This window comes from Nicotiana tomentosiformis, chromosome 11, assembly GCF_000390325.3.
Source record: "Nicotiana tomentosiformis chromosome 11, ASM39032v3, whole genome shotgun sequence".
Lineage (NCBI taxonomy): Eukaryota > Viridiplantae > Streptophyta > Magnoliopsida > Solanales > Solanaceae > Nicotiana > Nicotiana tomentosiformis.
The window spans coordinates 17,292,067-17,364,155 of record NC_090822.1 but is presented as its reverse complement, the minus strand read 5'-3'; the positions used below and the strand labels follow the sequence as shown (position 1 = coordinate 17,364,155).

The window sequence follows — 72,089 nt, the reverse complement described above, 5'->3', positions numbered from 1 at the left end:
AAGTGTGTGGTTGGGATGTAAATATGTAAATAACTGTGTGTTTGTGTTTCTTGTGTGTGTTTTCATTTCTTTTAATTGATATTTTTAAAGTCGAAAAAAAAATATTATTTTCTTTAGGTAGTACAATAATATTTCCTTGGTTTTTCTTCGTGCCGCGGTTTTTTTCCAAAGGTTTTGTGTGAACCAGATGTAATTAGTTTTTATTTTTTAGGAGTAGGAAACCTTGTGGTGTGATTTTAAATGAAAGCAATATCTCTTGACTTCATTATGGATTGAGAATAATAAGTGCTTTAGTTGTGACGCTTAGTCTCAGTTTTTTACTCTTGTATAAGCACCTTAAATTGTACGATCTTAAATTTACTTAACTACTTTGATAAGAGTGTCTTGATGAGTCAGATTCTGAGTGAGTTATGTGCCATGTGTGTGAGAGATTTTGTGTATTATGTGCATTGCATTTGATGTCTAGAACTTGCCTTGTGTGTTAGCAAAGCGAAATAGTAGTTTTATTCAGTCATGGAAGTGATATAGGCGTTTCTTTGTTGAGCCAGATATATGTGTTTACCCACCAAATTGTTATGTATCTTAGTTAACCCCATTTGAGCCTATAATCGTGTTTCTTTGGAAACCAAGTTACAAGCCTTACCCATTTGTTTGAATTGACCATCTATTTCAACCATTTACCTCTTATGAGCACTTGAAATTGTATGAACTTTGTAAAAGTTGAAGTGTGGGGTGGTTGGTTTGGCTTTCGAGTGGAACTATTGAACTAAGGAGAAAGGTGCACTATTTTGAAAATGAAAGAGCCATTTGAATTGAAAAGGAAAGAAAAAAAATAAGTATGATTATTTAAATTTTCCTTGAGAGTGGTTACTTGATGTAATTGTGCTTAAAGAAGTTGGGAGTTAATGTATATTGATGTGAAGGTGGAGTATTGGTTTGACATAAGTGTGGGGTTTTGAATGAAATGTATGTATTAAAAGTTCTTAGAGAGGTGTAGTCACTCTTATATCTAAATGTATCCTACCCGCCCCGCAACCTACATTACAATCAATTAAAGTCCTACTTAATCCTTGACTGAATGAGTTCAATTAGTAGAGTAGTACACTACGGGCAAGCTTATGGTACATCTTTTATTGCACATGAATGTTGTTCTGAGAGTAAGCAAATTCTTTCTATCTTGAGTTCCTAATTGTTCTTAAACTTTATTGTTTGTGTAACTACTCTCTATTCTTGTGTGAGGGCACTTAATTTATGAAGGAATGGTAATGTCATTGACCTCTATGTTAGAGTAAGTAAACAAGTTGTGAAAAATGCGTGGTGTTGTTGAGTCAACTCTTGAGGCGAGGATGTTACGGTCTTGTGCTTAATCTTTTCTAATATTCTTGGTGTGATTAGTTAGGAGAGTTGTTTAAAAATCTCATGTCTATGTGAAGTATACTTTGATTGCTCGAGGAAGAGCAATGGTTTAAGTATGGGGTGTTGATGGTAGCCTATAATCCCGTGTTTTAGTCGCTTATTGCACTCTAAGTCACTGCACTTTACTTATATTGAGCTTTAATTAGGCGTGTTTTGCACTTATTGTGTGTTTTATGCCTTATAGGAGTGATTCCGATATATGTAGATGTTGTGGCATGAATTCATGCTATTTTGGAGCTTTGAAGTCTGAGTAAAAGTCCAGGATTAAGTCCGGATCGAGATTGGGGATCAACGGATGATAGTGGAACAAAACAAAGAATCGAGCAGGCTTATTGTGCAGTGTCTAGTAAAATGCACATAACGTTTTCCTCGGAACTCTATTTAGACTCCACAATAAATCGTTCGCAAGCTGTTTAAAAGGGCTATAATTTTCATGTTTTACGTATTTTCAAATTCCCAACATAATAGGGTGAAAAGTGCACGGCCGCTCACTATCCGCGCACTTGGGGCAGAATGGTGTGCAAAGTGTGCGACCAGGTGCGCGGTCGCGCATGTCCGGTCCGGGAAAAGCCCTATTTCATTAAGAAAGGGTTGTTTTATCCGGGATTTATTTTGGGGGCGGATCAAATACCCCAAAACACCATTTTTGATAGACTTTTGGAGATATTTCGACCTAGGGAGGCCAAGGAGGCTAAGGAGGAGTTTGAAGAACACAAGCACAAGGATTTCATGATTCCTTTCTCACTCAAGATCCGGGTTTGGATTGTATTTATGTTTTCCTCTACTTTTATTTCATTTGTGAAGAACTTCTCCATGTCTATAGAGTAGAATATTTGGGTTTTGATGGATTTGGTGTATTGGTGGTTGTTTGTGGATTATAACTCTATTTTATGTATTTGAATTGTTTTTGGAAGATTTAATTGTTGTATCTATATTTACTTGTTCTTGTAATCGAAAGAGGCATGACTTGTGATATATTTGCACTATATTGTTGGTTGAGTTCATAGATTCTTCTAAGTAATCGAAAGAGGCTAGTTGAATCCTAGATTAAACCTAGTTAGGAGGATAATCGAAAGAGGTTCTCCTAAAGACCAATCCATTACGAATTCTTGCATATCTTCACCGAGCTTAATTTGGTTCATATTGTGAGGTTGAGATTTAATCGAGAGAGGATTTTCTACTAAACATTTGTACTGATAATTAAGTGAATTTGAGAGACTCACTTGAACATTAGAAGTGAATTAGCTAGAGTTGTATCCTGAACAATTATCTTGCACCTATCCTATCAGCCCATATTTTCTCCCATTGATAACTTCCTTGCTTACCCTTGTTGAGATTGTCATTAGTTAATAGTTTAGGTTCTTATTTAATTTCATTTCTTAATTGTATAAATCTCCATTGTTGATCCTCAGGGATAGCAATCGAGCTACAAACTACGAGAATACTTTTTAAATCCAATCGCTGTGGAGATGATAATTATACTATACTATCTTTGACTAGCGAGCACAATTTAAGTTTGTGTTTTGCGCTCGTCAAATTTTGGCGCTGTTGTCTGCGATTGGCAATCAATATTGCCCGGTCAAAATTTGGGTCCAAGGGTAGATTTCGACTAACCATAACCCCGTGAGTCCATACATGTGTTCTGTTTTAAAATCCGAGTAGAAATCGACTTTCAAAACTCAAATTCTCATTTTCCAAAACATAGACAAAGTTTCTCGAAAATTCACTTTGATTCTCATAATTTCGATGTTAAAACTCACGTATAACCATGAAAAATAGTTGGAAATTGAATAAAATCACTTACCCAATGATTGTAGATGAAAGTCCCTCAGCTTCTATGTCCAGGTGCAGGTGTCGCAATTGCGACCTAGGGTTCACATTTGCAAACCCCGTAAATACAAGAAAATTATCGCAAATGCAGACCCCTTCCCCCTATCGCAAATACGAAGAAGCTTACTGAGGCCCCCTATCACAAATGCAAACTCTGGGTTCACAAATGCGAACCTAGCAGACTACATCCTAATATTGCAATTGTGATCCGTATCTCGCAAATGTGAGACCTGAGGTTTCTGAGCAAAACCAGCATCTAAAACTCACCCGAGCCCTCGGGGCTCCAAACCAAACATCAATACAAGTCTAAAAACATAACAAGAACTTGCTCGCATGATCAAATCATCAAAATAACATCCGAAACCATGAATCGGACCTCCAAAACATATGAAATCAACATGAAACTCAAGAACTTCTAAAAACACAACCGCACATCTGATTCCTATGAAATCAACTGACGCCAAACTTTGCGGATAAGTTCCAAATGATAAAATAGACCTATTCCAAGTTCCGAAATAGAAATCCAAACACGATAGCTATGAAGTCAACCTACGGTCAAATTTATCAAAATTCTAAGCCTTTAGATTGCCAACTTTTGTCAAAACAACAAAAATCAACCCACGGGCCTCTGAATACGATTCCGGGAATACATCCAAGTCCAAATTCACGATACGAACCTATCGGAATCATCAAAATATCATTATGGGGTCGTTTTCACAAAAGTCAAACCTCGGTCAATATTTTCAACTTACGCTTCTAAAGTGAGAATCACTCATCCAAAATTCATCCTGAAACATCCAAAAATCAAATCTGAGAATGCACTCAAGTCATAATACACAATATGAAGCCACTCGAAACCTCAAACCACTGAACGGATCGCTAATGCTCAAAATGACCGTCCGGTTCGTTACAACTGAAACTACTGAAAAGGAAGCTTAAGGAACTTAACCGTCAATATTTTAGCAGTATTGAACAAATAGCTAAAGTTGATAGACAAGCTTTGAAGCAGGTGCAAGAGATGTTGCATACTGATCCTAGTAATCCTAACATTCAACAGGAAGAACATGAAACATATCAGAAGTTTAGAGAATCCTCTTACTTAGCAGAAATGTTCCTACAGCAGAAAAGTAAAGCTACATGGATAAGTGTCACGACCCAATTTTCACTATAGGCTGTGATAGTGTCCAACTCGCCGTTAGGCAAGCCAACGGTAAACTATCCATTTAACTATTCATTTTATTACTATTAAATAAGGAAATTAATGCTTAGAAAATTGTGGATATACATAATCTTAGTAAAACATAAAATAAGAAGGTTACAGTATTTGGCAAGTCCATAAACACCTACTAGAAGATCCCAAAACCCGGTGTCACAAGTGCATAAGCTTCTACTAGAACAATACAACACTACTAAACATCTTTCTGGAATATATAATAGACATGATAAAATAAATGAATATGATGGAGACTCCGTGTGCTGTGGATCGTACCATGGAAAGCAGCTCACCAAAAAGTCCCCACAGCAGTTGTGCCAATTCGCCAATGCACCAATATAACCACCAAACATACATGTCTTTGTACCTACACATTCAGTGCAGAAGTGTAGCATGAGTACGTAAATCAACGTGTATCCAGTAAGTATCTAGCCTAACCCCAAAGAAGTAGTGATGACAGGTCGACATTGACACTTACTAGTGGTCCAATAAATCAGATGTAATAAAAATACACAGGTATAAGGCATGACAGGTAAAATAGTGAGAACAGATATAAGTACATAATGCAATCCTCGACTGGAAAAAAAAACACAAAGTTCGCAAATACTAGGTACTTCCTCAAATGGAATACATAATGGTCAACAATGAATAAACGGTCACATCTCAAGTTAGAGAAAATTCAGGCACGAGTTCCTGCCGCGGCATACGGCCCGATCCCTGCTGACGTCGTTAAGCCCGATCCCATAATCGTGTACATTACCGGGGTTCGACTGACATGAACCATAGATGCATCTAATAATACTGCCGAGGTCGTACGACCCGATCCATAATAGTACTACTGAGGTATTCAGCTCAATCCCATAGGAATAGTAAAACTTGACCGGTCACTGGCCCCACTCACGAATATATGTGTGAGTTGTGAAATTCAAGAAACTTTTGGACAAAAATGTACAACACGGTAGAAATACGTAAAAGGAAATAAAATCTCTACTGCTAATCAAGTAACTCACCAAATATCTAAAATTACAAGTCCGGTAATTTATGCAAGTCTAGTCTCATGCAAAAATGAAAATTAAAATAATTGAACAAGCAAGAATAACTCAAATATTGTAATTAAAGCAAGGCGTAAGTCTAAATCTACCCAGACCTAATAAGAAATTATAGCATACGCACGGACACTCGTCACCTCATACTTGCGTATCCCCCACAACATGTAGCACATAGCAAATATAATACCTATGGGATAAATTCCCCTCACAAGGTTAGACAGGAGACTTACCTTGCCCCGAAATTCGATAACTGGCTCTAGTTCGTCAAACTAATGCCAAACGATCTAAAACTAGTCAAACAATATGCAAACCAATCAAAACATACTAAAATACTCATAATATAACAATCTATGACAATTTCGAACTTCACTTGAAAGGTAACTTATATAGTCTATGACCATAACTTATATAGTCTATATCCATAAAAGCATCAAATTTTGTCCATGAATTGATGCTCAAATCAAGGATTTATCATTTCTCAACTTTGGGGCTCAAAACTCCAATTTTTACAATCCAAATACGGATAAAAATAATTACCAACGGAAATAATAATGTGAAAACATAAAAATAAAGGTTATATATTTACCCCCTTGTCTAAATGAGAACAACGCCGCAAAAATCACCTCAAACGGAGCTCTAGAACTAATGATATGCTCAAAATACTCTGTTTGAAACATTGCCTAGGTGATTTTTATTCATCGCCTTCGTGGGACACCTTCGCGTTCGCGAAGAGAAATTTTTCGCGTTGACCAGTCAATAAAAAATTCCTTCTACGAGTTCACGAGACTTCCCTCGCATTGGCGAAGAACAAAAGTTTGCACTAGAAACCATCAATCTTTTTTGACACGGAAATGGACATAACTCTGTCATACAACCTCGGAATTCAACGATTCTTGTTGCTATATCTCCTTAATTATGATACGAATCTAATGGTTCAATCTTATCACAAATCAAATATCGTTTGCTAAATATGATACCCTTTATTCCAAAAGAAACGACCTCGAAATATCAAATAAGAGCGCGACTCAAACCAAACCCATCAGAAACTTACCAGAATTTAACCAAAACTTTCGAACAAGTCTAAAATCACCAAACAAACCTGTTGAAACTTTTAAATCATGAATCTGAACTCATTAAGTCCACTATTTGACCGTGATCAACCCATTTTCTTAAACTTAACTAATATGCAACTTAAACAATCCGGATCATGACCAGATTTCACACACAAGTTCCAATCAATAAACTCAAACTATCCAAGGTCTCGAAACACCACCCAGAGTCCGATAACAGCAAAGTACACTCTAAGTCAAACTTTGCAAATTTGAAACCTTCAAAATGCAAACTTCTGATAATAATCATCGAAATGCTCTCGGACCATCCGGTACTCAACCCGAACATACGTCCAAGTTCGAAATCACCTTATGAACCTATAGAAATCTTCAAATCCCAATTCCGAAGTCATTTACTGAAAAGTCAAATATTGGTCAACTCTTTCAACTTGAAACTTCCGAATTGAGAATTATTCTTCCCAATCAACTCCAAACTCCTCGAAAATAGAAACCAACAACACATGCAAGTCATAATACATAAAGTGAATCTACTCAGGATCTCAAACTGCCGAACGACGCATCAGGGCTCAAAATATCTAATCGGGTCGTTACAATAAGATTGGGAGATGATAACACGGGGTAGTTCTACTTAGTAATAAGACATAGAAGACTCAAGCTAGCTACTATTCAATTGAAAGATGACCAAGGGGTATGACAAACTGAGCCTGGGGCAATTGTACACTTGTTTTTGAACTACTATCAGGAGTTGCTTGGGCAAAAGGCCTGTCTTAAGAGGAGAGCATTTAAAGGCTTCATACAAAATGGCCCCTTACTGACAAAGAATTGCAGATGAAGCTATTGCAACCAATTGAGGAGAGGGAAGTTAAGAAGGCATTATTCCAGATTGATAGCAACAAAAGTCCTGGCTTGATGGGTATAGCAGTGGATTCTTTAAAGCTACCTGGCACATTCTAGGCAGTGATATCACTAAGGCTATTCTAGAATTGTTTTAAGAATGGAAGGTTGTTAAAGCAGATTAGTTCCATTAATGAGGATATATGCTATTAAGAGTAAAGTATGACTACTGCTAAATCGATTAGCACAACATATCAAGAATAAATTATCATGTCTAAATAAGGAATCATCAGCCTAGGCATGATTTCTATCGTGAATAAGAGTCCAAGTAGTCATTCAAAAGTTAAAATATGCCATGAATAGAGCATGTAATACATTATGCCAAAGAATAGCCAGTCATGATCAACAAGGCACCTCGAGCTTAACATATCTTGTTACATGATTAAGGGAGCTCATGTAGTCATACTGACAATTGAAGCATGTCATAAATAGCTAACATTATCAAATCAAGAAGCCAAACATCTACCCCGAGCATGAATAAACTATGAAACTCGCATATACGCTTATCACCTCGTATGGACGTCGCCCCCAACACATAAAACAAATCTCATCCAAGGTTATTTCTTAAAAAATATTCCCTCAAGTCAAGGTTAAGAAAGATACTTACCTTATTCAGGCTAGTCTACTACCCAAAATCATGCCTTTTCTTATGTTCTTGACCTCCAATTTCCCAAAAACTAGCCAAATATCATTCACAGAAGTCAAACAATGCTAAAGAAAAAAATTTTACTCAATAAAGCTTCGATCTTTTAAGAAATCCCAAAATGTCAACAAAAGTAAACCCGGTGCCACATGGTCAAAACTCGCAAATAAGACCAATCCAGATTACCCATAACCCCATAAGTCAGATATGGTGATTAGTTCTCAAATTTGGATCCAAATCGATGTTCATAACCTCAAAATATATTATCTTAAGTTGTAGGCAAGACCCCCAAATTTTACTCTTTAATTTCATGTTTTAGGTGTAGAAATTCATGGTGAATCATGATATGTAATAAAAACCAAGTAAAAATTACTGACCATCTAGCTTGGGGTTAAATTCCTATCCTATATTTCCTTCACCCGCTCTCCAAAACTCAAACTAATAAAAATGAGAAAATTCCCGAAATTCTGGACCTAAAATACCCATGACAGCCAGTTCTTCTTCAAGGTCGCGGCCATCAACTTTGCGATCACGGATTCATAAGTGCCTAGCTTGCTTCCTTTCTTCGAGATCGCAAAATAGCTAACGCGATTGTGATGCATAAAATACCCCTACCAGACTTCCTCTTAAGCGATCACGGGCCATCCCACATGATCGAGATTCATAACACACCCCTGACCCATCTCCTCTTCGCGACCGCAATACCCTCTACGTGATTGTGATATAGAACCTCCAGCTCTCCTTTTCCTGCTTTCAATTGCCCTTCCACGATCATGATTCATAACTCTGTAGTCAAAAATCTGACTGCAACATGGCTCAAAATGATCCGAAAGCACACCACCAGAGGCCCCCAGGACCTCGTCCAATCATGCTAAAAGGTCCATATACCCTTCACGAACTTGTCCAAGAGCTCAAAACACAAATAACAACATTAAAATTAAGAATCAAAGATCAATCCAAATTATCAAACACTATCAAGTTCATGAATTTAAACTTTACTAGAAGTGCCAAATCAACCTCCATCACCTGAGACCCAAACTGAATACACATACAAGTCCACAATCATCATACGAACCTATTGGAACCTTCAAATTATGAATCCAATCTCGTTTACCTATAATGTTGACTTTGGTCAACTTTTCTTAACTTAAAGCCTCCAGTTGCCCATCAACTATTTCCTATCACCCCTGAACCTCTCGGAACTTGAACCAACCATGTATGCAAGTCATAAAATATTATATGAACATACTCAAGGCCTTCAATCACAGAACAAGATGCTAGAAATAAAATCCTGGTTGGTTCGTTACATTTTCTCCCACTTAAACATATGTTCATCCTCAAACATTCCAAGAATCATTTTGATAGCCATCAAATAACTGTATACCCCCATCACACACATTCCCATGGGTAATCTCATGGCACCTCCACCCGTAGAAATCCATCAACACGTCTTAACTAAAGATTCCTCTTCTGTTCGCAACTTACAAGCCTTTAAACCTAACTTCAATACCCGAATCTTCCTCCAAGCCCAGACTCCTGCACATATCCATTGTTTCAATCCCAATAACCGTTTTGGTGCCATAAATTTACATCCAAGATGTAACTACATTATATATTCCATAACTCATATACCCATAGCAATATCTTTTGACCGCAATAACTGCTCATTGCCAAATCCAGCAACCGTAAAATACCACATCTGAAATAAATCCTTGTTCCAAGCCTTCACCACACAACAAATGATAAAATAAACATGTAGAAACTCATAACTACCCTTCTTATCAACAAGTTGTGAATTTCCTCTCGTCCAATATGGACCATTACCTATTCTATGCTGCCTAAAAGTATTCTTCTTCCAAATACATGTTATCCAAATATGATCCTACTAATTCTAGTTCTGTTAAATTTATCTCATGTAGTACAAGTTGCCTGATCCATATGTCACAATAAACTCCACGTAGGACCTCAACCGTTATTGTTTGTGCACCATTCAAGAAATAACCCAAACATGATATGTCCTTGAAAAGCAATTTATCATCCAACCACCCCCGTATGAGTATATATACAACTTACTCCATCTGTCCGCTATGCCACAATTAGGCAAACTCAAAAAAAACTAAACTTGTGCACCCAAACCACGTACAATAACTTCCAAAATTATATGGTGCGCTATCACTCAATTAAATCTGATGGTAGATAGTATCCTATATAACTATAACCCCTATCGGATGACATCTTGTGATGTATGAGCAAATCGAACTGGACATAGAATACACCTCCTTAATAGTCCTATCAGTAGACACCCAAACGGATTCCACATTCTTCTGAAGTAGGTAATAAGCCTTCCATAAGTTCATAAGGACTTATTCTGACTCCCACTCTTAGACACATATGTAGTTTCTAAACCACCTATCTCAACTTTGAATATATAAATGCAACTCTTTTCTAACCCAATTATCACAAGTCACATATCGAATCCTTTTCCTTTATATTTTCCATCTGTGTCAGTCACTCATGATCCGCTATAACTTCATGGAATCCAATACATCGAATATACAAATCTCTGAGTATCTAAAGTCCTTAACTTGTTGATCACCCCAACACACAAAACTTATTCCAACAACCTCTTGAATCACAATCCTCAAACCAAGATCTCCAAGAAGGTTATATCACCACACTTAGGCAGATCACAATGCATCAAATACCATAAACCACGAGCTCTACCAAACATAAATCTTCTCAAGTCACCCATCCTAGACACATGTGATCTAACCATAATACACTTTTACTGACCACAACAAAAAAGATAGTCCTACCTCTAGAAAGCTAATCTCTATACCTCATAAGTGCAAGATTCCTTATCCGAGTGACCTTTACATACCTACTCAAACACAACTTTGAAGTCACACTTGCAAGCATCTCAAAATATGCATCTCCATCAATCCTTCCACATCAGGCAACTAAAATATGAACCTCAATGACTGATAATGACAAAATTGTCGTAGCACTTAGTCGAATTCTCCATAAATCCCATCAACAAGCATCCTCTACGACCCATTCCTTTTCTTGGTGATACTGAAATTAGCGCTACTATAATTCTCAAGCAACTCGAATCATTTTTGCTATCTCTGATTCCAATCCTTCTTCTCGGAGATGAATTGCGACCTTTGCAAGGAAATCCAAACCTCACGCGACTGACCACATCTACTGTGATGCCAATCTGAGTACAATAATCCCATTATCAACTGCAAGTCACAAGTAGGATAGTCCTTAAGCCCTTAAAACTGACTTATACATTAAACAAACCATTAAAACTGAGTCTCTCCGAGCCAACCAAGTCACGCAGACTGCCCAACCCAAGGGATTTACCATAAAAGTGCATGTAATGCCTTATCATACAAAAGAACCGATCACCTTTATCATTATACCAGTCCAAGTTACTGCTATGATGACCTAACTTCTTCATATTACTCTTGACCCACTTTTAAGACATCACTTTCTCTTACAATACACTATAATCTTCAACTAAATCTCGCACCAAGTAGTCTCGGCATGGGACTATGTCATTCCAATATCCATAAGCCACTTCATTCTCTTTCACGCACCCAAAAAGCACCTCAAACCAAAATATTTGCTCTAAAGAGCCCTTCAATGAATCTGAAACTATTTCTTTCATCCCTCCAGTGTTGTATTTTAGAATCAATAATGACATAAAAGTACTCCAAGTCCCTATCATAAATCCAATACTAGCCTCAAGTTCTTAACCAAACAAAGTACCATGTAAATCCTTAAGTATCACATCTTGAAACGTGAACCCACTAGAACTATTCTCGAGAGTCACCCTCTATGCCCTAGTCTGTGATGCATAGCCAAACATTCCAAATGATTTGTGCTCTGTTAGCATATGATTTCTCTAAATAGAACAACCTCATCCTTAGATAATCGAGTGATCCCCTTTATCCTCACACACTACATCCATAAAGAATATCAAACTTGAGTCGTTCAACAATCTCCAAATATCAATAAAATGTAGTACATCACGCCTCCAACAAATTCCTTGCCCAAATCATCCTCAATGTCAAACTTCTCAAGTCATAGCTAATCCATAAGCATACCTTATCCCAATAACAACAACAAAATATGCTCATATGATGCAATCGTCAATGGGAGACTCCTCCACTTGGCTCAAATCCATAATCATGTTATCCGAGAACCTACGATAACTTCTCCTCTTTAACTACCATGACCCTGCACTGTTACTCATCTAAATTTCTCATAAGCTCCTATAGTACCAGTCATAACACATTCCAGATTACCTTCTAGATGCATACTTATTCTTGTGACAGTCGTGTCATCTTTCTCAAGCGACCTAAACTCTCATCGTAACACATACATTCCACTGGATAAAATGAAAACTCTTCATAAGAACCCCTCAATAAGACATACAAACTCAAACCTTCACACAGGAGATAAGCCACCTGTTTAGCCTCAATGCAATATTATTCTATGACTCTTACCATGGTTATAACCTCTAATCAATTGATCCTCCGGAGTCTACACTCGTCTAGAAACTGTAACAATCCATTTCATTCCACTAATGAACAACTAAAAGACCCATCAATACATCCATATGTTAATATTGTACTGAACACCGAGATGATAATCAATCATCCATATTCCCTTTGCATATCAAGAGGATCCTTCTCGCCTCACCAAAGCCCTCTAAGTTTAATCCTTAGACATATAACATGTATTCCAAGGCAGTCTCATTAACTCTATCACTTCACTATAGGAACATCTTCTACATTTTATTTCAAAGCTTTAGAAGCAACCACTCAATTCCGGAGCAACCAATGGTGAAAACGTATCTATCTTACCGCTCACTATATCATCACTCCCATTTTTAGGGACACTATCAGACAGAAGAGTCCAAAATTACATGCTCACTTATCTGAGTCCCTCGAGCCGGAGTTGTGGTCTATACTTGTCCACAAGTCCTTTAGATTGACCTACCCTCACATCACAAGAAAATATAACATACCATATCTACGACATCATCACAATTTTCCGGTGCCCAACTGATATCGAGTTCACAACATTACATACGAACGAATAGAAAGAAATCGAAGATTTAGACTTGAAGCTAAAACAAAGTTGTACGATAAGGAAAGAAAGAAAGAAAGGTTTCCTATCCCTTGGAAGATAAGTATGAATGTTATCTTACCGATCCATAACGCTTTATTAGATATTTGCTCATGACTCGTATAACCCATGATCCTAGGGCTCTGATACTAACTAGTTATGATCCAAAATCTAACGAAATCGTGATGACACATAACCCAATCCTCTAGGTAAGCTAACAAAGATATAACATTGTTTGAGCTGAAGATCATCAAGTAAGTAATATAATAAGAATGCAAAAATCAATACAACTAGCCCTAAGAACTGGTAGTACAAGTCATGAGCCACTAAGATTAAGGAATACAATATTGGGTCAAAAAATTACATCATATGTTTGGAATATATATGAACTTGCAACTGGAATACTGGTACATCTTTAGTGCTAGCCTTCAGCTTTCACAATAGCTCAGCTCTGAAATCTGCATGCAAGGTGTAGTAAGAGTACAAGAGACCCCATGTACTCAGTAAGTACAAAGACTAGCCTCAACGAAGTAGTGGTGAGATTTAGTCAAAAGATACTCATTTTATACAACTTGTGCAGCTCATCAACACAAACAATGATAGAGAAATATCCAAGAAACAACCAAGGAACCTCAGGTATCAATAATAAGGTTCTCAATCAATGATAAAGGTAATAAGCATGCCTTTTTAAATAACCAGGTCAAAAGCATATACCATTGTACCAAATTTGCATACAACGGAGATATGTATAAGCAGCATTTACTCGAATACTTTTACATGAATGTAGAGTGTTTGTGCAGTATAAAATAACGATTTTTTACATCAATTCTCAATACTATTTATATGAATACTCTTACATGAGTCTAAAATGTCAATACATGATGAAGACTCAATCTGTTTATAAATCCAACACTCTCTAAGTATCCACAATCCACAGCAAGTCCGAAGCATATGTAAAAATGCATGAATGTGCATACATCTACATGAGTTAGAATGCCAATGTATGCTCAAAACTCAACCACAACCAATATCCAACACATCCAATGTGCTCCAACATAATCCAACACATCCCGCATGCTCCAACACGATACACGCATTACCTACTCTCATAGGGCCAAATGTAACATGGGTAATCACATAACTCTAGAGGGACATATCTAAATCCAAGCGTCAACACTAAAATCCATCGTGCTATAACATATCAACATAATATTATTATGGTGTACAACTCGATGTAATCATAATATCAGAGTTAGTCTCCACGGACAACTCACGTGCCATAACAACTCATTCCGCTCACATATATCAATGTACCAAAGTGTCTCACAGTACCATAATCAATCTGCAAGGAATGTACCATCACGACACAACTCAGCTCCTATATCTATATCCATATGCACAGATACGCAAATAAGTGTGAGATAATATATGTATGGTGCACAAGGACATAAGAAATAAACATGTGGATGTATTCTCTTAAGAGTAATGCATGACAACGACTACATCGATTAGTTCAACATATCAAGAATAAATTATCATGTCCAAATAAGAAATCATTATCCTGGGCTTGATTTCTAGCATGAATAAGGATGTCCAAGTAGTCATTCAACAGTTAAAAAATGTTATGAATAAAGTATATAATACATCGTGTCAAAACAATAGCCGGTTATGATCGACAAGGCACCTCGAGCCCTAACATATCTTCGAGCATGATCAGAACTCATGCAGTCATACTGACAATTAAATCATATCTTAAATAGCACATAATATCAAATCAAGGCATAAGTAGTCTAACATCCACCCCGAACATGAATAAACTATGGCACCTGCATATACATCGCCTCCAACAGATAGCAAATAACATACAAGATTATTTCTTAGAAAGCATTCCCTCAAGCCGAGGATAAGCAAGGTACTTACCTTATTCAAGCTAGTCTTCAACCCAAATTCACGCATTTTCCTTTGTTATTTTCCTCCAATTGCCCTAAACCAAGCAAAATATCATTTATTAAAGTCAAATAATGCTAAAGGAAGTAATACTATCAATAAAGCTTCGATCTTTGAAGAAATCCCAATAGGTCAACCAAAGTTAACCCAATCCCACATGGTCAATAAACCCAATCGATTTTGGTTGGTCAATAAACCCAATCAAAATTGATGTTCAGAACCTCAAAATACACTCTCTTAAGATGTAGACAAATAACCCCAGTTTTACTCTTTAGTTCCATATTGTAAGTGTAGAAATTCATGAGGAATACAAATATATAATCAAAACCAAGTAATAGTCACTTACCCTCAAGCTTGGGGTTAAATTCCTCTCAACAATTGCCTTCATCCACTCTCCAAAACTCAAAATAGTGAAAATGAGCAAATTCGTGAAATTCTAGACATAAAGTACCCTGACAACTAGTTCTTCTTCGCGATCGTTCCATCAAATTCGCGATTGCGATTCATAAGTGCTAAGCGCGCTTCCTTTCTTCGCGGTTGTAAAGCAAGTAATGCAATCGCGATGCATAAAATACCCCCTCCATACTTCCTCTTACGCAATTGCGGGCCAATTCGTGATCGTGATGCATAAAATACCCCAGCTCCCACGTGATCACGATTCATAACACATCCCTGCCCAGCTCCTCTTCGCGACTGCATTGTAGAACCTCTAACTCTCATTTGCAATCGCAAATGCCCTTCAATGATTGCAACTGATACATTTGTTGTCAAAATTCCGTAGCTGCAATATGGCTCGAGATGATCTGAAACCACCCTGAAACTCACCCGAGACCTCTGGGACCCTGTCCAATCATCCATATAAGTCTATATATCCTTCACAAATTTTTCCAAGAGATCAATATACAAATAACAACATCAAAACTAAGAATCAAAAATCAATCCAAATTATGAAATTCTCTTAAGTTCATAAATTCCAACTTTCAACTAGTAGTGTCAAATCAACCTCGTGCCACCGATACCCGACCAAACAAATGTACAAGTCCAAAATTATCATACGAACCTATTGGAACCTTCAAATTATTAACCCAAGCTCGTTTACCCATAATGTTGACTTTGGTCAAATTTTCTTAACTTAGAGCCTCTAGTTACCCACCAAGTATTCTACATCACCCCTGAACCTCTCAGAATTTGAACCGACCATGCATGCAAGTCATAAAATATTATATAAACCTACCCGAGGCCGCCAATCCTAGAACGTAATACTAGAACTCAAAACACATGATTGAGTGGTTACATGAATCCTCACAGGATCATTCCAAAGAAAAGGTTCACATAAGTGTTTCCCAACACTCACTCTCTTACAAACTACACTCTTGATAAAAGAGAAAAGAAGATGAGTATCACAACCCAAAATCCCAGCTTAGTCTGTGAAGGCGCCTAGTCTGTGAAGGTGCCTAGCCATACTTGCTAAGTAAGCCAACTCACTATTAACAGAATATATTTCAAATTCCTTTAATTAATAGAGTCATATCATAAATAAACATGAACACTTTCAAAATAACATAATATTTGATACAATCACAACATGGCCCGAACACAACCAAAACAGTACAACCCCTAAGGACTAGGTGACACAATTACATGAGCAACTACTGAATAAGTACAAGTCTGAATACATGATCAACATTGTTTGAGATATCAAAAATAGAAAGGAAATAATAAAAGAATAGGGACTCGGGCACTGCGAAATGAATCCATAGAGTGCAGCTAACCCTAAATATCTAAGCAAACACCTAGGCCCAACGAATGGCTCAGCTAGTACCCACTTGAGGATATACACAAAATGATGTGCAGAAATATAGTATGAGTACACCATAATTGGTACCTAATAAGTTTCAAGTCTAACATCGAAGAAGTGGTGGCGAGGCTATAAATATCAAGATACTTACAACAAAGATATAAATGACAAAGCTCGGACTGAAATGATAAATACTCCCAAAGCAATAGGTATTAAAGATGACACAGTCGGAAAGTGTAAAGCATGCTTTTCCATTTCAAGAGTTAATTATAACACTACTTGGATACAACATTTAAAGATGGTTTGCTAATATCAACGGGGTCGAGGCTCCTAATTACAATATATAAGTAACATGCAACAGTTAGCATATAGAAGAATACTGTGAAATGAATCAGGGATGTCTATGCATGCTCAAACTTTATCATGCACCATAACTGGTACACGATCTATGTACCCTGATACACAATCCAAGTATCACTGAAACCTGATACGCAAGCCATGTATCGCTGGAATCCAATACACAATTCATGTATCGACCGATACACAATCCATGTATCGACCATTCTCACGGGGCTCAAAGTAACATGGATTATCACTTGACCCTTGAGGGACGAATCCTTATCCAAGTGCAAAAGTAGCTTGATAGCTCACTAATAATCAAATATTCGTTCATCATGTCTTGTGTGTCATAACTGTATTTTATCCACACGACCTTACCTCTCGTGCAAAAATTTTGCAGTCCAAATCAAGTATCCAAATACAATGCATATGCATATGCCAAGAATTATAGAAAATAGATGCACAAGGACTTAATAATAATCATGCGGATATATGCTCATGGAATTTCTATATGACTACTGATGATTCAATTAATTCAACATATCAAAAATAAGCTCCCATGCCTTCAAAAATAATTATAAACCAAGGCATTATCCTTAACAAGAATAAGAGAGCAACGTAGTTATATAAGCCAAATAAATTGTGAATCAAGATGAGAACATAATCAAAACAAGGCATAAAGTATCTCAATTATACCCCTGACATAATATAAACTCTGTACGTGTATATGAGTTCGCCACCTTCCATATACACCATAACCAATATCTTAAACACATATCAATCAACTAGGTCAATCCTTGGTAAATTCCTTCTTAACAAGGTTAGCCAAAAGACTTATCTCCAACAGCTAGCTACAAATCAATCAAAAAGCATCAAATTGTCCAAATCCAACTTCAAATAGCTTGAATCTAGTCAATAGAACCAAATAACGCCAAATAAATCCATAGAAATCACTTCCAAACAATAAATCTTGAGTCATTAATCAAATTCCAAAAAGCCAATAAAATATAACCCGCGTCCACACAGTCAAAACCCGAGTCAAGAGGTAGATCCCGATTACCCATAACCCCATGAGTCCAAATATATTATTAGATTCCAAAACCGAGTCCAAATCGAGTCCTACATCCCCAATTTACACCCTCCAAAATTGTAGACAAAACCCCAAAATTTCACTTTAAAAATCCATATTTTAGGTGTAGAATTCCATGGGAAATCAAGATATAAAGTTAAATCCAAATGAAAATTACTTACCTTCAATGTAGTAGTAAAATTGCTCTTCCAAATCTCCACCTCTCGAAGTCTAGGGTTCAAAATATGAGAGAATAGACTAAAATTGTCAACTTTTAGCAAATAGAGCCAAAACCCTCTAGGAACCTACAAATCCAAATCTGAATATATATATCTAAGTTCATAATCAGCATTCGAACCTATTGGAATAATTAAATCACCAATACGAGTTCGTCTACTCAAAGTCAAACTGTCACGACCCAAAATCCTAACCGCGGGTCGTGATGGCGCCCAACACTGAATGCCAGGCAAGCCAGTACAACATATTATATGAAATGATGAAAATCAGAAAATATATGAAATCTGATTAATAGCATGACATAAACTACCCTAAGATCCGGTGTCACTAGTACATGAGCATCTAGATTAAGCTAAATATAAAGGTCTCAAAAGAACTACAGCATTGTCCTAAATAAATTAGATACAGTATAATAAAGTAGGAAGTGACTTCTAAGGCCTGCCAACGTGGTGCAGCTCTACCTTGAGTCATTGTCTGCTATCCGCTAAGTACCTCTCGAGACTCTGCTGGCAATGTCAAAATCAGCACAAGAAGTGCAGAAGTGTAGTATGAATAAAACCGACCCAGTGTACTCAGTAAGTGTCGAACCTAACTTCGACGAGGTAGTGACGAAGCTAAGAAAAGACACCTACTAAAACTTGTGCAGTCATATATATAAAATAACAGAAATAGCAAGTAAGTCATTTAAGTAATAAAGGGTAGGGGACAAATAAAAAGGGAGCGATAATCAAAACAATAAGTGCAGAAATATCAAGTAAGACTCTTTCCGAAATAAGACAAAGCAGCCAAGTTAAATTCGCAATACGAGAATCAAGTAAAGCAATGAAATCATGAAATGGTATGGCATCACCCTCCGTGCTTTTACTCTCATCCTCGCCATATAACATAATGAATGCAAGGGCACGACATCACCTTTTGCGCTTTTACTCTCATCCTCGCCATATAATATAATGAATGAAATGGCAGGGTATCACCCTTCATGATTTTGATCTCATCCTCACATGATGATGATAAATGATAATGAAGGAATCAACTGCACGACATCACCCTTCGTGCTTTAATCCTCACCTTCACTCAATCAATGATAATAATATGCATATATGACATGGCAACACCTTTCGTGCTTTTCCCTCTTTCCTCACCCAATAAAAATAACATCCTAAAGTATTAAGCAAGGTGGGAAACAATTCACTTCAACCGTGGAGCCAAAAATGAGCAATTACAGCTTCCAATATCGCCCCAACTTCAAAGTAAGCAATATAAATGGAAACAAACAATTTAATCAATAAACAAGCTAACTAATACATGAAAGGTATAGCAAGTGTAACCATATGGTACAAATAAGACAAATTCCACACATATGCTTTCAACCTATGACAACGTATATATACTCATCACCATACATATACGACGTCCCCACACATAATTCATGTAGCCAATTGACCAACTAGTCATAATTCCCTCAAGTCAAAGTTAATCAAAACACTTACCTCACTACACAATTAAATCAATCAATCAACCACGGCCTTGACTTTGAACAAGCTTCCAAACCAACAAAATCTAGCCAATTATTGATCAAACAATTGAAAATAAGCTTTAGAAACTACCCACGAATAAAAAAGGTTCAATTTTGATCATTTTAAAAAATGTCAACAATAGTGAAACCCATGCCCTCTTGGTCGATGTCCGAGATTCGGACCAAGACCCGATTACCCATTCACCCCCGAGCCCGGATATATGATTTGTTTTTAAATCTGACCTCAATTTTGCAAAAACCCTAAATTCTACCCAAAATCTCAAATTTCTACCATGAAATCCCTAGAGTTGATGTAAACAACGTATGAAAAGTAATGAGGAATTGATAGGAAATGATTTAGAATTGCTTACTAGTGAATTTGGGAAGAAAGAGTTCTTCAAAAATCGCCTCTAGAGTGTTTGAGGTTGAGAAATGGTGTAAAATAAGCTAAGTCCTGTTTCCCCCCTCTTTTATCCAGCTGTAGGTATCGCATTTGTGAACAGTTGTTCGCAAAAAAGATACCCGCATATGCGAGACACTGGTCACAAATGCGAAAGGTGTATTAGGTGTACAGATGTCGCAAATGCGATAACAATTTCACATAAAAGCTTCCCGAAAAATAATTCAGACCACGCCCGCAAATCAAGAAACATCAAATGAAGCTATGGGAGGTCTCAGAACGCAGAAATTATGGCCAGTACTCAAAACAACCTATCGGGTCATCATATTCTTCACCTCTAAAAGAAACGTTCGTCCTCGAACGGACATAAAAACATTGTATCTAAACCGCATATCGGACTAAGACTCCCACGTAGCCTCCTCGATCGGCTGACCTCTCCATTTTACTTTAATAGAAGGAAAACTCTTAGATCTCAAGTTACGAACCTGTCGGTCTAGAATGGCCACCGGCTCTTCCTTATAGGCCAAATTCTCATCAAGTTGCACCGTGCTGAAGTCCAAAACATGTGATTTGTACTCATGGTAATTCCGAAGCGTGGAAACGTGAAATACTGGATATACCCCTGCTAGGCTAGGAGGCAATGCAAGCCTATCAGCAACCTCCCCATCTCTCTCCAAGATCTCAAACGGGACAATAAACCTCGGGCTCAACTTTCCCTTCTTCCCAAACCGTATCACACCTTTCATTGGTGACACTCGGAGGAGAACCTTCTCACCCACCATATAAGCTATATATCATACATTTCAGTCTGCGTAACTCTCCTACCTGGACTGCGATGTACGAAGTAGCTCCTAAATCGCCTTACTTTCTCGATAGTATCATATACCAAATTAGTGCCAACAATCTAGCCTACCATGCTCAAACCAACCAATCGGCGAACGACACCGCCTCCCATATAAGGCCTCGTATGGAGCCATCTAGAATCTTGACTAGTAGGTGTTGTTATAGGCGAACTCTGCTAGAGGTAAAATAACATATGCACATATCATGTCCTCCAAGATCTAAATAGTGCGCTCGGACTGTCCGTCTGTCTGAGGATGAAATGTTATACTCAGCTCGACCATGTACCCAATTCATGCTGCACGATTGTTAAAAAATGCGATGTGAACTACCTGCCTCGGTCAAAAATTAAGGAAATGGGCATGCGGTGTAGATAGATAATCTCCCGGATGTAAATCTGAGCCAACCGCTCTGAGGAATAGGAAGTCGCCACCCGAATAAAGTGTGCGGACTTAAACAATCGGTCCACAATAACCCATACTGCGTCATATTTCTTTAAGGTCTGTGGTAAGCCTTCCACAAAATCCATAGTGATGCGCTCCCACTTCCACTCTGGTATTTCCAATCTTTGAGTCAATCCTCCCGGTTTTTTATGCTCGTACTTCACATGTTGACAATTCAAACACCGAGAGACATAAGCAACAATATCTTTCTTCATTCTCTACCACCAATAGTGTTGTTTGAAGTAACGGCACATCTTCATGACGCCTGGGAGAATGGAATAGCGCGAACTGTCACCCTCCCTAAGGATCAAATCCCTCAACCCATCAACATATGGAACACAAATCCTGCCTTGAATCCGCATAATACCATCATTACCAATCACAACCTTCTTGGCACCACCTCTCTCCATCGTATCCTTCAACACCAATAAGTGAGGATCATCAAACTGGCTAGCGTTGATGCGATCCAACAATGATGATTGTGCCACAACACAAGCAAGTACCCGGCTAGTCTCTAAAATATCCAATCTCACAAACCGATTGGCCAAAGGCTGAACATCCATGGCTAGTGGCCTCTCTATTATCGGTAAATGTTCCAAATTGCCCATGCTCTCCGCCTTCCTACTCAATGCATCGACCACCACATTGACCTTCCCCGGATGATATAATATGGTGATATCATAATCTTTTAGCAACTTTAACCATCTCCGCTGCTGCAAATTAAGATATTTTTTCTTGAACAGGTATTGGAGACTATGTGGTCAATATAGTCCTCACAAATAATGACGTATAGATACTGCCTCCAAATATTCAGTGCGTGAAAAATGGCTGCGAACCTAAATCATCCAAAGGGTAATTCGTCTCATGAATCTTCAACTGAAGGGACGCGTAGGCAATCACCCTACCATCATGTATCAACACCGCGCCAAGTCCTATGCGTGATGCATCATAATACATGGTGTAAGATCGTGAACCTGTAGGCAACACCAATACTAGGGATGTAGTCAATGCAGTCTTAAGCTTCTGAAAGCTCTCCTCACACGTCGGACCATATGAAGGGAGCACCCTTCTGGGTCAATCTAGTAAAAGGAGCTTCAATGGATGAAAAGTCGTCCACAAAACAGCAATAATAACCCGCCAAACCCAAGAAACTCTGAATCTCTGTAGCTTAAGTAGGTTTAGGCCAATTTTGAACTGCCTCAATCTTCTTCGGATCTACCTTGACCCCCTCACTAACACCATATGGCCCAAGAATGCCACTGAATCAAGCCAAAACTCGCACTTGGAGAATTTAGCATATAGTTTATTCTCCCTCAAAGTCTGGAACACGATCCTCAAGTGTTACTCATGATCTTCCCGACTGCGAGAATACACCAATATGTCGCCAATGAACACGATGATGAAGGAATCAAGATGCGGCTGGAATACTATGTTCATCAAGTGCATAAAGGCTGCTTGGGCATTGGTCAGCCCAAAAGACATTACCAAAAACTCTTAATGACCGTAGTGGGTTCTGAAAGACTTCTTTGGAATATCTGAAGCCTGAATCTTCAACTGATGATATCCCGATCTTAGGTCAATTTTCAAAAACACCTTAGCACCTGAAGCTGGTCAAAGAAATCATCAATGCACGGTAGTGGGTACTTGTTCTTGACTGTAACCTTGTTCATCTACCTATAGTCAATATACATCTTCATAGAGCCATTTGTTTCCTTTACAAATAGAACTAGATCAACCGAAGGCAATACACTCGGTCTAATAAAACCCTTATCAAGCAAGTCTTGAAGTTTTTTTGTTAATTCCTTTAACTCTACTAGTGACATGCGATATGGTTGAATAGAGATGGGTTGAGTGCCCGACCCTAAGTTGATACCAAAATGGATGTCCTGATTAGGCGACATGCTCGGAAGATCTACTAGAAACACATCTGGGAAGCCTCTCACTATCGGAACTGACTCGACGATAGTTGTATCAGCACTAACATCCCTCACAAAGGATATATATGCCAAGCACCCCTTGTCAAATATCCGATGAGCCTTTAGATAAGACAACACCCTGATGGGAACATAACCCAATGAACCTCTCCACTCCAATGTTCGTAATCCCGCATCGCCAATGTCACGGCCTTAGCATGAAAATCCAGAATAGCATGATATGGATACAACCAATCCATGCCTAAGATCACGTCAAAGTCTATCATACTAAGTAACAGAAGGTCTACCCTAGTCTCATAACCCCCGATAGAGACCATACATAAGAGATAGACACAATCTACCATAATAGAATCTCCCACATGCGTAGACACATCAACATGAGCACTCAAAAAATCAAGAGACATGTCCATATATGAAGAAAAATAGGATCATACATACAAACAAGTGGAGCCCGAATCAAGTAAAACTAAGGCATTTCTATGGAAAACAAGAAAAATATCTCTGATGATCGCATCAAATGACTCTGCCTCAGGTTTAGCTGTAAATGAATTGAAATGGGGCTAAGCCCTGCTAGTCTGAGCTCTACCTCTTGGACGGCCTATACCTAGCTATCCTTCATATCTAATGGCCTGACCACCACCCCCACTGCCTGACCCTCGCTTCTAGCTAGATGAGAGGGCAGTGGAGCAACCTGTATCGGAACCGTGGCACGAGTACCCTGATGTGCCATACTGCTTTGTGACCTGGGGAAAAATAGTGCAATGTGCCTCGAATCCCAACAAGTATAACAAGCCCTAGGTTGTTGTTACTGCTGACCATGTCGACCTGAATAACCACCCTAATAACTCTTAATCAGGGGTGAACTAACTAGAGATAAAGGTGCACTGTATGTCAGATGCACAGAATGAAACCCATGAGAACTACGACTACCGAAGGCACCATGTAACACCTGAAGCGCTGATTGAATCGGTCTGCTAGGATGGCCTCTACCAAATGAACCCCTGCCTCCAGACGAGGCACCACTGCACCATCAAAATGATGAGGCCTCCTCTCAAATGTTGTCTCTCTACCCTGACCACGAATCCTCTCGATCCGCCTAGCTATATCCATAACCCGATTAAAAAAAAATTCATCCCGAGTCTCTTTGTCCATCTATAACCTAATACCGAAAGTAAGGCCATCAATAAATTTCTTCACTTTCTCCCTCTCACTAGGTAGCAAGACCAGTGCATGGCGATCTACGAATCTGGTTTCATATTAGGTAACATGCATGCTACCTTACTGGAGGTGCTCAAACTGGATGTTGTAGTCCTCTCTCAGGGTAAAAGGAATGAACTTCTCCAGGAATAGATGTGAGAATTAATCCCAAGTGAGTGGAGGTGAACCTGCTTGTCTGCCTCGAACATACTCCTACCATCACCCCTTGGCGGAGCCATACATCTAAAATACTATAAAGTCGACTCCATTGGACTCCACTATGCCCATGTTGTGCAGAATCTCATGGAAACGGTCTATGAAATCATGTGGGTCCTCAGAAGGAGTACCACCAAATCGAATAGGAAATAGATTAGTGAAATTGTCCAGTCTCTTCAACCCCTAATATGACATAGCAGGTCCCTTACTGGGTTGTGTAGCAATGACGGGCTGAACCGCTCCAACTTCTAGAATTGTCGGAGTCTAATATCTGTGAGCCATCTACTCTGGTGTGTGAGTAGTGGGAGTCTGAGCTCCTCCCCTATCCCTAGATATGGCTGGTGCCGTAGGGAGCACACCGTCCTAGGCCACACTCTCAATCAGGTCCACCAGATGGACTAGAGCATCCTAAAGTACCGCAGTAGAATGAACCCCTCCGGAACCTGAGTTGGTCCAACGGGCGTATTCTGAACAAGGATCAACTCCTCTTGCTCGATCTGAGGATCTATGATAGGTGTTGCTGTGTGCGCTCTAGGCTAAGCTCTACCTTTTCCTCTGGCCCTACCTCGGCCCCGACCTCTACCCTTAGTAGTGTGTAATGACCCAATCGGTCATTTTGAGTATTTGAATTCCATTCGATGATTTGAGGGCATGCGTAGCTTCGTATGACGTATTATGACTTATGTGTATTGTCGGTTTTGGTTTTCGGGTGATTCAGAATTTTTTTGGAAGAATGATTCTCATTTTAGAAGCTTTAAGTTGGAAGAGTTAATTAAGTTTGACCTTTGTATATTTGACCTCGGATCGGAGTTTCAGTGGTTTCATTAGGCCTGGATAGTGATTTTGGACTTGGGCGTATGTCCGGATTTGCATTTGGATGTTTCTAGAAGGTTTCAGTACTATATTGACAAAATCTGAAAATTTGAAGATTTGAAATGTTCATAAGTTTGACCGAGAGTTGACTTTGATGATATTGGTTTCAAATTGTTGTTCCAAGAGTTGGAATATGTTCGTTATGTCTTTTGGAACTAGTGTGCAAAATTAGAGGTCAGTTGGAGTTGATTTAATATGTTTCGGTATGAATTTGGAAGTTGAAAGTTCAAAAGTTTATTAAGTTTGATTAGAGGTGCGATTCATTATTTCGATGTTATTATGAGTGATTTGAGGCTTCGAGTAGGTCCTCTTTATGTTTTGGGACTTGATAGTATGTTCGGACGGGGTCCCGAGGGTCTCGGGTGAGTTTCGGAGTGGTATCAGACCACTTTTCCTTCATGTTTGATTGCTGGAGTATTCCGGACTGCTGGTGTTGTTTTTTCCTTCTATGCGATCGCGGGACGAGAGATGCAACCTTGATGTACAAAGCTGGAGCTGAGGAACTTTTCTCTACGTGTTCGTTATTGAAGGACCGTGTTCGCGGAGTTTGAGAGGTTTGACTATTGCGGTCCCCGGCATAGTTTCACGATCGCGGATAAGCGTGGGTGTTAGGCGAAGGTGTCTTTGCATTCGCGTGTAGCTGGGCGTGTTCGCATAGTTTTGTTCCTGTGGTCTTCACGTTCGCCTGGCTTTTTTTGCGAACACGATAAGTATTTTGAGCGGTGCCATTTTTCATCTTCGCGATCACATGGGTTCTTCCGCAATCGTGGTGCATATGACTGTCCAGTGATTATAATTACTCTATTTCGAAGGTTTCAGAAGGTTTCAGATATTTTATCATATTTTGAGCTATGAAGCTTAGATTGGGGCAATTTTGGAGGCGATTTCCATCACATGGATTGGGATTAGTATTTTCTACACGGTTTTGATTTTATTTCATGAATCTATCTTCGATTTTGGTATTTGGATTATGAATTTTAAAGAGAAATTGGGGGGTTTTGTCCAAATTTTCCAAAAGTGAATTTTTGAGATTTGAGTGAAATTAGTATGGTTGGACTCGTAATTAAATGGGTTGTCAGAATTTGTATGTTTTGACGGGTTCCAGGGTGCGGGCCCCAGTTTGACTTTTTGGTTGCTTTGAGGATTTGATTAAAAATTCGACCTTTATCGATTGGATTTGTTTCATTGGGCATTATTTAATGTTTTTGAGTTGCTTTTGGCTAGTTTCGGGCCGTTGGTGTTCAATTTATGCGGGGTGGAGCTTATAGAGTATTGTTTGCCTTGCTCGGTAGTTGATTTGGCTTGCTTGAGGTAAGTATCTTATCTAAACTTGGTTGAGGTACTAGTTGCCTGAATTATTTGTGAGGTACTAGGTGGGCATTTATGTGGGGCTTGATCCCAAGCGCGAGCATCAGGGTATTTATCTATGCTCGGGGTAATGCTTAGGCGATGATATGCCTAGAGTTAACTGTTAAGCTTTAAGCTATAATATTTCTCATATTTGTATCATTGTTGTGAACTATTTGAGACATGTTTTAGGCTACGAAGAGGCTAATAAACTTGGTAATTGCTATTTTTATGATAAAATTGTAGATATGAGCTATGATAGAACACTTTTCTCATGCCTACACATCAACATGTTATTATACCAGTCCAGAAGCATGAAATCTAATATTTATTCATCATATTTATGTGTACTTGTATATTTGCTTCTGTGTGATATGATTTGGACTGGATGCCTATGACCACACTTGGCGGATTGTGTTGATATGCCTCTGTCCACACCGGGTGGATTGTGTTGTTATGTCTATGACCACGCAGGGCAAATTGTGTTGTTATGCCTGTGATCAGCCAGGCGGATTGTGTTGATATGCCTGTGACCACGCAGGTCAGATTGTGTTGACATGCCTTTGACCACGTCGGGCGTTTTGTGAACTGTGACCACGCCGGGTGTATTATGTTATTGATCCTATGACCACGCCGGGTGTATTATGTTATTGATCCTGTGACCACGCCAAGCGGATCCATCACATTGTGAATTTGACCACGCGGGGCAAATTATAATATTTATCTTATGACCACCCCGAGCTGGTAGCACGTTGAATTGGCCATGCTTGAGTGTAGATAAGGATCCATCCCCCTAGGGTCACCCTCTCATGTTTCTATCTTGATGATGTACACGCGGATTATAAGAAACTGACGGGGTTCTGGTTGATGTGAGCTCTGGGAGAGCTGGTTGCTATATTTGGATCAGGTTGCATGTTGCAACAAGCCTTATTGGCTTATTGTTATTGGAACGAGTTGCCCACCGCAGCAGGCTCATATTTGGTTATTGCATTTCGTCTTTACTTGCAATTTCCTTGATTGTTTTCCTGATTTACTTGCATATCTTTTTTATATGCTGGATTGTTGACTGAGTATAACACTTATAAAACAAAACATTGTGAGCATCAGAGTGGTATTAATTGATATTTCCTTATTTGATCATATATCTATTCTATACTTGTTGAAATTATGAATTGTACAGGTGTTGGTGAGTATCATTTATAGTTCTTGCATTTTTTATCTCGCCGAGGTTAGTTAGGATACTTATTGAGTACATGGGTTCGATTGTACTCATACTGCACTTCTGCACCTTGCATGTAGATCTTGGAGTTGTTGCTGCTGTGTACGGGGGAGATGGCATTGAAGATGTGCCCGTGTTCCAGTTATGTCTATCACTTGTCCTTGGTAGCTTTAGATTCGAATTCTATCTACGTATATTCAAACATATGTTGTAAATATTATTTCATACCAGCTTTGTAAGTCTAAAGTCTTAATGGCTCATGACTTGTACTACCAGTCCTCGTGGAGATGTATAAAACTCACTTATTTACTTTTGACTTTTATCATTATCATTAGATTGTGTTTTATTGTTATTTGGCTTACCTAGCGGGTTGGGTTAGGTGCCATTACGAGGGGTTAGATTTTGGGTCGTGATATAGTGGCAGCAACCTGGGGCTCCGACTCTTAATAAGCGGTGGATGATGTGCGTGTATGATTCAAACTTCAGTGATAAAATAAAATCACATAACAGAGTAAGAAAGAAGTGAAACTTCCTAGAACCTTATAGCCTCTAGAAGATAAGTACAGACATCTCCGTACCAATCCTCCAGACTCTACTAAGCTTGCTCATGACTTGTGAAACCTACACAACCTAGTGCTTTGATACCAACTTATCACGATCTGAAATCCCAACCACGAGGCCAAAATAGCGCCTAACACCGAATGCAAGCCAAGACAACACAATAGATAATACAAAATAAAGAAACACAGAAAATATCTAAAACCTGATTAATAGCATGACATAAACTCCCCCAAGATCTGGTGCCACTAGTACATGAGTGTCAAGAATAAGCTAAATACAAAGGTTTCAAAGAAATACAACACTGTCTGAAATAAAATGAAAACACTATAATAAAGTAGGAAGTGACTTCTAAGGACTGCGAATGGGGTGCAACTCTACGTCAAATCACTATCTGGTATCCGCTAAGTGCCTCTCGGGACTCCGCTAGTATCAACGTCAAAATCTGCACGAGAAGTGCAAAAGTTTAATATGACTACAACTGACCTAATATACTCAGTAAGTGTCGAGCCTAACCTCGACGAGGTAGCGGCGAGGCTAAGACAAGATACCTACTAAAACCTGTGCAGTCATATATATAAAATAACAGAAATAGCAAGTAAGTCATTTAAGTAATAACGGGGAGGGGACATATAAAAAAGGAGTGATAATCAGAACAATAAGTGAAAAAGTATCAAGTAAGTCTCTTATCGAAATAAGACGAAGCAGCCAAGTTAAATTCGCAATCCGAGAATCAAGTAAAGCAATGAAATCATTAAATAATATGGCATCACCCTCCGTGCTGTTATTCTCTTACTCACCATATTACATAATGAATGCAATGGCATGACATCACCCTTCGCGTTTTTACTCTCATCCTCACATGATGATGATGAACGATAATGAAGCAATCATGTGCACGACATTACCCTTCGTGCTTTAATCCTCACCTTCACTCAATCAATAATAATAATATGCATATATGGTACGGCAACACCCTTCATACTTTTCACTCTCTCCTCACCTAGTAACTATAACATCCTAAAGTTTTAAGCAAGATGGGAAACAATTCACTTCAGACGTGGAAGGTATAGCATGTGTAACCACATGGTACGAACAATATCATCACAACTTCAAAGTAAGCAATATAAACAGAAACGAACAATTTAACGAATAAACAATCTAACTAAGACATGGAAGGTATAGCATGTGTAACCACATGGTACGAATAAGACAAATTCCACCCATATACTTTCAACCCATGACAACGTTTATATACTCATCATCATACATATACGTCGTTCCCACACATAATTTACGTAGCAAATAGACCAATTAGTCATAATTCCCTCAAGTCAAAGTTAACCACAACACTTACTTCACTTCGCATCAAAATCAATCAATCAACCACGGCCTTGCCTTTCGAACAAGTCTCCAAACAAATCGAATCTAGCCAATTATCGATCAAACAATTCAAAATAATGTTTAGAAACTAACCACGAATGAAATGGGTTTAATTTTGACCCTTTTTTAAAAAGTCAACACAAGTTAACCTATGGCTCGCTTTGTATAAATCCGAGATTCGAACCAAGACTCGATTATCTATTCACCTCCGAGCCCGGATATGTAATTTGTTTCGAAATCTGACTTCACTTTGAGATCTAAATCTCAATTTTGCAAAATTCCTAAATTCTACCAAAAATCCCTAATTTCCACCATGAAATCCCTAGATTTGATGTTGATCCACACCCAATACACATTCAACAATGAGTGAAAGCAGTCGTTGGAAGAATAGTATCCAACAATGAATCGGGGTTGATTTCCTCAGGAAGTTAAATATAGGTATTAGGGTGTACACTTGATGAGCGTAGATGAAATACTCAATTACACTTTCAAACAAGAGGGTTTTGTAATTTACTTCTATAGAAAAGAAACTAAAGATTGAATAATTGTTTTTGTTGTTTTTCAACTAGGTAAAAGGCCTAGGGATATAACATTCACCTAGGTGTTAGCTTAATGGGTTAATTACGATAACTCTTGTTTTAGTGATTGGGGTGTATTATACCTCTCAGCTCTAAGTTACCTACTCAATACATCTCAGTCATAGAGTGATTTTGCCCAAATTGGCTTTCTCAAACCCATTTGGGTATCAAATCAAATAGTTGATATGAGCTCAAGTCGGGTTTTCCCTATATCTAGTTCAAACCTTTTAATTAGGCTAGCCAAAACCTTAGCTAGCCCAATTTCTCGTTAGCCAAATTTTCCTAGACTAAGTCCGTCTTTCTCAAGTAAGAACCAAGTCAAAAAGGCATGAATCAATAGTGGCAACCATTAATTCTAAAAATAATGCATGAACATGGCTAAATAACAAATACCCAATCATAAACAAGCATTGGATTAATTAATCATAAGGTTTACACATTAGGGTTGGGTCACAACCCTAGAAAATATATAGCTACTCATAATAGAGATGGAAGAAAATAAAGAAGAAACAATAATTAAAACCATAATACAAAATTAAAATGATAAACTAATGTATTTTTAACCCAAATTGGTCATAAATTACCAAAAGTAGTAAACTACGATGGCTGTAGCTCAAAAAACTATAAAACTTGTCCTAAAAAAGTGTTTCCCGTCTATTTATAATGGCCCAAAATTCACTAACAACAATGCCCTTCAGGAGATTTGGCGGCTGCACAATTCCATGTGTTGTCCGCACTTTTCTTGGTTCTGCAGGATGAGGAATTTTGCAGCCGCACAATTTGGTCTGCAGCTGCACTTCAGCTTCTGCGGCCGCACTTATTCTTCTGCGACTGCACTTTTGGCAAGGCTTCACTCTTGGTCGTTTTGCACATTCTCTGAACGTTTTGAATTCTTGTCAGTGCGATCATGTTTTGCTGTAGCACAATTTTTGTGTGGTCCGCACTTTTCTTTAACCATCATCTAAGCTTCAATACCATATCTGCGGCCACAGAGAGAATTCTGCGTTCCGCGCTTTCTTCTGTAGACTGCATTTTTGGCCTGCTGTGCTCCTTCTTGCTTTATGAGCCGGAACATTCTTTTCTGAGTTAGATTTCTTCATTAAAGTCCAATTCTCCAACATTCTTACAATATGCACAATTTCATTAGTTTTGAGAACAGAAATCAACCTTTTCGAACTGAAACTAAAGCAAGAAGGTACTAATAAGTAGTTAAAATTTGCACTTATCAGATGTTAAAAACTCATGAAAAGTAATGAGGAATTGATAGAATATGAAATAGAGTTGCTTACCAATAAATTTGGGAAGAAACGTTCTTCAAAAATTGCATGTAGAGTGTTTTGGGTTGAGAAATAATGTAAAATGAGCTAAGTCCCATTTTTCTCTTCTTTTAACGTGTCGCATTTACAAACACTTATTCGCAAATGCGATGCCCGCATATGCGAGACACGGGTCGCAAATGCGAAGTGTGTATCGGGTGTACCGATGTAGCAAATGCAAGTGACCCTACATCACAAATACAGATTATAGCTTCGCATTAGCAAAGTTGTCGCTAGCTACCTGAGTTCGCAAAAGAGAAGGAAAGTTCGCAAATGCGAAGTATACACACTCCGAAAATGCGAATTTTCTCTACAAATGCGAGATTTTTTCTACAAATGCGATGTCGAGCCCTTCATACCCCTTTCCGCAAGTGCGATCTAATAACCACAAAAGCAAGCTCGCAGATACGAGCCAGACCTCGCAAATACGAGATCTGCAGGTTGACACCAGAACCAACATTGCATCAGCTGTGCTAAAACCTTCCAAATTCATTTGAAACTTCCCCGAGCCCTCCGGGCTCCAAACCGAACATGCACACAAGTGTAATAATATCCTACAAACTAGCTCGCTGCCTCAAATCATCAAAATAACATCAATTGAAGAGAATCGATCATCAAAACTCTTGATTTTCAACTTAAAAACTTAATTTCACAATTTTTCACATAACACGCCGAAATGCGCTCGGGTCACCGTGCACCCCAACCAAATGTGTGTATGAGGCCAAAAAATCATACAAACCTACCGCAATCTTCAAAAATACCGATCCGGGGTCGTTTACCCAAAATATTGACAATGGTCAAATCTACCTTCATTTAAGTCAAAAATTTTATTTTCTTCAAAATTACACATAAAAGCTTTCGGAAAAGTGACTCGGACCATGCATCTAAATCAAGAAACATCAAATGAAGCTATGAGAGGTCTCAAAATACAGAAATGTTGGCTAGTACTCCAAAACGACGTATCGGGTTGTCACACAAACGTTGGTCAACTCTTGTAACTTAAGCTTCCAAAATAAGACTAAGTATCTCAATTAACTCTCAAACCTTCCCGAAGTCAAACCAACCATTCCCCCAATTCACAAAATAACAAACAAACATACAGGAAGTATCAAATAGGGGAACGAGGCTCAAATATGCAAAACGTTCGATGAGATCGTTACAACGTGATTAGAAAATCTCTTGCATTTTTGTGTGCTTTTAAGTGAAAAAATAGCTCCCTATTTATGATAAATGGTCAAGGAAAAAAAGAAAAAGCAGAAAAACTTTACCCTCCACTCATCTAAACTTAGAGGCCAACACTAGTTCTCTACTTTGCGTATCCCCATTTTGCAAACTAAAAATTGATTGGATTTTACAATAAAGAAACAAGCTTCTTTTTATTATAAAATATATTAGTCCATATTATAAATCTCCACCTTAGACTAATTTAACTAATATAGTAAAGGTATTTCACGCTCTTTACAAAAGCACTTGGGTTTGTGAACATATTAGCATAATTGACTCCAGTGTTGATCTTATGAACGAATACCTTTTTTCAGCAATGGTTTTGCGAATGAAATGGTACGTGATATCAATATGCTTCTTCCTCTCAGGATACATTTGATCTTTAGTCAAGTGAATGATACTTTGACTACCACAGAAAACGGTACACTACTGGAAATTCAGTCAAAATCGAACGACAAAATTGACCAATATCGTGTGTGTGTGTGTGTGTGTCTATGTGTGTGTGTGTATGTATATAAATATATATTTAATTTAGGATGTCATATATACGTAGATTGTAAGTAACAATAATCTATAAGAGTTTGTGTCACGATCCAAATACCTAACCACTCGTGATGGCGCCTATCGTGGAACTAGGCAAGCTGACATTCTCAATATGCTTTCAATATATAACAGAAGTGAGCTAAAGCAATTAAACTAAACTGAAGGTTTACATAATAACAGGGTAAAAACCCAAAACACAAGTGCAGAATGATAGCCCGACATCGGGGTGTCACTAAGTCATGAGCATCTAACAACCAATCTAGAAACAGAGTCTACTACAGTCTGTGTCAAATGCCAATACAAGAGAGAAAAGATAATAAGAAAGGAGAAACAAGGATTGCGGACGCCGGCAGCTACCTCGTAAGTCTACGATAATCAGCTCGCGCACGAACTCAACGACCGCCAGAACTGTACACACCTAGATCTGCACATGAAGTACAGGGTGTAGCATGAGTACAACCAACTCAGCAAGTAATAGAATTAAATAAGGAACTGAGAAGCAGAGACGAGCGATAAAAATACAGATCATTTCAAAAGTTTTCAGTAAATAGTGAACATGCTTTCAAATCCGGTGGTATAAGTCAAATCAGTTCAAGCTCTAGTAAAACAGATATGAATCTTCCAGAAATTTTACAACAACAACAGATAACAACTAAGTGCAATAATAAATAAAAGCATGTACAGCCTCTCAAGGAAGCAGTCACTCAACTTATCTCCACATCTCACACTCTCGGTTCTCAGCCCTCAATACACGCTCTCAATAGGTACCTGCACTCACTGGGGGTGTATAGACTCCAGAGGGACTCCTTCAGCCCAAGCACTATATTGCTACGGCGTGCAGTCCAATCCAATATTGTTGCGGCGTGCAACCGATCCAATATTGTTGCGGCATGCAACCCAATCCAATATTGTTGCGGCGCACAACCCGATCCAATATATATATATATATATATATATATATATATATATATATATATATATATCCCGAAGGCTTGTTGCGGCGTGCAACCCGATCAATATACCTCACAGCTCGCAGCTCGGCACTCGGGCCCTATCTCACTCATTAACCTCTCCAGCCCATCAGGCTCACAAAACATCATAATAATTAGCGCAAATAGAGAATACAACAGTATCAACAAGAAATGAGAGTGAATGGAGATATAACACACAAGTAAGAGTGTGACTGAGCACAAGACAATAATTAGCAGTCAATTCAACAAGTATACGACCACTGCAGGTACCAACGGTGATATCATATCGCCTAAGCATGGTTTCTAACATGAAAGGAAGTCAATTGCTCAATGACAAGGAAAACAAGTAATAACAAAGGCTATTCGACTTTATAGTCTCACGGGACGGACCAAGTCACAATGCCTCATGGTGCACACTCACACGCACGTCACCTAGCATGTGTGTCACCTCCAAATATTCACATCATACCAATTCTCAGGGTTTCATACCCTCAAAACCAAATTTAAGACTGTTACTTACCTCAACCGCGTAGAAATCCTACTCTGAAATGTCGTTGTCTCTCGAATCAGCCTCAAAATTCCCCGAATCTAGCCACAAACAGTACGAGATAGTCAATATAGTCTAAAAGGATCAATCCCATAAGAAAATTACTAAAATATAGCCCAAAATCCGAAATTGGCTCAACACCCCCTTCCCCCCGGGCCTACGTCTCGAAACCAGACGAAAGTCACAAAACTCGAAAGCCCATTCACTCCCGAGTCTAACCATACCAAATTTATATAAATCCGACCTCATTTGTCCCTCCAAAATTCACTCTCCAATTCCCAAGCCCTAAACCCCCAAATTTCACTTCAAAATCTCACTAATTAGGTGTAAAATCAGTGGGGAAACACCATTACTGAAGATAAATAGGCTCAAGGAACTTACTTCAGTGATTACTTCGCAATCCCTATCAAAATCCCAAAACTCTGCCCAGACTTCTCGCACCTACGGCTCCATTTCCGCATATGCGGAGCCGCATATGCGGAGCCGCATCTGCGGGCAAAGCCCCACTTCTGTGGAAAAATCACTAAAACACTGCCTCCGCTCCTTCGATCAAGTGACAGCATTTGCGCTCTTCGCGGGTGCGGGAACTACATCGCACCTGCGGTCCAAACTCGCACTTGCGCCCCTAAATCCGCTTCTGCGACCATCGCAGGTGCAGGAATGCCATCGCACCTGCGTCCTCTACCCAAATCCTCCTTAGTCGCATATGCGGCTCCTCCTTCGCTTCTGCGGGCTTGCACCTGTGGTTCCCACTTCGCATGTGCGGTTACACCAGTAGCAGCAGCTTCAGCTGCAATTCCTCAACTCTCATCAAGCTGTTAACCACCTGAAATCACCCCGAGGCCTCCGGGACCTCAACCAATTATAACAACAAGTCCTATAACCCAATACGAACTTAGTCGAACCTTCGAATCCCTCAAAACAACATCAAAACACCAAATTACACTAGGATTCAAGCATAAAGAACTTCTAAACTTTCGAATTCCACAATGACGTCGAAACCTACCAAACCATGTCCAATTTACCTCAAATTTTACACACAAGTCAAAAATGACATTACGAACCTATTCCAACTTCCGAAAATCCAATCCGACTCCGATATCAAAATTTCCACTGCCGGCCAAAATCGCCAAAATTTCTACTTTCGCTAATTCAAGCCTAATTCTACTACGGACCTCCAAATCACATTCCAGACGTGCTCCTAAGTCCAAAATCACCAAATAGAGCTAATGCATCAAAATTCAAATCCGAGGTCATTTTTCCACAAGTCGAAATCTGGTCGACTTTTCCAACTTAAGCTTCCAATTAAGAGACTAACTGTCTCAATTCACTCCAAAACACTCCGGACCCGAACCAACCAACCCGATAAGACATAATACAACTGTAAATCACAAAAGAAGCATAAATGGGGGAAACGGGGCAATAATTCTCAAAACGACCAGCCAGGTCTTTACATCTTCCCCCTCTTAAACAAACGTTCATCCTCGAACGGGTCAAGAAACATACCTGAAGTCTCAAATAGGTGTGGATATCTGCTCCGTATCTCTCGCTCGGTCTCCAAAGTGGCCTTCTCCACAGGCTGACCTCTCCACTGCACCTTCACCGAAGCTATATCCTTTGATCTCAACTTCCAAACATGCCGCTCCAAAATGGCCACCGGCTCCACATCATAAGTCATATCACCATCAAACTGAACCGTGCTGAAATCAAAAACATGGGACTGCTCGCTGATATACTTCCGCAGCATAGAAACAAGAAATGCTGGATGCACACTCGACAAGATAGGTGGCAAGGCAAGCTTGTAAGCCACATCCCCGATCCTCTGAAGTACCTCAAAAGACCCAATGAACCGAGGGCTCAACTTGCCCCTCTTCCCAAACCTCATAACACCCTTCATGGGTGATACCTTCAGCAGAACCTTCTCCCCGACCATGAAAGACACATCACGGACCTTCATGTCGGCATAGCTCTTCTGCCTAGACTGCGTCATGCGAAGCCGCTCCTGAATCAATTTCACATTGTCTAATGCATCCTGGACTAAGTCTGTACCCAAGAGCCTAGCCTCACCCGGATCAAGCCATCCCACAGGAGATCTACACCGCCTCCCATATAAAGCCTCGTACGGAGCCATCTGAATACTCGACTGATAACTGTTGTTATATGCAAACTCCGTGAGCGGCAGAAACTGGTCCCATGAACCCCCAAAATCAATGACACAAGCGCGTAACATGTCCTCCAATATCTGGATAGTGCGTACGGACTGTCCGTCCGTCTGAGGGTGAAAGGTTGTGCTCAACTCAACCTGAGTACCCAACTCTCACTACACGGCCCTCCAAAACTGCGATGTAAACTGTGTGCCTCTATCTAAAATGATGGAAACTGGGACACCATGAAGGCGAACAATCTATCGGATGTAAGTCTCAGCCAATCGCTCTAAAGAATAAGTAGTACCAACTAGAATGAAGTGCGCAGACTTGGTCAGCCGATCCACAATCACCCAAATAGCATCGAACTTCCTCGAAGTCCGTGGGATCCGAACTACGAAATCTATTGTGATCCGCTCCCACTTCCACTCTGGGATATCTAACCTCTGAAGCAAGCCACCCTGTCTCTGATGTTCATACTTAACCTGCTGACAGTTGAGACACCAAGCCACAAACCCAACTATATCCTTCTTCATCCTCCTCCACCAATAGTGTTGTCTCAAATCCTGGTACATCTTCGCGGCACCCGGATGAATGGAATACCACGAGTTGTAGGTCTCCTCAAGAATCAACTCCCGAAGCCCATCCACATTGGGCACACATATCCGGCCCTACATACTCAACATGCCATCATCACCAATAGTCACATCTCTAGCATCACCTCACAGCACCCTGTCCGGGAGGATAAGTAGATGGGGATCATCATACTGACGCTCCCTGATATGATTATAAAGAGAAGACCTAGAGACCACACAATCCAATACCCGACTCGGCTCCAAAATATCCAATCTGACAAGCTGGCTAGCTAAGGCCTGAACATCCAATGCCAAGGGTCTCTCTACTACTGGAAGATACGCTAAACTCCCCAAACTCTCCGCCTAGCGACTCAAGGCATCGGCCACCATATTGGCCTTCTAGGGATGGTACAAAATGGTGATATCATAGTCCTTGAGAAGCTCCAACCACCTCCGCTGACGCAAGTTAAGATCCTTCTGCTTGAATAGATGTTGCAAACTCCTGTGATCAGTGTAGATCTCACAATAAACCCCATACAGATAGTGCCACCAAATCTTCAAGGTGTGAACAATAGCTGCTAACTCAAGATCATGGATAGGATAGTTCTTCTCATAGGTCATCAACTGGCGCAAAGCATAAGCGATCACTCTACCCTCCTGCATCAGAACACACCCAATACTGCTTTGCGAGGCATCAATATACATCGAGTAGAAACTAGAAGCTGATGGCAGAACTAGAACTGGAGCTGTGGTCAAAGCAGTCTTGAGCTTCTGAAAGCTCTCCTCGCACTCATCCGACCACCTGAATGGAGCACCCTTTTGGGTCAATTTGGTCAAGGGCGATGCAATAGATGAAAAACACTCCACAAAATGATAGTACTAGCCCGCCAAACCAAGAAAGCTCCTAACCTCCGTGGCTGAGGACAGTCTGGGCCAACTCTGCACTGCCTTTATCTTCTTCGAATCCACCTGAATACCTTCATTGGACACCACGTACCCCAAGAACGCCACTAAACTGAGCCAAAACTCACACTTGGAGAACTTTGCATAAAGCTTCTCCTCCCTCAATCTCTGTAACACAATACTCAGATGTTGGGCATGCTCCTCCTTGCTACGAGAGTACACTAGGATATTATCAATGAATACAATAACGAACGAGTCCAAATAAGGATGAAACACAATGTTCATCAAATGCATGAATGTTGTTGGGACGTTAGTCAGCCCAAAAGACATCAGCAGGAACTCATAATGGCCATATTGGGTCCTGAAAGCTGACTTAAGAATATCCGAATCCCTAATCTTCAGCTGGTGATACCTTGACCTCAAATCAATCTTGGAGAACACCCTCGCCCCCTGAAGTTGGTCAAATAGATCATCAATATGTGGCAAAGGATACTTGTTCTTGACTGTGACCTTGTTCAACTACCTGTAGTCAATGCACATCCTCATAGAACCATCTTTCTTCTTTACAAATCGAACCGGTGCACCCCAAGGTGACATGCTAGGCCGAGTAAACCCCTTATCAAAGAGTTCCTAAAGTTGTTCCTTCAACTCCTTCAACTCCGCTGGTGCCATACGATACGGTGGAATAGAAATGGGCTGAGTGCCCGGCACCAAATCAATACCGAAGTCAATATCCATGTCAGGCGGCATGCCCGGCAGGTCTGCAGAAAAAACATCCGGAAAATACACACCACCAATATAGAATCAATGGCAGGAGCCTCTGCACTAACATCCCTCACAAAAGCCAAATAGGATAGACAACCCTTCTAAACCATTCGCTGAGCCTTCAAGTATAAAATCACTCTACTGGGAACATAGTCTATAGAACCGCTCCACTCAACCCTCGGCAACCCCGGCATCGCCAACGTCACAATCTTAGCATGACAATCTAGAATAGCATGACATGGAGATAGCCAATCCATACCCAATATCACATCAAAATCGACCATACTGAGCAGCAAAAGATCCACTCTAGTCTCCAGAGCCCCAATAGTCACCACACATAACCGATATACGCGGTTCACAATAATAGTATCACCTACAAGAGTAGATACATGAACATATAAAACTAAAGACTCATGGGGCATATCCAGAAAATGAGCGAAATACGAGGAAACATATGAATAAGTGGAACCAGGGTCATATAATACAGAGGCATCTCTATGGCAAACTAAGACAATACCTGTAATCACAACATCTGAAGGAATGACATCTGGTCTAGCAGGGAGGGCATAGAAACGGTCCTGGCCACCCCCTGATCTGCCTCCCCCTCTCGTGCGACCCCTAGCTGACTGGGCTCCACCTCGGGCTAGCTGAGCGGCTGGTGGATGGGCTGGTGCTGATGACAAAGACTGGCTCCTCATGTGACCAAACTCCCCACACTCATAGCAACTCCCTGGTGCTAGTGTAGGGGACTCAAGGGAGCCCCGAGCACCAGGATAACTGGCAGAAGCACCTGACATTGACGAACCTTGACCCGATGGAGCATGGGACGAACTCTGCGCTAGGATGACACCGAGAGATGAACGGCCCTACTGATAACTGTGAGAACCATGGCCAGATGATGCACCACGGTGAACTAGACGAGCCGTCTGAGCATGTCTGAAAGAACGGCCTCTACCGTACTGGAACTGACCCCCACAAAGAGCACCACTAAATCCACCTTGTCTACGAGGCCTCTTGGCCTCCCTCTCAACCCTCTCCTGTCTGCGAACCATCTCAATCTGACGAGTAATGTCGACAACCTCATCAAAAGTAGCACCAGACACTCTCTCTCTGGACATAATCATTCGCAGCTAAAAAGTGAGGCCATCTATAAATCTCATGATCCTCTCCTTGTCTGTGGGAACCAACCAGATACCATGACAGGCCAACTCCGAGAAGCGCATCTTATACTGCATCACGGACATATTACCCTGATGAAGCTGCTCAAACTATCTGCGTAGCTCCTCTCTACGGGATTGAGGCATGAACTTCTCCAGAACGATAACGGAGAACTGCTGCCAGGTAAGGGGCGTTGTGCCGACCGGCCTACGCCTCTTGTAAGCCTCCCACTAACTGCATGCAGCCCCAGAGAACTAAAAGGTAGTGAACGAGACCCCACTGGTCTCCAGAATACCTGCTGTACGAAGTATCCTCTGACACCTGTCCAAGAAACCATGTGCATCCTCTCCCTCTGCACCACTGAAAGATGGAGGCTGGAGTCTCCCAAAACTCTCCAATCTACGATGCTCATCCTCAGGTATAGCAGGAACCATATAGTCCTGGGCAGCAGCATCCGATTGGGCTGGTGGTGCCCCCGGTGTCTGGAATCCATGTACTACCTGCTCAGGTGTGCGGGCGATGGGAGTCTGAGTGCCTCCCCCGGCCTGAGAAGTGGCTTCTACCGTCGAAACAGAGACTGCCTGAGCAAGGCCGATGCACACGGTCAGAATCTAAGCTAAGGCCTCCTGAAGGCCAGGAATCACGATGGGCACAGGTGGTGCCTAAGATGGTGCATCAACAATTGGAATCTGGTCCTGATCAGGGGCGACTGGTGGATCTGCAGGTACTGCCCCAGCTGCTGTGTGGGTTGCACCTGTGCCCCTATCACGGCCTCTACCGTGACCTCGGCCTCTCGTGGTCCTGGCTGGTGGTACTGGTGGCTGTCCATCCTGCCTAGTAGTATGAGTCCTCACCATCTATGAGAGAATGAAACAACAGATGTTTAGTTACTAGAATCAACAGATTCGCACGACAAGAATTCAAGAATGTGGAGTATCCTAAGGGTTCTGCAGCCTCTCAAAGATAAGTACATACGTCTCCGTACCGATCCGCAAGACTCTACTAAACCTGCTCATGACTCGTGAGACCTATGTAACCTAGGCTCTAATACCAACTTGTCACGACCCAAATACCTAACCAGTCATGATGGCACCAATCGTGGATCTAGGCAAGCCGATATTCTCAATATGCTTTCAATATATAACATAAGTGAGCTAAAGCAATTAAACTAACTGAAGGTTTACATAATAACGGGGTTAAAATCCAAAACACAAATACGGAATGATTGCCCGACATCGGGGTGTCACTAAGTCATGATCATCTAACAACCAATCTAGAAACAGAGTCCACTACAGTTTGTGTCAAATGCCAATACAAGAGAGAAAAGATAATAAGAAAGGAGAAACACGGACTGCGGACGCTGGCAGCTACCTCGTAAGTCTCCGATAATCAGCTCGCGCACGAACTCAGCGTCCGTCAGAACTGTACAGACCTGGATCTACACATGAAGTGTAGGGTGTAGCATGAGTACAACCAACTCAGCAAGTAACAGAATTAAATAAGGAATTGAGAAGCAGTGACGAGCTATAAAAATACATATCATTTCAAAAGTTTTTAGTAAAGAGTGAACATGCTTTCAAATCTGGTGGTATAAGTCAAATCAGTTCGAGCTCCAGTAAAACAGATATGAATCTTCCAGAAATTTCATAGCATCAACAGATAACAAACTAAGTGCAACAATAAATAAAAGCAAGTACAGCCTCTCAAGGCAGCACTCATTCAACTCATTTCAACAACTCATACTCTCGGCTCTCAGCCCTCAATACACACTCTCAATAGGTACATGTGCTCACTGGGGGTGTACAGACTCCAGAGGGGCTCCTTCAGCTGAAGCGCTATATTGTTGCGGCATGCAGCCTGATCCAATATTGTTGCGGCGTGCAATCCGATCCAATATTGTTGCGGCGTGCAACCCGCAATTAGCAGTCAATTCAACAAGTATATGACTATTGCGGGTACCAACAATGATATCATATGGCCTAAGCATGGTTTCTAACATAAAAGGCAGTCAATTGCTCAAAGACAAGTAATAACAATGGCTATTCGACTTTACAGTCTCACGGGATGGACCAAGTCATAATGCCTTATGGTGCACGCTCACACGCCCGTCACCTAGCATGTGCGTCACCTCCAAATATTTACATCATACCAATTCTCGGGGTTTCATACCCTCAAAACCAGATTTAAGACTGTTTCTTACCTCATTCGCGTAGAAATCCTACTCTGAAATGCCCTTGCCTCTTGAATCGGCCTCCAGATTCCCCGAATCTAGCCACAAATAGTACGAGATAGTCAATATAGGCTAAAAGGATCAATCCCACAAGAAAACTACTAAAATATAGCCCAAAATTTGAAATCGGCTCAACCCGCACCCACGGGCCCACGTCTAGAAACCTGACAAAAGTCACAAAACCCGAAAGCACATTCACTCCCGAGTCTAACCATACTAAATTTATCAAAATCCGACCTCATTTGCCCCTCCAAAACCCCAAAATTCACTCTCCAATTCCCAAGCCCTAAACCCCAAATTTCACTTCAAAATCTCACTAATTAGGTATAAAATCAGTGGGAAAACACCATTACTGAAGATAAATAGGCTCAAGGAACTTACCTCAGTGATTACTTCGAAATCCCTCCCAATATCCCAAAAATCCAAGCTCAAAAATAATGAAAATGGTGAAAAATCACGAAGTCTTCTATTTATAGGTTCTGCCCAGACTTCTCGCACCTGTGGCTCCATTTCCGCATTTGCGGGCAAAGCCCCGCTTCTATGGAAAAATCACTAAAACACTGCCTCCGCTTCTCCGATCAAGTGACCGTATCTGTGCTCTTCACGGGTGCGGGAACTACATCGCACTTGCGGTCCAAACTCACACCTGCGCCCCTAAATCCACTTCTGCGACAATCGCAGGTGCGGGAATGTCATCGCACCTGCGTACTCTGCCCAGATCCTCCTTAGCCGCATTTTCGGCTCCTTCGCTTCTATGGGCTAGCACCTGCGGTTCCCACTCCGCAGGTGCGGTTACACCAGTAGCAGCAGCTTCAGCTGCAATTCCTCAACTCACATCAAGTCGTTAACCACCCGAAATCATCCTGAGGCCTCCGGGACCTCGATCAATTATACCAACAAGTCCTATAACCCGATACGAACTTAGTCGAACCTTCGAATCCCTCAAAACAATATCAAAACACCAAATTACACCCGTATTCAAGCCTAAAGAACTTCTAAACTACCGAATTCCACAATGACGAAACCTACCAAACCACATCCGATTGACCTCAAATTTTTCACACAAGTCAAAAATGACATCACGAACCTATTTCAACTTCCGAAAATCTAATCCAACCCCGATGTCAAAATTTCCACTGTCGGCCAAAATGGCCAAAATTTTAACTTTCGCCAATTCAAGCTTAATTCTACTACGGACCTCCAAATCACATTACGGACGTTCTCCTAATTCCAAAATTATCTAACGAAGCTAACGGAATCATCAAAATTTAAATCTGAGGTTATTTTCCCACAAGTCGATATCTGGTCGACTTTTCCAACTTAAGCGTCCAATTAAGAAACTAAGTGTCTCAATTCACTTCAAAATACTCCGAACCCGAACCAACCAACCGAGTAAGATATAATACAGCTGTAAAACACAAAAGAAACAGAAATGGAGGAAACGGGGATATAATTCTCGAAATGGTCGGCCGGGTCGTTACAGTTTGACCATTTTGACCACCAATTCCGACCGATTTATATATGTAACTTATTAAAAAATACTTAAATATTTAGTGCTATAAGTTGTAGTGCTATATTAAAACTTAAGTTGTAGCAACAACACACACACACACACACACACACATATATATATATATATATATATATATATATATATATATATACACACACACATATACATACACACACAAATCTTGTTTAAATACACTAATATAAGTGTGTGTATAAGTCTTTGACCATTTTGACTACTAATAAGTGTTTGACCATTTTGACTACTAATACCGACCGATTTCGGTCGGTAACTTATTTAAAAATAAAATGTATAATGCTATAAGACGTAGTGCTATATTAAAACATAAGTTGTAGCAATAAAAATATATATTCGGTCAAATCACATAATTTGAGAATATATATATGTGTGTGAGTGTAATGTGCATGTGTGTGCGCGCGTATATGTGTGTGCGCGCATATGTATATAAATAAATAAATATATATACAATTTATTATTTTCGACCGACATCGGTCGGAAAGTTAATAATTATATGATAAATATTTTTTTATTATTAAAAAAATATTTGACGTAGGGCGGAAAAAATTAAATTAAAAATTCCGACCGACATCGGTCGGTATTCTATAATTGTTTTAATTAATCATTGTTTTTGTAGATAGTTTGCAAGTTTGACCAGTCTTTGGTCAAAGATTGACCATACTCCGACCGAAAGTGGTCGTAAATTTAAATATTTTTTTGTGGGACCACATAAACCGACCGATATCAGTCGGTATTCTTATTTACAAATTTTTATTTGATGTTTTCGACCATTTTACTTTGTTTCAGACCGATTTCGATCGGTATTTCTTTCTAACCAATGTCGTTCGGAATTCCTTGGACGAAATTTGGCAGATAGTACTTTATAAAATTCTAAAAGCATGTACCTATGTAAAACATTTGTCATAATTTAACTAGACTTTTCTTATTCCCTAGTTCAATAATAAAATCATACATGCATCTAAGTTAATTTCCTAATGTATCAACTAGGCATTTCATGTACTTGATATGAGTCTAGTTTACTTTTTTTCAACAATAACAGGACATAAGTTAGTTTTTTTTATTTTTTTGGGACAAATCTATTTTTGTATTTGGTGAGGCCTACAAGAAGTCATGACAAAGAGCCAAATGAGAATGTAAAATTTAGCGAGGTAGTTCTAAATGAATGCAACGTGCTGATTTATTTTTTAACTTTTATATCTTTGCTTAATTTAACTGTTTACAACAAGAATAAAAACCAGTTACACAGTATATAAAAGCAACTCTCACCATATATAAAACACACCACTTACAATCTATATCCAGGTGATGCTACGTACAACCTTTTAATTTCAATAAAAGTCCAGAGATCAAAATCTACTGCAGACATTGAAACTCTTTAGATGAGATGCCATTGATGACGTGCTCTGCGACATAATAATATGCTTTTTCTGTAAGATGTACACCATCCCAATGCAAATATTTTGCAGAATCAGAACAAGCTTGAACTTTAGATGTTCCACAAGGATTATCGTCATCATAATTATATTGACCTCCAATTCCACAGCAGGCTTTGAGTATGGATTTCTTATCGAATCCAAAATTGGTGGGGCGTTCCAGAATTGATTTCACAGCAGCATAATAATCTATATATTTAATCGCAACGTTCGAATATTCAAGTTTTAGTATAGATAGAGCCCTCTCCAAATAATCATTGTGATACATGACTAACTCATTATAAGCTTTCAAACAACCAAACTCATCATAATCTTCATAATCCAAGCTTGAGAACATGGTAAGGTAGTTGGGGAAGCAACCCAGAGGATAGATCCCTGGAACAACTATACGTTTTGCCCCGTATCTGATCACTTGTGTAATGCCTTTTACAATGGCCTTGACTATATGTGGGACAAAAGTTTTAGCTTCTTCAATGGATTTTCCCTCAGAAAGTGCTAGGTAATAATCATTTCCTCCAAATTCACCAAACATAAAAAGAGATTTTCCAACAACTTTTGAACACTTTTGTCTAGTGTGGCATGTGGTTTTTAAGTAAGTTGTCAACCAACGAAGTTGAGCTCTAAGTGGCCTGGTGTCTTTTGTTGTGGTAATATTTCTAGCTACATAAAAAGGATCATTTAGAACTGTAGATCCTGCTACTGCACAGTTAACTCCATGGCTAAAATTAGCTGTTTTGTCCATGTAAGGGTTGAGAAGTGGAAGCTTAAGAGACATAGCAGTATAGTCTATAACGAGACGGCCATCGGAGAATCTGCCAGTAGGTTTTCCAAAGAACTTTTCACCATAAGGAAAATGGTCTGCACGGTAAGATGATTTTACATTAGATATACGGAATCGATTTCCAGTATCTGCAAGTGAATCGCCAACTTGGAAAATGTATTCATAATTAGGGCAACTGTTGTTGTTATTATTATTAGCCGCATAAGCTAAAGTCAAGGAAGACAGAGATGCAGCTAAAAGGAAAAAAGAAGTTGGAACTAAAGAAGCCATTTGCTATATGCATACGGATGTTAAGGCGAGGTGATATAATATTTAAAGACGGGGCTTGAAGTTTTAGATGGTTATTAGGATATCCTTTTTGCATTTTCTTCTTTCTATGATACTGATATTGATGTCGTTTTTACGAAAGAAAAGCAAAATAAGTTAAGGTGAATATTTTGCCAAGCCCTAAATAGGTATTACTTATGTAGTTAGAATTATAGCCTTTTGCTAGGTCGGAAAAATCAGCTTATTTTGAAAATTCCTTTTTTAAAATTATTTTTTTCACAAGTACTTTTGGTGAAAGTTTGACAAATTAATTCAAAAAGTATTTCTAAGCGGCAATTAGTGTTTGACCAAGCAATAAAAAGTGTTTCTAAGTTATTTTTCTCAAAAGTGATTCACCGAAGAAGTTACTTTTTTCTGCTTCTTCAAAACTGTTTTTGTTTTTACTCAAAAACACTTTTTTTTTCTTCAAAAAGGTTGGTCAAACACTTCAACTTTGAAAAAACACAATTTCTTTTTTAAAACCTATTAGTATCATCCATTGCATGTTACATTAAGTATTACTCAAAGAATAAAAAAGAAAATAAGAAAGAAACTAGAACTCGTCGTTAAAGTACATTTGGACTTATCTTTCTTAAGAATGAAGAATGAACGGATCGAAACTCAACTAACGCATTTCAAAGGTTTGAATTTTCCTATCTCTAGCAATATACCTATTTGTTTAAATTGTCGATAGTCTTCATTTTTCTTTTAATGGATAAACTCTTATTGAATTGAAGTTCCTCTTAAGCCAGTAATCTTCATTAATTCTATATTTTCAAACTTTTTAATTTTGACCATGCATTTAGACATTAAAAAATTAATTTTTCGAAATAAAATTTTAAGTATTTGGAAATTACGTAAAAAGTACTATTAATCACAATAATTAATAACTCAAAATATTTAAAATGAATATGAGAAAATTATGGTAAAAACATAATATATTTGACTATCGAAATCCGAACGCCTTCACATAAATTGGGACGAAGGAAGTAGTATTTAAAATACACTCAAAATCATCGGATGACAACCAAAAGAACTTGTTAAAAAGCAGTGATCATGCAAAAAGTGAAAAGTAAATCTTTTAATTTTGTTACCTGTTCAAGTAAACTTGCTTTCCTCCAAACGAAATTTAACTTCACTTCATCATTTAAAAGTAGATACTATTATGAAATTAAGGGTGAATGTCATATTCTTCCTTGCATTTTATATAAAAAATGAAATTCTCCTCCAATTTTAAAATACATATGTCCTTGTTCTCTCTCAAGATCCATTTATTGACCGGAGATGCTACACAAAAATAATGTCTCTTTTACTCTTTAGATGATCAATCTCTCATTTTCTGTAAAAGCTATTTTAATAACTCCTCCCCTCCCCCCCCCCACTTTTTCGTAACCTTTCCACGTATCTTAATACAAAATTACTATTACGCGGCGTCTTCCTGAGATTTCTTGGAAGGACAGCATAAGGCTAAGCAACCGATGTCCGTGCAGTTACTGTCCTCCAACTGGGGTCCCTCCGTAAGCTAGACAAGTTTGTCAGTGCCGTAAGAAAAAAAGCAATGTCAAGAGCAATTGACATAACAAAAATGAGAATTGAGAATGAAAAAAAGTCTGATTGCATTAATGAAAGCTATTACAGAAAAGCAACACGATGTTGAGGGGGAGAGACACCAGTACAGAGAATTGTTTGCTTGCTTGAAAGTTTGATTGCTTGATCCGCCTAAATAGTACTTAAAAAAAATAAACCAAAGGTACAGGACTTGACATAACTAAGCTAGAGAGACATAATGAAAATACATAAAGTAAAACTACTCTATATTTACAATAGAAATGACTTATATTCCTACAAAGTAGAAGCAAGTCCGTTGGCAGCAACCTTATCTTTAGTATTAGAGTCTGCGCGCGCGGTGCTGTTGGCATCTGCCTGCGGCTGGGCACTGGCGAGGGCTGTCGTTGGGGAAATAGAGGCACATGCGCGCTTGTCACTTGGCACAGCCAAGACCACGGAGGATTCTATGGTGCTAGGCGTTGCGAGGCTTGCTAGGACACCATGGGGCGCATCCAAGGGGTCATGAGGCATGGCTGGAAAGACGCCCATGACATTCTCCCCCACCTGAGTTGGCGACATCCTCGGTGCCATACTTGCAAGATAATCATCAATTAGGCTCTTGTAGGCTTTGAGGTTTGTTCCCCCTCTTCCATGTATTCTCCTTTGTATCACAACCTTACCATTTTACTAAGAATTCTTGGTGATCTTTCCTTAAGGCGTGAATCACTCGATCATCAAGAATAGGTTCAGCACGCCTTTTCCCGATTGAATTGGGCCCTCGAATACTGGGTATTATGAGTTGGCTCCGTGAAGGGTCCTCCACGTCTTCCCGAAAAGGTTTCAAAAGACTGACATAGAAGACATAATGAATTTTCCACCAAGCTGGGGTATACACCAGATATGCAACTTTTCTAATACGCCTTTCAATGGACAAGGGTCCAATGTATTTTTGCAATAGACACGGGTCATGGACCCCTACAAACAAGTACCGCTTTTGGATTTTGACCATCACTTTGTCTCCTACTTGGTATTCAACAAAGCGACGATTTTGATCAGCATGCAGTCCATCCGCTTTTGGGCTTTGATAAGATAACTCTGTACTATCTCCAAATTTCGCTTCCATTCTTTTGAGAAGCTAGCAGCTCGAGGAGATTTTGACATGTTTGGTGCATTCACAATGTGTGGGAGTAGCGATTGCTGTCCGGTTACAATTTTAAAAGCGCTTTTATTTGTGCTAGAGCTCTTTTGTGAATTGAAACACAATTGAGCAACATCCAGAAGCTTCACCCACTTCTTCTGCGATTCGGTTACAAAGTGGCGGAGATATTCCTCCAGCATGCCATTGAACCGCTCTGTCTGTCCATCAGATTGCGGATGAAAACTTGAGTTGTGACTCAATTTTGACCCGAGGAACTTAAAGAGTTGGGTCCAAAAATTGCTAGCGAAGCGTGAGTCGTGATCACTAACGATGTCTTTAGGAAGCCCCCAATATTTGACGACATGAGAGAAGAAGAGTCGAGTTGTATCTTCTGCTGATATATATTGTGGGACTGCTATAAATGTAGCATACTTTGAAAATCAATCCACCACAACCAAGATAGTTATGAGATCTCCGACCTAGGGCAACCGGTGATGAAATCCAGAGAAACGCTTTCCCAAGGTCTCTTTGGGAGAGGTAGTGGTTCCAAGAGTCCCTCTTGTGTCAAGTGGTGCAGCTTGTCCTTCTGGCATACTAGATAAGTCTTCACATACTGAGCGATGTCATCATCCATTTGAGGCCAATAATATGCGTGGCGAAGTAATGGCATGGTACGTTCTTCACTGGGATGGCCGGCCCACAAAGTATCATGGCATTCCGTCAGAAGAGTCCTTCGTAGATCTCCTCCTTTAGGAATATAAAGTCGGTTCCCTTTCAATTTCAGGAACCCATCTTCTATGTAGAACTAGCGAGCCTTGCCCTGTCCTACCAGATCAAGCAAATATTGTGCAGCAGGATCCTTCATGAGTAGATCTTGTATCTGGTCTTTTATGGTAGTGGCTACTTCTCTCCCCCTTAGGGTGGAGAGTAGGCACACCGATGTTAAGTCATCCTTCTGACTGAGCGCATCAGCAACCTGGTTAGTCTTCCCACTTCGGTACTCCATATTTAAGTGAAATTCTGCTAAGAGTCCTGCCACCGGGCCTGGTGGCCATTCAACTTTGGCTGGGTCATGAAATGGCTAACCGTTGTGTTATCTGTATTGACCACGAACGGGGTTCCCAGCAGATAGTGCCTCCAAAGGTGTAAGCAATGGACGACATACAATAATTATTTTTTGTGGGCGGCGTAGTGCCGCTCTGCATCCTTCAGCTTTCGGCTCTCGTATGCTACTGAATGCCCTTTTTATAGAAAGACCCCGCTAAGGGCATAGTCGGAGACATCCGTTTGTACCTCGAACGGCATGGCCAAATCAGGGCGGGCTAAGACGGGACTACTATACATAGCCTCTTTCAATGCGTTGAAGGCCTCTGCTCGCCTGGGTCCCCAATACCAATTCATGACCTTCTTTAGGAGTTATGTAAATGGCACTGCGATGAGGGAGTAATTTTTCACAAAGCGCCGGTAGAAGTTTCATAGGCCAAGGAACGCCCTCAAGGCTTGAATATCCTTAGGCGGCAGCCAATCTATGATAGCCTGAATCTTCTACTAGTCCATCTTGATCCGCCCTTCCTCGATGACATGTCCGAGGAAGGCAATATGATTTTTAGCAAAGGAGCACTTGGATAGCTTTGCATATAATCCGTGCTCCCGCAATCGTCCTAGGACCTTCCGTAAGTGCTCCAGGTGTTCTTCCAGTGTTTGGCTATATACCAAAATTTCATATAAGTAGACCATCATGAATTCATCAATGTACTCTCGAAAGACTTGGTTCATCAGGGTGCAAAATGTGGCTGGAGGGTTAGTCAAGCCGAATGGAATAACCAGGAAGTCGTACAACCCATATCTGGTCACACAGGTCGTCTTGTGTTCATCCCTCCGCAATCCGAACTTGCCAATAACCTGTCTTCAGGTCTATTTTGGTGAACAACGTCGCCCCACCCAGCCTATCGAACAAGTCTGCCCTTAGAGAAATAGGGTACTTTTTCTTTATAATGATTTTGTTTAGAGCCCGATAATCCACACAGAGTCGTAGGCTACCATCATGTTTCTTTTGGAATAGCACAGGGGACCCGTATGGGGATTTGGAGGGTACGATGATCCCTGTGTCTAGCATTTCTGTCAAGTGTCTCTGAAGCTCGGTGAGCTCGAGTTGTGACATTCTGTAAGGTGCCCGAGAGGGTGGCTTCACACCCGGCACCAACTCAATTTCATGGTCCACAGAGCGCCTAGGTGGGAGTCGCTTTGGCATGTACTATGACATGACGTCTTCAAACTCCAGTAGCAGCTCCTTCATGGGTGTAGGAATGGGACCCGAGGAATGTTCTATATCTTCAATACAAATGGTAGCCAGGAATGTAGGTTCATGTCTTTTGACCCCCTTCTTCAGGTGCAAGGCCGAGATGTTCTCAGTAACCATCTTTATGGGCATGCACGGGATAATGTAGGTCTTGGACCCGTTTTCTCCCATCATCAATATCATGTCGGCATACGGTATGGGCATGGTGTTAGTTATTCTCAGGAATTCCAACCCAACTATCAACTCGAAGTAATCTATGATCACCACACGCAGGATGAATTTTCCTTCATAAGGGCTAATCTTCACTGGTACTTCTTTGGCTATTCTACCATCTGGCTGAGGTGGTGTGTTGATAGCCTTGACACGACCTCTACCCTTTCCTACAACTAGACCAAGGTGCTCTACCTGAGTCGAGGCTAAGTAGTTGTGGGTAGCACCCATGTCTATCATAGCCTGAATGGGCTTGCCATTCACCTTTATCTTGACGAACATTAAGGTTCTCTCTGGTTTTAGAGGGGTCTTTTCATCCGCCTTCTTTTTCCCTTTCTTGGTGATTGGGCATGAGTCCTTCTTACGGATACCAGCATTGGTTCCCACTAAGTCTTCATAAAAAGAGCCAACAATTACATTGAAGGCACCTACGGGTTCGGTCTGGTCATCATCATCTGTGTCATCATCTTACCCATCATCAAAAGCTTGATGAGCGTTCATCTGTGCATGTGGGCATTAATTATTCCAATGTGGCCTGCCGCAATGACGACATCCTGAAGGGGGTTTCCTCCCCCGATCTTGTTGTTAGATGCAGCACTAGTACTGCCTGAGGAGGGAGCCTTAGATTTGGTTGCACTCTAATCTCCTCCACTTCTGCTAGGGCCACCAGTGTTAGGCTGGCCCCCTTTGTATCCCCCTCGGATAGGATATTGAGGCCTATCTTTTCGAGCTTCCACTTGATAGTCCCCAAGGCACTCCGCTACTTGGATCGCCTTAGGTAAAGTTTCTACTCTTTGTCTTTGCAGCTCCATACGGGCATAAGGTTTCAACCCTTCCAGGAATGTGAAGAGTTTGTCTTTGTCCCCCATGTCTCGTATGTTTAGCATGAGCGCGGAGAATTCTCTCACATAATCCAGTACTAATTTGGTCCGGAGGAGCTCACATAGCTTTCTTCTTACATTGTACTCATCATTTTTGAGGAAGAACTGTAGGCGTATGGCGGCCTTCAGTACTGCCCATGTCTTGAGAGTATCTTCACCGGCCCTGATGGCTTCGTACTTCACCTGCCACTAGATTTTAGCATCACCCTGAAGATACAAGGCAACAGTTGCTACCTTCATCACTTCTTCTAAGTCCCCAATGGCATCGAAGTATTATTCGATGTCGAAGATGAAGTTGTCCACTTCTTTGGCATTCTGAGCTCCACTGTATGGCTTTGGCTCATGAATTTTCAGCTTTTGTGCCACGGGGGCGAGGTTCACAGCACCCCTAATTTGATTTTTGCCTCCTCAAAGCAGGCCTTGTAGCGCAACATTGACAACATTGATCTGGCCTTTCAATTTGTCTATAGTTTTCTGCATGGAAGTCACCTTGTCTGCCTCTTGTGCCCTATAGGTTAAATCCTCGGCACACTCCTGTTGGAGGCCCTCGAATTTAACAAATATTTTGGCAGCCTCTGTGGTTGCCATTTGCCGGTCTCCCTCAAAGTCGCGACTGATGTTTGCAATGTGACCTTCGGCCTGCCACATCCTGCGGTCCAGGTCGCCCAATGTTTATACTAGGTTGGTTCTTAGTTTAGGTACCGTATCCACGATGGGTTGTAATACATTAGTCGTGTTTTCAAGGGCCACAATGCGGTCCCCATGATTCACCAAGGTCAGAATTGGTGGTAATGGAAATGTGTTCCCTCATCCGATGTCGATCCTAGTCTCTGATACTAGCTGTTACGCAGAGAGTTCCTGAGATTCCTTGGAAGGGAGACGATTGTCAGTGTCGTACGAGAAAACCAATGTCAAGAGCAATTGAGAGAATAGAAAAGAAAATTGAGAATGAAAGAAAGCTTGATTGCATTAATGAAAGCTATTACATAAAAACAACACGATATCGAGGAGGAGAGATACCAGTACAGAGAATTGCTTGCTTGCTAGAAAGATTGATTGCTTAATCCCCCTTAATAATGCTTAAAAACAATAAAAACAAGTTACAGGACTTGATCTAACTAATCTAGAGAAACATAATGGAAGTACATGAAATAAAACCACTCTATATTTATAATGAAAAGGACTTAGTTTTCTACAAGGTAGAAACATATCCGTTGTCAGCAACCTTGTCTTTGGCATCACAGCGTGCGTGCGCGGCGCTATGCCTGAGGCTGGGCGCTAGTAAGGGCTATCAGTAGGGCGACAGAGGCACATGCGCGCTTGTCACTTTGCGTAGGCAAGACCACGGGGCCGTCTATAGCGCTAGGCGTTGGGAAGTTTTCTAGGACGCCATCGGGTGTGTCCAAGGGGTCATGGGGCATGGCTGGAAAGCCACCCATGACATTACGTATGAGGTATAAATGAGTTACTTTAAGTTGTTGGAGATTGAATGTACATGTTTTAAAGTTTCCGGGGGTTGAGACGTAAGTTTTAGGAGAAATTCGGATTAAATAAGGGCTAAAGTGCCACATTTATTTATGTTGCAATGGCTACAGGGGAGGCTTAGTTATATTTTGTTACGATCCAAAATTCGAACCATGGGATCATGATGGCGCCCAATATCCTCTTGCTAGGCAAGCCAATATTAATAAAATAATTAAAGCAGTTTAACAATTTGAGTCACATTAACAATGATAAAAGAAATCTCATCAAATGTATAATAGCTCTACCACCATTGATGTTTAACACTATTCCTAGAAATTGGTGTCACATGTACATGAATCACTAAAATGCAACATATAAAGTCTGAAAAGAAGCACAATGCTGCCTGATACAAGAAAAAAAAGAATAAAGATAGGAAGAGGACTCAAGGGTCTGAGAAAGCCAGGCAGCACTATCTTAAGTGTCTTGGTAAAGGCTCTGAGCAATCAACTCTGAACGCCGCTAGGACCAACATCGGAATCTTCACAAGAAGTGCAGAAGTGTAGTATGAGTACAACCGATCTCATGTATTCAGTAAGTTTCGAGCATAACCTCGACGAAGTAGTGACGAGACAATGACAAGACACATACTGTAAACATGTACGAGTAAAAAGCAAAAAGTAATAATGATATATAGAAACAAATAACTACGTAACGAATGAAATAAGAAAGTAGACAACAGAGGGACCCAGAATAATATCACATCACAACCTCATACACAATGCGGTAATGAAGCATGACAACCAAGAACAATTACATGACGACCTCCTTTTCGTTGCGGCGTGTAACCCTGATCCAAATATCAATAACAACACCGTTGAGGTGCACAACCCAATTCCAATATCAATAACAATACCGTTGCAGCATGCAACCCGATCCAACTATCAGTAACAATACCAAATACAACGAATCTCACAACATAAAATATAATGGAACTAAAAAGCATAATTCACCAAGAAAATACGTACACAAACAAATAAGGTTTAGACAATTCAACATTCATAAACTAGCTTCACAATATATATCAACAGCAGCTTCAACAAGTCAAAACACAAGAAAAATCTAAGGATCACGCTATCTGATATAACATAGTAGAGTGAAACAATAAATAAGTAAAGGGAATAAGGCAAGTAAAGGCATGAGACAGTTAAAAGTATCTACCTAATAACATATAAGAACATGTAACAAATAAAGATGTAAAATAACTAAAATAACTAAAAGTATGAAATAAGCTAGAACACGTAACAACTAAGGACATGTAACGAGTGAAGACACATGTATCACGTAAAACATGTATCAAGTATGAGCACCTAACAAATAAAAACATGAAATAAGTAAAGACATTGTTTAATTAAGGACTTAAAATAAAGTAATACACCATGCATGCTTAACCCATGACAATGCATATACATCAGCCCCACACCTAGATCACCTAGAAAATAGAGCAATCATGTCATAATTCCTTCAAATGAAGGTTAACTATAATACTTACCTCTTTTCGGAATAAGATTAACAATCCAACATGGCTTCCCTTCGGAATAAGCCTCCAAACCACACAAATCTAGTCAATTATTGTTTAAACAAGTCAAAACAAGCTTTAGAAACTACGCTAATGCGAAAAAGGTTCGATCTTTAACATAATTGGAAAAGTCAACAAAAAGTCAACCTGGGCCTACGTGGTCGAAATTCGAAATTAAAACCAAACTCTGATAACTCATTTACCCCCGAGTCGAAATATCTAATTTATTTCGAGTTCCGACCTTAATTGGAGGTCTAAATCTCAATTTTACAAAATCGCTAATTTATACCTAAAACCCCAATTTCTACTCTATGAAATCATAGATTCGATACTGAAAATTCATGAAGAAGTAATAGAAATTGAATGAAATAAGTTAAAGTTACTAACCTATGAAGTTGGGAAGAAATTACTCTCCAAAAATTGCCTCTATGGAGTCTATGTCTCACAAATGGTGTAAAATGAGCTAAGTCATGAAATCCTAACATTTTACCCAGTTGCAGATATTGAAATTGTGAAGTTTGCAATAGCGAACCACTGATCACAAATATGATCAGTGTCTCAGCCTCCCAAATGTCGCTAGTGCGACTAACACTTCGCATTTGCAAAGGCCTGGCCCCTCGCAAAAGCGAACCAAACTTCACATTTGCGAATATGTTCCTAAATCCCTCAGCGTCACAATTGTGACCCTGCCCTCACAATTACGATACCTATCCATTCACAAAAGTGGACAAAAAATCGCAAAAGCGCAGTACCCAGTCCCTTCCCATCTTTGCAAATGCGAGATCTGTAGCTCAGCAGTAACTACTCGACCGATAGTTTTGGGAATTAACATTCTGTTCAGTGGCTTAAGGTTTCAACTAGCTTTGTATTTTGTATTATGACTTGCATGTGTGGCCGGATTCGGTTTTTGGATGATTCAGGATTGATTGGGAAGAAATGATTCTTGTTTTAGAAGCTTAAGTGGCAGGAGTTGACTGGAGTTTGACTTTTGTGTATACGACTCCGAAATAGTATTTTTATGATTCCAATAGCTTTGTATGGTGATTTTGGACATAGATGTATGCCGTATTTGGATTTGGAGGTCCGTAGGTTGATATGTTGTATTTTGGCGAAAGTTGGAAAGTTGAAGGTTTGGAAGGTTGAGAAGTTTGACCAGGAGTTGACTTTGTTGATATCGGGTTTGGATTGTGATTCCGGGAGTTATAATAGCTCCGTTGCGTCATTTGGGACTTGCATAAAAAATTTGACGTCATTCCGTGTTGATTTGATATGATTTGACGCGAGTTGTAGAAGTTGAAAATTCATAGTTCATTAAGCTTGAATTGAGGTGTGATTCGTGGTTTTGATATTATATTTTGGGATTTGAGGACTCAAGTAGGTTCGTGTTATGTTTTGGAACTTGTTGGTATGATTTTACGGGGTCCCCAGGGGCTTAGGTGTGTTTTGTATCATTGGTTGAGAGACTAGTTAAATTAAGAAATTTGGAGTTTGACCATGGTCAATATCAGGTCAAGATGACCACTTTTCAGTGTTTTGAATGCGCGAGCAGGTCCGTAACATGTTTTACGATTGAAATTCATATATGGTTTGTGTTCGGCAGGTTCCAAATGAGTTTCGAGGTGGTTTCAGATTATTTAGGTAAAGTTAGGGATTGCTGGTGCGTACTTCGCAATTGCGAACTTTTTGTTGCAATTGCTAACTTTTGGTTGCAAATGCGAACATCCGCAATTGCGAACTTTTGGTTGCAAATGCAACATCTGCAGTTAGGTTAAGAGTTGGAATTTTGAAATTTTAGCTCATTCTTTCATATTTTGAGCCCTAGACTCGGCATGAGGCGATTTGGAGAGGGGATTTTCATCTACAATCATTTGGTAAGTGATTTTGATCAATTTCTAACTATTTTATATGATTATATATGAGATTTAACAACAAAATTATGAGAATCAAAGGGGAATTTTGAGAAACTTTGTCTATATTTTGAAAAATCAAGATTTGGAATTTGAGAGTCGAATTGGACTCGGATTTTGAAAAAATATATATATATAGACTCATGAGGTTATGCGTAGTCGGAATCTACCCATGGGCCCAGGTTTTGACCGGGCGAGCCCGTAATTGACTTTTGTTGACTTTTGAGAAATTGTGTAAAAATCATAGCTTTATTTATTGGAATTGATTTCTCTTGCATTATTTGATGTTATTAAGTCGATTTTGGTTAGATTTGAGCAGAGTGATGGTGAATAGTAAAGGAAAATCTATTTTAGAATATTGATTGAGGACTTTTGAGGTAAGTATCTTGCTTAACATTGTGGGGGGGAACTTGAACTACGTGAAAGACGTGTACACGACTTATATGTGGAAATTTAATTGTTTTAGACTCTTAGGTTTCTTATGCATATTAAAATGAAGTTGCCTTATCATGTTATATCCTCCATTGCTAAATTTACCATTATATGCCTTATTTGAAGTTTATTGGTTCGTGTTCTACCCTTTGTTGCCAAATATACTCTTATATGCTTTAATTGGAGTTGTTGCCTCTTTTATTACATGTTATCTCTTCCATTGTGATTTATCCTTACTTGAAATCGTTGTTACATGTTGCCTCTCTTATTGTTGAGTTATTCTTATTTGGCTATGGTATTAAAATTATTTTTAAGGAAATATGGTGGCATATGGGCACATGTAGTGCAAATTGTTATGTTTTTTTAATGTTTTTGGCTCACGTGGTATTGTTGAGAGGATTATCGGGGTGTTCGCATGTGAGTTGTCCGTGATATTGTTATTATTGATATTTGCACATATGGCGTGACAAGGCGAGCTATATATGTGGGTTTGCGCATGTGGCAAGACAAGGTGGGAATATTATTATGCGCATATGGCGAGACAAGGAGGGCATTTACTTTATTTTTGCGCACACGGCAAGACAAGGGAGCTATGCTGGGGATGATTTGTGATGGCCTGGGGACATTGTTATTGATGATATTTGTGTAGTGGTGTGCCTACCTTATGTGAGTCATGCATATTACGGTTTTGTTGTGTTGTTTCCTATGTGCCATTCATTGTCGCTAATCTTACTTGTTGACTCGAGCTGTGATAGAACACTTGCACAAGCATATACCATAATTAGTCACTCGTTTACATGCATTCCTGTATACCTTCCTTATGTGCGTGAGTTGTACTAGTAGCGTGTGAGTTATCCGTGAGGGTATAAGATATTTCTACTATTGGCACGTGAGTTGTCCGTGCGGTTATGAGGTATTGTTATTGCCAGCACGTGAGTTGTCCTTGCGGATATGAGATATTGTCATTCTCTTAGCACGTGATTTATCCGTGTAGATATGAGGTATTAATGGTATTGGCACGTAAGTTGTCCGTGCAGCACGTGAGTTGTCTGTGCAAATGTGATTTGTAATGCGGTCACAAGATTCCAAGTGATTAGGATTCGTGATTTGGGACGCGTGATTGTGATTATGAGGTGTGGTACCTCGGGGAAATTCTTGTATAAACCTTGTGTGAGAGCGGTTGTTCTATTGGGTTGTTACATGTTTTCCCTTACTTGGTTTCACCAGACTTTAACTGTATTCTGCTTACTTTACGGTGTTTTTACCTGTTGTTCCTGGTTTCTAATTGTTGGTTCTAGTTTTCTATTGCAAGTATTGTTTTGTTATTCTTACCATGCTTAGCTTTATATTGATATTGTTCCTTGTTAGTTTCATATTCGTACTTGTACGGGTTATTATGTCTAGAAGGTGTCTTGACTGTTCCTCGTCACTACTCCACCGAAGTTAGTCATGATACTTACTGGGTACTGCTGTGGTGTACTCATGCTACGCTTTCTGCACATTTTTTTGTGCAAATCCAGGTACTTCGGAGCGCGCTGGTCATTAGTTAGCAGATTATGAGTTGCGGCGGAGACTTCAAGGTATACCTGTCGTCGCGTTCGCAAGCCTCGGAGTAACCTTCTAAAATTTTACTTTGCATTGTTTATTTCTATTCTGGAACAGTTGTACCTAGAGATTTTCTAGCGAACTCAATAGAGCTTATGACTTGTACTAGCGGTTTTGGGATATTGTACATCTATTGATGGTTGTTGGCTTTGTCTATAAATTTCTGGTTCATGTTAAATGGTTGATTCGTATAAATCTGTTAAATAACTCTCTATGTGTTAGGCTTACCTCATCTTAAAGACTAGATGCCATCACGACTCCTGAGGAGGTATTTTGGGTCGTGACACCAACACACCAGCAATCTTTCAGCTATGCAATAATAGTCTACAACCTAACTGAAACTCACCGGAGCCCCTTGGGCTCCAATCTGCACATTCACACAAGTATATTAACATCAAAGAAACTCGCTCGTAAGCTCAAATCATCACAATAACATCTAAATTCAAGAATCGATCACCAAAACTCAAGATTTTTCAAAGTCAAACTCAAATTTCCAACTTTTTACAAAAGTGTCGAAATGGCCTTGGGTCACCTCGGACCCCAATCAAACAGGTATACAAGTCCAAAAATATCATACAAACTTATCAGAATTGTTAAAATACCGATCCGGGGTCATTTACCAAAAATATTGACTGTGGTCAACTCTAGCCATTTTCAAAGTAAAAAGTCATATTTTGCTCAAAAATACATTTTTAAACTTACCGAAAATTGACACAAACTAAGCACTTAAGTCATAAATTATCAAAAGGAGATATTAAGGGTCATGAAACATAAAAAGGGGAGCTAGTACTCAAAAAATATATATCAGGTCGTCACATTTTCTACCTTTAAAAGAAACGTTCGTCCTCGAACGGACATAGAAGTGTACATGGACTGGTAAAAAGGTGAGGGTATCTACTTCTCATATCGAACTAGGTATCCTAAGTAGCCTCCTTAGTCGGCTGACCTCTCTAACACACCTTCATAGAAGGAATATCCTTAGATCTCAACTTTTGAACATGTCGGTCTAGAATAGCCATCGGCTCTTCCTCATAAATCAAATTCTCGTCAAGTTGCACCGTGCTGAAGTCCAAACATGTGGCATATCTTCATGGTATTTCCGAAGCATGAAAACATGAAATACCAGATGTACCCCCCTTAGGCTAGGAGGTAATTCAAACCTACAAGCAACCTCCCCAACTTTCTCCAAGATCTCAAATGGGCTAATAAACCTCGAGCTCTTCATAGGCGACACTCGAAGAAGAATCTTCTCACCCTCTATGTAAGCCACATCCCGAACCTTTCAATCAGCGTAACTCTTTTGCTTTAACTGTGTTGTACAGAGCTGCTCTTGAATCACTTTCACCTTTTCCAAAGCTTCACAAACTAAGTTTGTTCCCAACAATCTAGCCTCACAGGGCTCAAATCGCCCAACCGAAGAACGATATCACTCCCATATAAGACATCATATGGAGCCATATAGATACTCAACTGATAGTTGTTGTTCTAGGTAAACTCTATTAGAGATAGAAAGTAGTCCCACTGACCCTCGAAATCAATAGAACATACCCTCAACTTATCATCCAAAATATGAATGGTTCTTTCGGACTGCCCGTCCCTATGAGGGTGAAAAACGGTACTTAACTCAACCCATGTGCCCAAATCACTCTGCATAGCTTTCCAAAAGTTTGAAGTGAACTGTGTGCCACAGTTTGAAATGGTAGAAATGGACACACCGTGCAGTCGAATAATCTCCCTAATGTAAATCTGATCCAACTGCTCTGAAGAGTAGGAAGTCATCACCAGAATGAAATATGCAGACTTAGTCAACTGGTCCACAATGACCTAGACAGGATCATACTTTCTCAAGGTTCGTGATAACCTGTAACAAAGTTCATAGAGATGTGCTCCCGCTTCCACTCCGGTATCACTAACTTCTGAGTCAAACCACCTGATTTCTGATGTTCATACTTCACATGTTAACAATTCAAAAATCGGGAGACATGTCCAATGATAAGTTGGTATTTACCAACTTATCTCTTCTTGATACTTAGACTTTTGTATTTGTAGAGAAACTAAGACATTTGTTCAGATTTGTTGGCATATTTTAGGTATTACGTGATTTAGAGGAGATATGAAGAAAACAAGTCAAAATGTGTTAAAATGGAAAAAACAATTGTTGCTAGTCTTTGTTCTTCGTGATTCCAAAGGGTCTACATGTGATCGCGAACATCCAAGAAAACAACAATCATTTACGCGGTAGATGGGCTGCAAACGTGAAGCATGAAGAGATGGTCAATGGCAGGTCAATACTCTATGTGATCATGAGGTAGAGTGATGCGATCGCGGTCAACCTAAAAGATGTCTATCGTGAACGTGTAGATTGTTGCCTGAACTTAGTGCACGAAAGCCTGGTCAGCGGCTGGTCAACTATTCTACGCAAACACGAGGTGCAGTTCGCGATCGCAGATACTTGCATTGTTGTTCATTGCAGTTACATTGTTTATTTTCGCGATCGCGATTCACATAACTAGGCAGAAAGTCTAGACAGAACCATCATTTTACATTTTTGGCACCCAAACCACTTAATACTCGACTCAACTCATTTAGGGTAGATCTTTGGCAAAGTTTTGGCAGTTCTTTGGTCCTCTTAACTAAAAATACAAGCTTGGACTAGGGTTTATTGCACTCACACTTGAGATTGACGATTTGAAGACTTTGGACGAGAAATTCTTAACCTTTTACGCATTTCTCCAATTCCTTGATTTGTATTGAACATCTAAGTGTGTAGTATTTTTTTTTAATACTTAGAACTTATTTATGGAAATATTCATTGTTAAAGTTTGGATTAAATCTCTTGTTGTGCTTATGTATTGAATGATTTTTATTAATTATGAAGTGAATTAATTGTTTCTTTACTTATTCTTGTTCAATAATGTTTCCAAAGGGATTAGCTAACCCTAGGGCTCGCCCGTTAACTTCTGTTTAATCTTGGAAAAGGCAAACTCGGGGTTGGAAAAGATTAATTAACAAGAACTTGAGGCATTGACTCACACTTTGTAAATTCTATCTAGGGATAGGATTAAACTACTTGTAGCCACATTTGGGTGCACTTAATTCTTCTAGTTGTTTTAGGGATAATTCAATTAGGAAGTCTTGTTAGTCTTCGGAAAAATCTAATATTGTCACGACCCAAAATCTCACCTTAGGAATCTTGATGGCACCTAGTCTCTAAGAGTAGGTAAGCCTAACACATGAAAAGAACTAATAGAAGTAACCACCTTAACTATATAAAACTTAAACTGATACATGAAATAAAGTAACTAAAACTGAGAAATAGTTATACAATCTTCAGAACCAGTAGTACAGAATCATAAGCTCTACCGAAATATACTAGAATCTCTAAATACAATACTGTTTTGAAATGAAGATAAACAGTAGTGAACATGACATCAGGGTGACTCTGAGGCCTGCAGACGTCAAGCAGGTATACCTTAAAGTCTCCAGTCGCGCAGACACAACTATCGAAACCAACACGATCAGAAGTACCTGGATCTGTACAAAAATATGCAGAAGCGTAGCATGAGTACACCACAATGGTACCTAGTAAGTATTAAGACTAACCTCGATAGAGTAGTGACGAGGTAAGTCAAGACACCCACTAGGCGATAACCTATGTAAGTATATAAATCTAAAGCAAACAGTGGAATGAACATCAATAAAAGGCTAACAACGGAATAATTGAAACATCAAATGGCAACAAGAAAGAAACAAGTGCTAAAACGGCAAAGTAATCAGAACACAGTTAAAAAGGTGAAAGATATCAATTAGGGAAAAATAAATGACAATCCAAATAATCAAGTCTTTCCGACACATGATGCACAATAACTCCGAGGCACCATGCCCCTAATCACAAATCATAGGCCACAATCATGAATCTGGCTCATACGGCACCTCGTGCCCACATTACCAATCACCTTCGCACGGTGAAGCCCATGTGCTACCACATACATTGTATCCATGTCAAAATGCCAAATAAAATATTTGAAAGATTTATTTAAATAAAATAATGCATAATAACAATCTTGAATAAAGTAAAGCGTCAAATGAGATAATGATTTTATTTTAGGAATCAAGTAAAGTAAAATAAAGTATAATTTATACAAAATAGAGCATCAGATGAGTTTAGTTTAGAAATCCATAAGGTAAAGTAAAATAATATTTTTAAATAAAGTAATACATCGATGCGTTAGCGAATTAAATATAGAATTAGTTAAAGAAAAGCGTGATATTAATTTTTAAGTAAAGTAAAACATCTAATAGAGTAATGAGCTTAAATTGAGAATCAATTAAAGTATGATAACCATTAAAGAAAATAGTAAGGCACCGAGTGAGATACGAGTTTTATCTTAAAAGTTACATAAAATAAAGCGTGTTAATAATTCATTTATTTAAAACCGTTATGTTACCAACAACTTAACAGAGTATGAGATAATAACTCCACGCAAATAAATTCATCTTGAAAATCAATTCACCAAGTAACACGGAGGCACATATTGGCACATTAAAGCAACACAACAAATGACATAAAGTGCATGACTCGCATAATAAGTCACAATTTTTCCTACACAAACATAACAACAAATAACAATCACAATTGTTCCTACACAAACATAACAACAAATAACAAAATACAATCAAATACAAGTGAAATGATTTAAGAAAAAACAATAACCGTTCAAATCAACAAGGCGTTCCAACATAAAATGTACAATAAGAATCATAGTATGGTACCACACCTCAGGTTCACATTTCCCAAAGCACAATCACAATCTTTCTTATATTACCGCGCAAGCCTTTCATTTATTTTAAAAATATTTTTTTTCGAAATAGCTACACGCGTTTTAGCTCCCTTATCTCACCGTGTGCCTTCAAGTAATTCCCTTACTAGCAACACGTATAAAAATCCCACCTTATCATACTGCATGTACATCAACCATAATGTGTACAAGAATCTTGATAACAACAAAATGAAAGATATCTCAATACATAGCCCACGACTCAACCATAATGTGTACAAGAATCTCAATAACAACAAAATGAATGAGAAACAACTCAACAAGGAAAGATATCTCAATAATCAACAACTTCAACCACAATGTGTTAATAGCTTTCACAACTACAACTTCAATAACTCAACAATGAAAGTATTCCCATGAAATGGCAACTTTCAATTCAGGTACGTAACATAAATTTAACAATGAAAGGGAAAGCATGACATATCAACTACGACTAAATGCATGAGATTAATTCAAAAATAGAAAGAATAGCATGTAACAACAACTACAAATAAAGGCACATAAGGGAAACCTCAATAATGGAAACTAGCACATGTAATACCAACTTCAAATAAGGCATATAGGAATAAACTTGACAACAAAAGATACGACAAATAATTATAACTTCAATTAAGTGATTAAAAGTAACCTAAAAGTCTAACCGGGTCAAATATCACATATAAGCCCACGCACACACTCATCACCTCGTGTACACATTTTTCACATCACTAAATTAGTACAACCAACTCAAATCCTAAGGGATAGTCCCCCCACACAAAGTTAGGCAAGATACGTACCTCAATTAAGCCAAATCAATACTCAAAAGTGGCTTTTCCCTTTAAATGCACCTCGGCTCAAATCTAGCCAAAAACGACTTAATAATATCCAACGATGCGAGAGAAACCAATTACAATTCATAAAGCTATGATCTTTATTAAATTACCCAAAAGACAATAAAAGTCAACCTCGGGCTCGCCTGGTCAAAACCAGAATCGAAGGGTAGGTCTCAACTACCCATAGTCCCACGAGTTCATATATATGTTTCGTTTTCAAATCCGAGTCCAATTCGACCCTCAAATATCAAATTTTCATTTTTGAAAACATAGATAAATGTTCCAAAATTTTCTCTTAGATTCTCATGAATTTGATGTTAAATATTATATATAATCATGTAATCTAATTACAAATTGATCAAAATCACTTAACCAATAGCTTGGTATGAACATTTATCCACAAAATTACCTCCTACCGAGTATAGGATTCAAAATATGATGAATGAAGTTAAGTCCCGAAATACTCAGCTATAAACAAGTGCAGATGTCGCATTTTCAGCAGCGGGTTCGCAAATCCGACGTCTGCAAATGCGGACAAAGCATTGCATATGCGACCCTTGACAGACCCAGCAAACTTAAGGAAACTTTGAAAACCTCAAATTGCCAACTTTCGGCATAACAACTCAAATCAACCTAGGGACCTCCGAATTCAATTCCGGGCATACGCCTAAGTCCAAAATCACCATATGAACCTAACGGGACTATTAAAACTCCGATACGAAATCAAATGCACAAAAGTCAAAATCAACCCTTACAACTTAAAACTTCTAAAATAAGAACCATTCTTCCAAATCAAGTCCCCAACCGCTTGAAAATCAAAAATAACCATGCACGCAAGTCAATATGCTTAATATGAAGCTACCCGAGATCTTAAACCATCTAACAAAGTGCAAATGATCAAAACGACCGGTCAGGTCGTTACATTCTCCCCCACTTAAACATCCATTCGTCCTCGAATGTGCCAAGAATCGTATCGAGGCACCCAAATTACTGCTAAACTTGACATGACATACCCATGGGTGATCTCATGTCACCCTAATCCACGTAAGTTTGACAACACAATCCATTTGAAAACCCTTTCTTCCGCCTCAATCTATAAACCTTAGATCCCAAACCCTAACATCCGAGGCTCACTGTAAGACCCGATTCTCGTATCTATACACTGTATAAGTCTGAACACTGTATAAACTAAAGATTTTGTACGTTCCCGTGGATTTAAAAGTGTAAATTTTCTTCCTTATTAAAATTTATGATTTCAAAAGTAATAAAATGAGTAATTAAATTGATAAATCACCGTTGTCTTGCCTGACGGCTGCGTTAGGCGCCACCATGGCCTATAGTGGAGTTTTGGTCGTGACTGCTTGGTATCAAAGCTCAAGGTTCACTTGGGTCTCATGAGTCATGAAAAAATCTAGTAGAGTCTTGCGCATCGGTACAGAGACGTCTGTACTTATCTTCGAGAGGCTACAAGGCTGTTAGGAGCACTTCCATTCTTGATTCCTCTTTGTGCGATTTGATTCCATTAAAGCTTATGCCTTAATTTCCTTACTACTCAATCTTATGCGACGTGCAATGCTTGTTATCAATTGGGCATTGATGAGTTGTAGTGGTACTACAGACATGGTGCAAGATGTTTCTCCCTGCGTATTCGGGCAGGCTATTATCATCGCTTTGCTGAAAAGTGTATTGTCATTGTAGCCCAGCATCTATATTTCCCATGGTTTCAAGGCTATGCACAGATTATTATGATATTCATGCGTTGTTATCGCACAGTGTTGGTGTAATGGTAGGGTACTTGTTTATGTGTCGATGCAATGAATGACTCAAAAGGAGGATTTCTCAGTGCTTAGTTTTGAGTTTCGGCATTTAATTTTAGCGAAATAATGATCGGACTATGGATGTTCAGGCTTTGGTTGATGGAGTAACGAGACTTGATATTGTCGAGCGTGGTGGAATTCTCATTTGTGATGTGGTGTCGTTGTCCTTGTTTGAACGTATTAAGGTTCGTCGGTGTTATGGTCTTCTTTGATTTGCCTTCGGGGCAGGATGTTTTAAAATCGTGCCTAAGAAGTGGTTGTCAGAGATGACAGTGTGTAGGGATTTTAGAATCGAATCGGTGTTTCTAATACTGATGGCTCGAGAAAGATGACCTTGGAGGAGGCTTAGAGTTGGTAGCAATTTATTAGTTCAGGTGCTACAGAGATGGATTTTGATTTGAGGCAGCATTTGGGTAGCGAGGGATGAGGAAGGACATGGTGGAAGGTGTCTCGCGGTGGTTGAAATGCTAGCAGGTCAAGTATGAAAAGCATAGATCGAGAAGTTGCTTAAAGGAGATGGTTTAACCGAAGTGGGAGTGGCAGAGTAGCATATGGATTCTGTGGTAGGATAACCACATGCCTTGAGAAAAATTTAGAGCGATTTGGGAATCATGGTGGACAATGACCAAATCCATAAATGCCATTTGGGACGATGACTACTACACTGAGGAAGGATTAATATGACATAAAGGAGTTTACTTGGAAGTTGGGTGTAAAAGCTTGATTATTGTAATAGGATGCGACGTGACTTTGAGTTTGGAATGTATTGTCGGACTTTCAGTTGATGACTATGGGGAATGAACTGACTTTTAAAGCTGGTGGATGAGTATGGGCTTCGGAGGGTTTACTGATTTCGTGGTAGTTATGCCTAGTGAAGCGTCGTTGGAAGATGTCGGTATGAAAATTCCACAGGTGAGCTATCTCCTGTGAGCAGGTCATCAGATGTGTGAGTTTGATGAAGATTCTACGAAGAATTCTACTTGCTACCCGGTAAGAGGTCGAATATGTGATTGTGGCTGATGATTCAGAATGTTCATGAAATGTTTAGCAAACGATTTTGAGAAATTTGATGAGGCAAAGGTGCGAGATCATGGTAATTGAGAAGGAGGAATCTTTGCGGGTTCTAGATTTATGAAATTATAGTTTAAGCTAAGTGGGGGAGCCGACCGTCTACGGTTGGAGTGCGTGGTTATCTGCTTGTGCAGTTTCTAGTTATCGGTGCATTGGTGGGTTATTATGACTAAGAAAAATAAAACATCAGTGGGAATTCGAGAAAAGAACTTGATGAATGTGTGCTATACTTCGCCTCATCGATTCATGTGCAGTTTTGGGAAGACTCAGAGTTTATGCTTCTTGTGGATGTGATGTAATAGGAAAAGAATTCGGCTAGTTCCTTCTTTGATAGGGTGTTCATGTGATAGCAGAACGTTGGAGTTTGGTTATACTCGGGACCAGGATTGACTGGGTGTAGTGATTGATACGGTGTTCGAATGTTAGAATCAGGTCTTGTAGAGAAATTCAGTGGTAGAAATTTGGTTCTAAGGCTTATTGACTAAATAAAAGGGAGGATCTTCAGTCTAGCTCGAGTTAATGTGCTCAACTGTGTTGTGGTGGCACGGGTAGGTGCACGAGGTGTTAAACATTGATTTTGAAAAACTTCAAAATAGTTCTTGGCACGTTCGAGGACGAACGTATGTTTAAGTGAGGGAGAATGTACCGACCCGACCGGTCGTTTTGAGCTCTAGCGTGTTGTTTGGAGATTTGAGGCCTTGAGTAGCTTCACTTCATGTATTACGACTTGTACGTGTGGTCGGAATTGGATTTTGGGAAGTTCAGAGTTGATTCGGAAGGAAAATTCTAATTTCGGAACTTTAAGTTGGAAGAATAGACTAAGATTTGAGTTTTGAGTAAACGATCTCAGAATCAGATTTGAAGGTTACAATATATTCGTTTGATGATTTCAGACTTAGGTGTATGTTCGGGTTGAGTATCGGGTGGTCCGGAAGCATTTCGGCGCTTAATATGGAAAGTTGTCATTTTGAAAGTTTTAGAATTTCTTAAGTTTGATTTGAAGTGGACTTTGGTGTTATCGATGTCCGTTTGAGGTTCCGAGCCTTGGAATAGGATCGTATCGTGATTTGTGGCTTGTGCATAAAGTTTGGCATCATTCCGGAATGTTTAAGAATAAATTGGACGAGTTCGTCGAAGTTTGAATGTTTGGAAGTTTAAAGAAAGGTTTCGATCGTCAATTAGTGGTTTTGATGTTGTTTGGTGTGATTTGAAGCCTCGAGCAGGTTCGTGTTATGTTTTGGGACTGGTTTGTGTAATAGGACGGGGTCCCAAGTGTCGCTCCCCATTTTCTCCTTTGCCAAAATGGGCTTCGACATTGTGACAACTCTTTAGAGGGGGAGGTAAAGTGAAAAGTCGCCACCTAACGATTTTTAAAGGTGCGTTAGGGAACCTATTTTACAGATAACTCTGTTTGACTAGTCAGGGTCACCAAAGATCAGGTAAGGGCTCAAATTACCTCAAAGAGAAGGTGTTAGGCACTTTTCGAGGTCCACAACTGTGGGTCCCGTCCGAACTTAAGACTATGTGGATTATAATTAGGAAAGATGATTAAATAAATAAATAGAATAAAAGGTCAAAGAGTTTCAATATAACACAATGAGAATTGGTACAAATCTTAAGGACTATAAGGATACAACTATAACGGTCTATTTTAGATGACTACGTGTATAAAGAGAAAATGGGGGTCCTACGTTTTTTAGCCTAAAGAATCACCCCGTGCAACATAAATAATACTTCACAACTCCTTTTAGATAGGAGTTGCTCATATTATTCAGCGGGCACAGACTATCATCTCTTACTACCCGATTACTATGTTAAAGTGGTTACCTAAAAGCGTTCTAATTCAATTCTAAGTCGTACCCTATGCGTGCACTACATGTCCCATACCGATGGTCCAAGAGGTATTGGACCTCTATTTGGGTGGTTCTAGACCTCACTTAGGCTGCTCAGAAATGTCAAAACTAGGCGGCATACAAAAACACATTGGACTTCACATATAGGCAGTTAAGGTTCAAGTTTGCCTCCACACTTAAGCAACAAATTCATGCAAGAGAAACTTTATGTTAAGCAATTTAGAATTAAGAAACTTAAATCCCTATAGACATGATTTCTACGTGACAAGGCATCAGGGCTTGTAAACAGTTTCAGAGGCCAAGCATTGCTCATAGACAGGATTATACGATTTGCATGCTGATTAATGAAATTGCAGATTTTTGGTTATTAAGCCTGTTGTGTCTAGGTGACTCGTGCAGTAAGGAATAATGAAATGACCATTGGGAAGATCCCAGAAGTGCATAATAAACCATATTGAGAAATGAATTACTTAAACCAACCAGCTTACATGTATATGGGACAATAAGAAGAAGGAACTGGGATAATTCAGGTTCTAGTATTAGGAGAAATGATTAGGGACCCAAATCCTAGTGTGTCAGAGTTCACAAGGGCCACAAAAGGACCCCGAGCAGTGCTCACACTAGGGAGGTCAGCAATAAAAGCCTTGGTAGCCTTGGCTTTCAGCCGGCTAAGAATAAGAAGTTAAGAGAGCACAGGTGACAAGTGAAGGAGAATGAACCAAGGTTGAGAGACAATAATTAAGGGACGCAGACATAGTCAAGTTGAGCATATAGAGAAGATAATCGAACATGTCACGGGATTTAAGAACAAACTTATTAAAGATTTAGAAACAAGTTCAACACTTAGCGCATAGGTAGTCACATATTAGTAGAGTTAAGGAAAGAACAAGTTTGCAAGATTGGCACAAATTCATAATACCAAATAAGTGAAAACCAAAAAGGTCCAAATTATACTAAGTATAGGTCTTAGTGTTACAATATAGTCGTGCTAATTTAAACATGATAGGGAAACAGGTTATGACAATTACTGGTGAATCAAGGG

General features: G+C 39.5%; 1 protein-coding gene across 1 annotated transcript; it reads right to left on the bottom strand.

Moving 5' to 3' along the window:
• Positions 1–46,253: 46,253 nt before the first annotated feature.
• LOC104097739 (acetylajmalan esterase-like) lies at positions 46,254–47,560 on the bottom strand. The gene has a single exon (XM_009604356.2). It carries the CDS (start codon positions 47,558–47,560, stop codon positions 46,430–46,432), a length of 1,131 nt encoding a protein of 376 aa, XP_009602651.1. The 3' UTR covers positions 46,254–46,429.
• Between the last annotated feature and the right edge of the window lie 24,529 nt (positions 47,561–72,089).

Coding starts and splice junctions, on each gene's coding strand:
- LOC104097739 (XM_009604356.2), bottom strand. CDS start 47,560: ATGGCTTCTTTAGTTCCAACTTCTTTTTTCCTTTTAGCTGCATCTCTG.